This window comes from Equus caballus, chromosome 19, assembly GCF_041296265.1.
Source record: "Equus caballus isolate H_3958 breed thoroughbred chromosome 19, TB-T2T, whole genome shotgun sequence".
NCBI lineage: Eukaryota > Metazoa > Chordata > Mammalia > Perissodactyla > Equidae > Equus > Equus caballus.
In genome coordinates, this window is record NC_091702.1 from 5,809,555 (window position 1) to 5,870,502 (window position 60,948).

A 60,948-nucleotide genomic window follows, 5' to 3' on the forward strand; every position below is an offset into this window, starting at 1 on the left:
TCTGTGGGCACCTGCTACTCTGAGGAGCCGTTCTCCTCTTGTGTAGACATTGGGTAGAGGAGAGAAGACCTTGGTGTCCTCCTGTGTAAAGTGGAGTGCGTCCAGCGGGTGACTCCCTGGGTTCCGTATGATGCTCACGAAGGGTCTATGGCCCTTGGTTCTCCATCGATGACGCCCTGTGCTCTGAGCACCTGAGAAAATGCTTTCCCACCTGCAGGAGATCCTTTAGAACTGAGAGAGGTTTGGGGGTTCGGGTGGATGAGAACTTGGGATAAGGAAGAACATGCCAGAGCACTGTGAACTAAGGCCAGAGTCCAGGGACAAGACCAGTCCTTGTTGGACCCCCGAGGTCCTCAATTGGCTGGAGAGGAGAATCATTGCCTTGGTTGAGGTCAGGATGCCTCCTGAGAAAAAAGGACACCCAAGTCGAGGGACAGAAAGATGAGGGAGAGGGAGGCTCCTGAGGTTCCTCCCACGGCCTGGAAGCCTGCAGGTCCTGCTCCTTTACCCCTGGGACAGTGGGGAGCCTCTGCCTTGAGGACACCCAAAGAGACTTCCTGTGTGGTGGCTTCTGCCAGGGCTGCAGTGCTGGTGCTGGCCACCAGGGGGCAGGCAGCCTCCAGCGTCAGTGGTGCCCAATGAGGTTGGGTTTTCACTGTTGTCACTTCTATTGGGATGTAATTGCCACACAGCACTGCCTAAGTTAACACTGCTGTGTGGTACATTTCAAAATTGCTAAGAACCAAGAAGCTAAACTTCTCATCACAAGCAAACACTTACTTTTCTGTTTTCGGTGACGGATGTTAAGTGAACTGGTGGTGTCATTGCGCAGGCTGTGTGCATCCAGTCCCTGTGCTGACTTCTTAAACTTACACGGCGCCCACTCAGCCTGCCTCAGCTGCTGGAGCAGTGAATAGCTGTGCAGAGGCCTTTCCGGCTGTGCCCCGCCTCAGAGAGAACTCACTCCTCCTGGTACTAGCGCTCCTCTCCACAGTCTGACTTGGTGAAGAGCAGGAGGAGGGGACACGAGTTTCACAATTCTTCACTCAGCGACTGTGCACCGAGCACTCACCCTGTGCCAGGTGCTCAGGTGGGTGTAAGTGCAGGGCTGACAGTGACTGAGTGGTCCCTGCCGGTCAGGAGCTCACACTCTGGAGGGGACAAGGACAAAAGCATGAAAGCAAAGACATGAGAGGGGAAAGAGCCAGCGCTGAGGGGACATTCAGGGGCCTGTGTGGGAGGGCTGGGGGTCACCGGGTAGGGGTCTGAAAGGCCTCACTGGGGTGACATTTCCTGGGACCAGAATGACAAGAGGGAGCCAGCCCTGCACAAGTCTGGGAGCGGCGTGTCAGGGAGAAGGCACCCCTGCTGTAGACGCTCATGGGCAGAAGGGGGTTTGGCCAGAGGATGTGAGAAAGATGGCCAGTATGGCTGGAGGGAGCCTGGGGGGAGAGAGGAGGCGGCGGAGGGCAGGGCCAGATCCTGGGGCCTGAAATCACGGTTCCAGTGCCTTGCATCTGTAAACGGCAAATGCCTCATATCTCACAATTTTTGTGGTGGAGGAATCAGACATAGATTAGCTTGGTTCTTCTGCTCAAGATGCCTCAAGGCCGCGGCAGCGGCCTCAAGTGATGCTCGACTGGCAGAGAATTTCCTCTCAGGTTCACTCAAAGGAGTCGAGGTGCACTTTGGACTCAGAGCATGGGTTCCTTTCTGTCTGTTGGCCTGGGTGCTGCCTCGGTTCTCTCCCATGTGGGCCTCTGTGTATGGCAGCTCAAAACGTGTGTGCTTGATTCCACAGCTCAGGGACAGGAGAGCGAGAGAGACACGGGAAAGAGAGAGAGACGGAACTTAAGAGAGGGAATAAGAAAGAAGTGAGAGACTTTCTGTGTTTAAAATTTAGACATGACACTCGTCCACATTGGCTGTGTTCTGTTGGCGAGAGCCAGTCACTAAGCACTCAGCGGTCACACAGGAATCTGTGAGGGATGTGTGTACCACGGGTGGGGATCTCTGGGAGCCACGGTGAAGGCTGCCCACCTCACAGATCAAGATGAGGCTCTTGGGTCTCTTTCTAAACAGAAGAGGAAACAATGGAGAGGTTTGAATCCAGAGGATGACAGTGTCTGGATTTCATTCATCAACCCTCTCCTTGTGCTGACATTGAAATGAGGCCAAGAGAGGAAGTGCCTGTTGCAATAGCGCATTGCTGAACCCAGGCCTGGTTTGAGTGGTGTTCATGCTACATCCCTTCTCGTAATTCTTCCATCTCTTTGTTTGTGCATTCCTTGCACTTGACACCACCTCACAGGTGGTATGGATATTATTTCATATACACCTGTTGATGTCCCTAGCAAGTAGATTCTAGGCAGATTCCCCTTGGGCAGGTTTGGAGACTGGGGAGGCCCTGAGAGGCACAATGAGTTTTCCAGGACAGAGAACTGGTAAGACAAAGGAGGTCTGAATTCTGCTCTGCCTCCTCAAAGCTGGGACCCTCATCACATTCCCAGGGAGCTGTGGCTGGGGCTGTGGAAGCTCCTCATGTAGAGTTAAGAAGAAGACATGGGGGTGGTTTGGGTAGGTCCGATTACAGGAAGCAGCCCAGGTAATGGAATCTTGAAAAAGTGACCTCACTTCCTTGGCGATAGACCCCAACAGATTTAGAACTCTGGTAACCAGGCAGTTAATTCTAGAGACAGACCCCTAGCCAGTTCATTTGACTGGCGACACTTCAGAGTACAACATGTTTACTTGTTGTGTACCAGTTTTCAGAGGCTCTAGGCTCAGGAAAGCCCAGAGTGTGAGACTGTTGTGTTGTTGTGGACATCGGATCAAGCCTCATGGCCAATTTGGCAGGAGGTACCCAAAGGTAATGTGGGGCAGCCCAGGGCAGCCCACTGTAGGGCAGGACACAACTCGGATCCCACCTGAGCAGCCCCATAGCCCTTGCACCTTGTGTGAGGGTTTGTGTGTGAGTGTCGGTGTGTGTGTGTACGCGTGGGCGCTGTGCGGGAAGGCAGCAGGTGAGGAGTGGGTCCCTCCTGGGCAGGAGGAGAGGGTTATGTGCTGTCAGCCAGGTGAGTCTGTCATATTGATACCCCGGGGCTTGGCTGGCAGCCTGAGCAGCTGGGTGCTGGGATCAAGCTGCTCTGCCCTTGTGTTAATCCTGAGGCGTAGAAGTTTCATCTAGTTCCCTCCCTGGTCAGATGTCTGTGCAGACGTCCCTCTGTGCCTGAATTAGGGAACAGAATTCCTCATGGGGGTGTCCCCCTGTGGCGATGTGCAGGCAGGCCCCTGATGCCTCCTGGCCCATCTGCCGGGCACTGTCTTTCCAGAACTCCACGCAGGAGATCTTTGAAGAGCTACATGATGGGTTCGACTTCTCTCCCTCCCTAGTCAAGGGGCAGGAGCAGCAGGCCGCCAGCAGCATCCTGTGCTGGTCTGAGGTGAGAGCAGGAGCAGAGGGTCTCCCCGCCCACCACCCCAAGATGTCCAGGTTGGGCCTGGAACCCAGGTCCGAATCTGAGCACACCCCTGGTGCCCTCACAGGGCTTTCCCACTGAGTGTCCTACGGCCTTACTCCCAAAGGAGTCTGGGCCTCCTCTCCTCCCCAGCCAGCTGAGGGCTCGGGTGGAAAGACACTCTCCACATGTTTCTTGGAATCGTAGAGGAAAGGTTTACTGTTGTTGTCACTTCTCACGAGGCCATGAGGACCTTAGCATTTTGCTCCTGTTTTGATTGATGTAACTTCCCGGCTGGGAAGCTGTAGCACTCAGCGCCACTGTCCTTGCAGACCTGCTCCAAGCCTCACAAATCATCACACTTGCTAGGCTGATTACACACAAAGAGCATGGGCGTGGATTACAGGATTCTATACATTTCTCTGCACCTTGTCATCTCACAAAACACTTCGAATCAGAGCAGTTTGTTACGTGCTGTAAAACTGGTGAGTCTGTGATATTCATACCCCAGGCTGGCAAGCTGAGCAGGTGGGTGCTGGGGATCAAGCTCCTCTGCCCTTGTGTTAATCCCGAGCCTTAGAAGTTTCATCTAGTTCCCTCCCTGGTCAGATGTCTGTGCAGATGTCCCTGTGTGCCTGAACTAGGGAGCAGAAATCCTCATGGGGGTGTCCCCCTATGGCGATGTCCAGCAGGCTCCTGATGCCTCCTGGCCCGTCTGCCGGGCATTGTCTTTCCAGAACTCCACTCAGGAGATGTTTGAAGAGTTATGTGTTGGGTTCGACTTCTCTCCCTCCCTAGTCAAGGGGCAGGAGCAGCAGGCCACCAGCAGCATCCTGTGCCGGTCTGAGGTGAGAGCAGGAGCAGAAGGTCTTTACCCCCACCCCCCCAAGATGTTCAGCGTGGGCCTGGAACCCAGGTCTGAATCTGAGCACACCCCTGGGGCCCTCACAGGGCTTTCCCAACGGAGTGTCCTACGGCCTTGCTCCTGAAGGAGTCTGGGCCTCCTCTCCTCCCGAGCCAGCTGTGGGGTAGGGTGGAAAGACACTCTTCACGTTTCTTGGAATCATAGAGGAAATGTTTAATGTTGTTATCACTTTTCACGAGGCCATGAGGACCTTAGCATTTTGCTCCTGTTTTGATTGATGTAACTTCCCGGCTGGGAAGCTGTAGCACTCAGGCCACTGTCCTTGCAGACCTGCTCCAAGCCTCAGGAATCATCACACTTGCCAGGCTGATTTACACATAAAGAGGATGGCTGTGGGGTTACAGGATAATATACATTTCTCTGCTACTTGTCATTGCACAGAACACGGCAACTCATTGTAGGCCGCTCAGGTCAGGAGCTGAGGCCTTAAGTGACTTCATCATATTCCACAGAGGTGGACATTTTGCACAGTGATTCAGCCTCTCGATGCTGTTGGACCTTGACATGACCCAATTCTGTTGCCATTTGAGCCAACACTGCAGGGCACACTTTAAGCGTGTCCGAACAGACTCTAAGTTTTCCAGGTCTGCCATGACATAGAACCGCAGATTGGCGGAAGGTCACTAATCATCTCTTTGCTCCTGTCTGTGGTGGGGATGTTCATTGATGACTCCCTGGGATAATGCTCTTACCTCAGGCTCTTAATGCACAGCGGTGCGATTGTTCCTCAGGTCACAGAATGCCTTGAAGGTACTGAGTGTTTGTCATTCCCCTAAAAATCAAATTGTACTTTTAAGTCTAAAACCATTTTCAAGGCGGGCTCTCGTCCCTCTTGCACAACTTCCTGAGGTGCTGGGAGGTTCTGGTCTGAGCTCCAGACCCTGATGCCCCTGGTGGTTCATGGTGACTCCACTGACTCTGTGTCCCTCCTTGTCCACGTGGTATGCCAAGGAACCCACCCTATCCGTGGCTGAGGCCCGCACGATGCTGACCCTCAAGGCAGGCGCAGTGCAGAAGGTGGTAGGCTGCCTGCAACCATCTTTCCACGGCAGATCCATCTCCGTCACCACCTTCCCGTGTGTGTACCAGGCCTTCTACCCGACCCCACAGGTCCTGGACCAGCTGCTCCAGAGGTGAGTGCCCACCCCTCCACAGCACAGCAGGGAGTCTCCCACCTAATAAACGTGTGCCTTGGGAACGTCCCCACACCTCTCTGAGCGTCACCTTGCTCATCCAAATAGTGGGGTGGTAAGAGGGTAAACCTCACAGGGTCACTGAAGGAAATCACGGGAGAAAGCACGGCAGACGCTTGCCTGGTGCCGGACTCCACAGAAGGGGCTGCTGCTCATGCTGCGTGTCCTCACGCTTACAGCTTCCGTCCCCAGTGAGGAGACTCCCTGCCTCTCCCCTCGCTGGCCTGTGGCCTTCCTGAGTGTGGAAAAGTACATGAAAGCAAACTGTTTTCCTATTGGCAAGACAATTTAGCGAGTCCATCTAGCTGATCCTGGTCCTTGACTTCGGTGCGGCCAGAGCAGTGGTCTCTGTGGGCAGCAGAGGAGGTGCAGGCCCACTCAGAATTCTGGGAAGGCTCTGGATGGGGTTCATTCATTCAATACTATATGTTAAGCTCCTACTACATTCATTCCCTTTCCTACACACTAAGGATGTCCAATGAAGGAAGCAGACACTATCCCTGGGGCTCAATTCTAGCCTGAGAGCTAGAAGCTCACTTCTGGGCATCGTGAGTATTCATGCCCAGAGGACGTTAGATGTCACACCCTCTTGGCCTCCTCTAGATATGGACGCATCCTCTCATAGTCAGACCACGATGACAGACTTCAAGGACCAACTAAGACCATGAGTGGTGTTGGGTCCAGCGGGAGGGCCTCCTGTGTCCACAGAAGGGGCTAGGAGACCATGGGGACTGTGGCTATGGATGGACTGGCAGACCCTGGATCTCACACCTCTTGGGGTTTCTGTGGGAGGCCTGAGGTCTGCGGTCTTCCCTACAGGAGGAAATGAATCAAAGAGACCTGTTCACGGGGTCGCAGTCCCGCCATGGGAAGCAGAGGAGAGGCTGGGCTGAGTCGGCCACTGAGAGACTCCTCGCTTCCACACTTCCCTCTCCCTCTCCCTGCCCTCTGCACATGCACCTCTCCTAAGCACCGCCACTGGGGCCCAGAACAGTAGGTGGTGAGCAGCCTGGTCACAAATCTGCCTCCAACCTCAGTCCTGATGCTCGAGCGTGGAGGATGGGGCAGGCTATGTCCAGGCCCTTTGGGAAAAGAGTGTCAGGTGGAAGACCAGACTCACACAGGCTCTCTGTTAGATTGGCTGATGACCAGGCCTTCCAGTGCAAGGACAGCCACCCAGGGATTGGAGTGGCTGGTCCACCCTCTGGGGCTCAGGCACAGAGAAGGTGCTGTGGGAACACCGTGTGGAACAGCAGGCCAGGCCTGTGACTCTCTTCACACATGCCTCTCCCCAGTGCCCTCTCTCCCATCTGGGGCCCCCGGCCTCAGGAGAACTCCCAGGATATGTGGCAGATGCTGCGCCACTCCAGGATCAATCTGACGTTGGCGTATCTCCAGGACCTCTTGGCTGGCTCAGTCCTCAAGCACCAGGCCACCCCTCTTCTCATCCAGGTGGACCTTTTCCAGGCCACTGAGTTGGAGACAGAGGGTAAGGGAGACTGTAGGCTTGGAAGACTACCCCAGTGGGTGGGTCACGACTGGGGATTCATTTAAAGACAGTGGGATCTTTCCTGTTTGGGGAAAGGCACATGGAAAGCAACTTATGTAGCTGACCCTTTCTCTTTCTCCAGCTCCTGCCCCAGCTCTAGCACTTCTGCCAGATGCAGAGGCAGAAAAGGGGTCACATCTGGAGCTGGACGGAACTCCAGTTCTATTTCTGCCATCACTTCTAGCGCTGGAGCCGCCAGCAGCGCCCTCAGCTGCTCCAGACCCCGAGCGAGTGCCATCAGCAGCCCCAGCCCAAGTGCCAGGTCCTGAACTGGACTCAACGGGACCAAGGGGCCTGCTGGGATTTCCACCTCAGGCTCCAGTAACAGCCGCAGAATCAGCTCCGGTTCCAGAGGCTTCCCACCCCTGTCGAGTGACCGGGAAGAAGCAGCCCGATGGGAAGCCTAGCCTCATGGCCTTCTCCCCAAGGGATGTGGCAGAACAGCTGACGGCCATTGACGCGGTGAGCACCCGGGCTCTCAGGGCGGGGTGGGGCAGGCCACCCCTATGCCATCAGCTGGCCCAGACCTGCTTTTCCCTGTGGCGGCTCCTGTGACCTGGGTCCCAATCCCAGCTCCACCACTTCCCAACCATGGGATCTGGGCAACTCCCCAGCCTTCGTGTTCCACCCTCACACTGTAGAGATGGGGACCAAGAGGCCCTGCTGGACAGAGGGGCTGAGCACATGGAGTGAAGCAGAACACAGAGGAAGCCTGGTGGGGCCTGGCCCGAGAGGTCGGGGAGGAGAACTCACTGTGTGCAGCCAGGAACTCAGGCGGCCCAGCCATCTGCTCGGGATGCTCAGCAACCTCAGCATTTGTGATGCACCAGACGTGTACTTCACTAAAAGGGAGACAACCTGACAAAGCCCGTGGGTGTAGCTGGCACACGGGAATGTGCAGCGGAATGGGGCCTGGGACCAAGGATGCTCAGGATGCAGGGAGATGCCCCCTTGGGAGGAGCCAAGCGGAGCAGCCCTCTGGAGCTTGCAGTTTGTGGGGGTGGGCTGTGTGTAAATGCTCCTGTCCTTTCCCCACCAGTCTGGAGTCCCGGGTCCTCCTGTGCTGGGTGCTCTCAGTGGAAGAACAATGAAAGCGAGGGGCTCCCACCACGCTGAGAACACATCCTCAGCTTCCTGAGCCCCTCCTTAGACCGGGGACTCCTGCTTGGACACTCAGCTGGGCTGTGGCAGGGCTGAGTGACACTCCCCCTCCTCCCCAGGAAGTGTTCAAGAACGTCGAGCCCTCTGAGTGTCTGGGCTCCACCTGGGGCAAAAGAAACCGGCCCGGACATGAGAACGTGGCACCCACCGTCTGGGCCACAGTGGTGCAGTTCAACAGAGTAGTAAAGTGTGTCATGACGTCCTGCCTTGGGGACCCAAACGTGACGGCCCGGGGCAGGGCCAAGGTTCTGGAGCGGTGGATCGAGGTGGCCAGGGTATGCGGGGGGAGACCCTCTCCAGAGCCGTGGAACTGCCCCTTCTCCTTGCTCAGCTCTCAGGACTGAAGGCTGCACTCTAAGCCCCTGCACAGTCGCTAGGTCCTTCCTGTCAAGGGCACACTGACCTTGACTCGCATGTCCCAGTGGTGGGATGCTCACTTCCTCCCTGGCTCCTTCCTACTTTGAGCGAAATTCCTCCTCCTGGAAGTGTTACTCTTTGGTCCACCTGTGGCCACCCTGGTGCCCTGGCCCTCTGTCCCACTCAGGAGGGGAGAGTGGAAGGGAGGGGGACTGAAGCCAGAGCAGACAGGGCTCCTGCTCCCCCTCCCAGCTCCTCCTCTCCCTCCTCAGGAATGCCGAGCCTTGAGGAACATCTCCTCCCTGCACGCAGTCCTCTCGGCTCTGCAGAGCGTGCCCATACACAGACTGAAGAAGACCTGGGGGAAGGTGTCCAGGTGGGGAGGCCTCTCCGCAGGAGGACCAGGGGGAGGAGGGCGCTCCCACGTGTCTGCCATTGCCCTCTCGTCGGCTGGAGCTTCCTGGGTGTCAGTAAGCCCTGGGCACAGGGCCTGGCTGGGTGTGCAGTGTCCCTGATCCTCACTGGCAACTTAGGCCCCCAGTTCTGCTTCAGGAATCAGGTTCCCTGGCTGTCACATAGTAGGTTGAACCAAAGTGGAGATTTTCAAGTGTTTGCCATACAGCAACAGAACTCTGTGCCCAGTGGAAAACCAAACTGGTCAAAATACAGCTGCTGCATAGAAAAGGGAGTGACAGCCCCAGGTGACCAACATGAGAGCCCCCTCTGCAGTCCCATGGTGACGTCAGTGCTCAGAGGACCCCCACAAAAATCCTCATTCAGGCAGTTTGGATTTTCCAGATTCTCATCGAGAAGGGACTTGCATTTATGCCCCCTGCCCCATTGTTCCTGAGTTTCTCCTTCCTCCTTTCCCCCCTCAGGAAGAGCTACCGAAAATTTAAAAAGCTCTGTGATGAGGACAACTCCCTTAGCTGGGAGCTGCTCATCAAGGTAGAGTGGAGGCTGGCATGTGGAGGGAGAGGCGGGGTGTGGGGAAGGGGGACGGGGCAGGATGTGGACGGTCATTTCTCACTTGAAGTTTCTGTGTACAATTCCAGTCTTCCCTGGATGAACAGGAAGATGGGGTATGTTTGTTCCAAGGGCAGGTGGGGGAGGTGTTTGTGGGGTGGGAAGCCCCGGTCATGGCAGGAAGTGGGGGTGTCTGGGCTGATCCCGGAGGGGATGCTGAGCTGGCCGGTTGAGCAGGGGCTGCCTTCCATTTTGGTCCACGCTGTCAGCACTTAGATTCTTCCATGCTGTTGCGTGCATGGGGTGGACGGGCGTATGTTCCTTCCGTGAACCAGCTCAGTGTGTCTTTAGGAAGCCAGGCCCCCACTGCTCCTTCTGTCTTCACCACTTCTCCACGAGGAGGGCACCCTGCCTGCCCTCGGGATGGGCACTGCCAGGCATTCCCCCAGGCCAGGTGGACAAATGGGCTGCCCAGCCTTGAGTCTGAATGACTGGAGCATGACAGATGTTTGTGCATGTGTGACTCCCCACTGGCCCTACCACGGTCCCTCCTAGTCTGTCCCTGTCAGGAACACTCACCTGGGTCCTAGTCAGCAGTAACTGGTGCCCAGGTGGCTTATGGGAAGTGTCCAGGAAACTGGTGGTGCTCAGTGGATCTTTCCTGAGTGGACCTCATAGGCTCCACATGAAAGAGAAACCGAAGTGTCCTCTCAGCCCCGCCCCACCCTTTCACGCTGGGTGGGGTGAGAGCCAGAACCATGTAGACTGACGCTGAGTCCTCAGGAGACCCTGCAAGGTAGGGGGAGTTGTCACACTTCCCAGCTGAGAAGGCTGACTCAAGGAGGACAGGCGTTCGGCCCAAGGTCACACAGCGAGAGTGTTGGAGCTAGGATTGTTCTAGAATCAGAGTGTGCTGGAGGATGGAGTAGCATGGGTACCAGCTGACTTGGTTCAGACGTCCAGGGCTGAGGTCAGAGGGGCTGAGGAGAAGTGGGGTGAGGGGAGGATGGCCTCCTTGACCCTGTCCTCAATCCTGGCAGAAGCAGCCCTCCAAGTTTGCCACCCTGCTGAGGACTCTGCAGAGAGGCCGGAAGAGGCAGCAGCAGAAGGTGAGTGCGCCTGTGGGGAGGGGCTCCAAGGTCAGAGGAGGGGACTCTGCCCTCCCAGCTGGGGGCTCCAATCCAGAGAGGGGGCCTTCCTCCTGCAGCCCTCCTCCTGTTGCCGCAGAGCCTGACACCCGCCCTTAGAAGTGACCAGGAGGAGGGCCTGGGGAGCTGCAGCAGGATGGGTCGGGAGAGTGGCGGGGCCAAGGATTAAAGGCCCTGTGACCAGCCAAAAGCATGCCCTGGGAGGTGACCAGGAGGAGTCTGGTGTTCTTGGAGGGTGAGGGGTGGGGATTGAGGGCTGGCTATAAAGGATTTGAGGCTGCTCCGTGTGGGGACCCTGGGCTGGGCCAGGAGGCTGAGCATGAGGAATTTTCAGGGGAGGGTCATGGGGACACCTGAGACCAGGGCCTCATCCCATCTAATCCCAATGGCACAGGGCATCGTCCCCTTCCTGGGCAGCATGCTAACTGACCTGATCATGCTGGACACTGCCATGGAGGATTACGTAAATGTGAGTGAGGCCGGGGGCCAGAAGGGGATGACCAGGTTGGGACTTGGGAAGACACAGTCCCAGTACCAAGACCTGAGTGGTCAGAATGTGGTAACTTCCTGTCGTGATAGCCTCCCAGGCTCCCCTGTGGGCTGGGACAGTGTGCCCCTCTTAGGGATGAGGGAACGAAGGCTCCACGTGGAGCCCGTCCCGGGTCCCCAGGCTGGCGAAGCAGCAGAGCTGCCCTCCTGCAGAGCCGCATGGGCTTTGTTGGAGGCGAGAGAGAAGTCAGCCTCCAAGTCAGGCAGCACACTGCTGGAGCTGTCCCTTCCTGCCTGAGGACTCAGCCTCCCTGTCCGTCATCAGAGGGGCTTGGGCTACAGGGTCTTTGAGTGTCGGCCCCCATGTCCTCCCTTCTCTGGAGCCCAGAGCCTGGCCTGGGTCCAAGTCCTGTTTTCTGTCAGGCCCAGCCCCCTCCTGGACCTGGAGCTGGGCACCATGAGAAGGGCTGTGCACGGGGGCTGGTCATAGCTAGGGGGCTCGTTCTGATGGACTTTTGCTGTCTGCCTTCCAGGGCAATGAGATCAACCACGAGAAAAAGAAAAAGGTGAGCAGCTGTGGCCTTCCATGTCAGGGAGGAGAGGGGCGTGGAAACCAGGGACGCCCCTGGGCGGAACTCTCCTGGGCACCGCCCGCTGCATCTTACATTTACTGAGAGTGTTGGATGACAGAGAATCAGGAGACCCATCCAGTGGGGGGGTGGGGGCAGCGGTGGGCATCAAGCAAAACTTCCTGCGGGAGGGGCTTCTACCCATCTCTGAGAACAGGTAGGTCCTGCGTGGAATTGGAGGGAAGGAGGGTCCCATGTGAGCAAGGACCCAGGACCAGCCCCTTGCCCCACTCCTCACCCCCTGAAGACCCTGCAGCATCCCCAGCAGGCTCTGTCTGCATCCTCTCCTCCCTCTGGTGCCAGGAGCACAAAGTGATGATGGAGATCGTGCAGCTCCAGGAGGCTGCAGAGAATTACAACCTAGAGCCCCAGGAGCGATTCAGGGCCTGGTTCTGGGACATGGAGCAGCTCAGTGAGGACGAGAGGTGAGGCTGGACAGGACATGGGGAGGAACAGGTGCACTCTCCCTGCTGGCCAGTCCGGAGAGCCTGAGTCCATGGCTCCCTTGTCAGCCCTGACCTGTCGCATGGCGATGGCTGGGGAAGCTGGGCTCCAGCTGCTGGGCAGATGCCGGGAGGGACACCAGGGCTGTGGATTGTGGGAGGCTCACAGGTGCCACTCTATCCTGTAGCTACAGCCTGTCCTGCCAGCTGGAGCCCCGGTGCTAGTTGGCCAGCAAATCTCTCCAGGCCCAGAGAGCATGGCCATCATGAAGCTGAGGAGGGAGTGAGTGTCCCGTGGTCGTATGACCTCTTCCTTAGCAGTGGGAACCCAGCTGGGTCACTCGGGGTGCACGGGCCCCACCGCCTGCCACCCTTCTCCGAGGCCAATTTCTATCTCTGTAGAGGTGAGAATCACTGCTTGTAAATAGTTCATGCCAGATTTGCATACCGTTGTATTAAAGTCCTGTTTCTCTTACAGCCTGGGAGTGGTGGTTCTTTCACATTCTGTGCTAATTTAAACGCTGTCCAGACTCTCAGATTCCTCACTGGAGTAAGACATTTTGCAGTCATCTGATTATTGTGTGTGGGAGAGGGGGGAAGGTGCAGCCCCTCCCTGGCTGCTGAAGGAGACCCCCAAGTGCCCCTCCTCAGAGGACAGGTCCATGTCAGCATCATGAAGCTGGGCCAGGAGCAGAGACAGCCCCTCAGACCCCTGAGATGGGAGGTCGAGGTGTTTTCTCAGGCCGAGCATCCACCACGGAAATGTGGGGGGCCCTAAAGCCACCACTTGCCAGGCCCACTCTGTGCCCCAGGAGTGGGGCTGCCCGTCCACACTCTGGAGGGAGAGGGAACATTTCCTGCGTCTCTTGTGGAGGTCTGTCTGGACCCCATGTTTGGAACTTGTAGTTTCTAGTTCAGCCTCTGGAAACGCATCAGCTCTAAGTGGGGAAAACATGTAGCGATCAAACCGTGCGTGTGGAGAGGACAAGGCCAGGGGAAGGTCATTTGTGCAGGGACTTTGGGCAGGCAGGACTTCCCCTCCTCAGTGTCCCCTGGGGCCCGTGCTCACCCTTTCCCTGGACAGGACTACTGCTGGGACCATGTCCCTGGCTCCGAAGTCGTCTCCCTGCTTGCCTCCTCTCCAGGGGAAGATTTGTGGTGCAGCCTGCCAGGCTCCAGCTGGGCCCCGTTCCTGACACTCTCCTGCTCCCTGTGACCCAGGGCCCCAGCCCCTGCGCTTCCTTCTTCACTCTTGTCAAGTCAGAAGTCCCCTCAAGGCCCCACCCTCCCTCAGGTGCCTCAAGGCCACTCCTCCCTGGCTGGGCCCGATGGATCCTGGTGAGCTGTGATTTGCAGGCTAAGGCCATAATCCTGGCTAGCGAGTGCACTTACACTCTCCCTTGCTGTCCAGAGTGACTTCTGGGCCACATGGTTCTGAGGTCCATGGTCTCACACAAGTGCCCGTTAACACACTCAGCTGTGTTGTTGCCAGCTCAACCTAAGGGGCAGCTGGCCCAGCCTCTATGGCGTGCAGCCCCTGGACGGCTGTGCTCTTTTCCACAGTTGAGCTGTGACTGTGTCCCGGGGGTGTGAGCCTTTCCTGTTGGGAGCATTGAAAGCTGAGACATGAGAGGAGCGTGGGTGGGGGTGCAGCGGGGATGCCCCCAAAGTGATGACCTCTGGACATGCGTGGACATGTGAAAATGCCTTAGCAGTTAAAATACTGAAATGCTTCCCATGTGGGCGTAAACAGACAGCGCCCTGAGTTCAGCCCAAGAACCCATCCGCTGACCAGGAGCTAAAGGGTTACCACCTGATGCTTTGAACGTTAGCCCTGAAAAATCTTGTAAGACAAGGGCCAGAGGAAGAGCTTGGCACTGCCTGATGGCCGCAAGTGTCACCCAGCTCCCTGCAGGCTGGACTCTGCCAGGGCACCTTCTCAGGACAGCCAACCGCTGAGGATAAACACTGCTTCCCAGTAGCCCAGGCCCTTCCTGACACGGCACAGCCATCCAGGAAAGAGAGTTGCCAATGGAGGAATGGCTGTCCTTCCGCTCCAAAGGGAAGCAGAAGTGCCAGGTGCCAGGGCTGGGCCAGGGCCGGGATGAAGGCACGGGTGTCCGATGGGTTTCTCCTGCAGGACTGTGGGGCTCCTGCGAGGCCAGCCTGCATGGAGCGACCTTTAACATGTCCCATGCCCATCGTGTGGCAGCGGGGGACAGCGCATTGCATCCTTGGGCATCCATTGGCCAAAAGTGCTGACAGTCCCCCGGAGAGACCCATGTTTGCAGTGAGGGACCCCTAACATGCTGTTGGGTTTTTTTCATTCTCAGCTTCAAAATATCTGTTTGGTTCTTTTTTGTGTTTTTTGGTGTTTCTTGTTTCTGAGCTTTTCATTTTGTCCTGCTCTTGCTTTCCTCATTTCACTAAGCAGTTGGCTGTGTGCTCTTGTAGCTCTCTGTGCTGCTTCAGAATGATTCTTTTGATCCCTTCTTCTACAGTATTCCCAGGACGCTGCTTTTCATTGTGTGCCCTCCACATGGGTCCACTTTGGAGCCGGTCAACTGAGCAGACTGTTAAGCTCTCTGTCCCCCCGTGAGACACACACTGAACAGAGAACCTCTGCCGAGTGGGGCCCTACCACTGCGTTCCACTTAAACCTACTGTACGTTCCTTCCAGCATTCTCCCAACCCTGCCTATTCCGGTTCTTCACAGTGTTGCCAGGTTCCCGTCTGTGGCCCAGGAATTGGACCAGTTCTTCTGGAGTGCAGCGCAGTTCCTCGGGGCCCAGTTTGCGCCTCACCCTTTGGGACCAGCTGGGAGTCAGGTTCACCTGGATGGAGTCTTGGTCTGCAAGCCAAGGAGGCTGCTGGGCGTAGTCCTGAGGAGGAGCGGTGTCTTGCCAGGCAGTGCCCTCAGGGACCCTCAGGAGGAGCAGAGTGATCTCCTCAGACAGGAGGAGGAGGGCGCTGCTTCTATGGACAAAGAGACGCTGCCCATCTGTGGAGCCTGAAGCCCAGCTCACCCAGGAATGGCCTGTTGTCCCCGTTCCACCCTCAAGACCCCACTCCTTCTAAATCGACGCCATCACTTTCACTGCTGTGCGGACGGGAATTCCATTTGGGCTGTGATTCAGCCACTTGCAGGCAGAGACTCTGGGTTAGGTTTTCCGAAATCTCAGCTCTGAAGCTACAGGAAATAAGTGTTTATTTCAGGGAAGAAGGAGATGCTTCAGGTCCATTACATGGTGCTGGAGCTGCGAATTGGACACCTGGACTCATCTCTTTCTTTCCTCACATAATCAGTGCAGTTAGGAGCAGTTAGTTAATTTCATTACATTAGTTAGTCCAGAATGATCTAAAGTATCAAATCCACGGCCACCCAGAACCTTGCCTTTTATAAATATTTGATTAGGATTACACAATGGTGATATTTTGTATATCCCTATTGCCAGAAATTGCCATGGACCATTAGTTTCCTCTGAACACTGGAAGTAGGGCTGCTAGAACGTTTAAATTTAATCAAATTAGAGAGCCAATTACAGAAACAGAACCATTTTAGAAACACATCTTTAATATTCTATTCCTCTAGAACCATCCTTGGCACCACAATCTGTATTAGAGCTCTCCAGAGAACAGGAACATATATATGTATAACATGAACATACACATGTATGAACATACAGCCATGCCTCCCTTAACGACGGGGACATGTTCTGAGAAATGCATCGTTAGGCAATTTCGTCCTTGTGCAAACAGCACAGAGTGCACTTACACAACCCTAGACGGTGTGGCCTACCGCCCCCGAGGCTCTGTGGTACTAGTCTTATGGGACCACCATCGTATTTGCAGCCCGTCACTGACCAAACGGTCATATGCAGCGCATGACTGTACATGCATGTGTATGCATACGTGTACACGGGCACACAGCGAGAGGTTTATCTCACGGAGTTACTCTTGTGATTGTGGGAGCTGGCAAGTTTGAAGCGACCGGAAGGTCAGCAGACTAGAAATTCAGCAAGATTTTAAGCTGCGACCTGAGGCATAATTTCTTCTTCGCCAGGAAACCCTAATTTTTCCTCCTATGGGTTTCAACTGAGTAACTGACACGCCCCCACGGTTTAAAGGGTGATACAGGCCTATTTCATTTGATTGTGCTTCCCAGATGTTGCATCTTTTACAAGTTGAAGGTTTGTGGCAACCTTGCGTTGAACAAGTCTGCTGGTGCCGTTTCTACCACAGCGTGTGTTCACTTTGGGTCTCTGGGTCACATCTTGGTAACTCTCACAGTATTTCAAACTTTTTCGTTACTATTCTGTTTGTTGTGGTGACCTGTGCTCAGTGATCGCTGATGTTACTATTGTAATTGTTCTGGGGCTCCACGAACTGCGTCCATATAAGACAGCAAACAATCAATAAATGTTGTGTGTGTCCCCACTGCTCCACCGACCGGCTGTTCCCCCGTCTCTCCCTCCCCTCAGGCCTCCCTATTCCCGGAGACACACCAATGTTGAAATTAGGCCCATTAGTAACCCTACAGTGGCCGCTAAGGGTTCCAGTGAAAGGAAGAGTCGTACATCTCTCACTTCAAATCAAAAGCTAGAAATGCTCAAGCTCATACAGAAGGCGTTTCAAAAGCCAAGACAGGCCCAAAACCAGGCCTCTTGCACCAAACTATTAGCCAAGTTGTGAGTGCAAAGGAAAACTTCTTTTCCTTTTCCTTTTCCTTTTCCTTTTCCTTTAACGAAAATTAAAAGTGCTGCTCCAGTGAACACACGAATGATAAGAAAGCAGAGCAGCCTCGTTGCTGATATGGAGGAAGTTTCAGTGGCCTGGACAGAAGAGCAAACCAGCCACAACACTCCACCAGGCTGAAGCGGATCCAGAGCCAGGCCCTCACTCTCTTCAGTTCTGGGAAGGCCGAGAGAGGGGAGGAAGCTGCCCGAGAAAGTGTGATCCAGCAGAGGTGGGCTCATGAGGTTTAAGGACAGAAGCCCTTGCCATAACCTGGAAGCGCAGGGGGAAGCAGCAAGCGCTGCTTCCACTAGAAGGGGCAGCACATCATCCAGAAGATGTGGCTCGATCATCAGTGAAGGCAGCTACACTCAACGACGGACTTTCAACATAGACGAAACAGCCTTCTACTGGAAGAGGACGCCATCTGGGACTTTCACAGCCAGAGAGAAGTCAGTGCCTGGCTTCAAAGCTTCAAAGGACAGACCGACTCTCTTGTTAGAGAGTTAATGCAGCTGGTGACTTTAAGTTGGAGCCGATGCTCATTGACCATTCTGAAAATCCAGGACCCTTAAAAATTATGCTATGTTTGCTCTACCTGTGCTCTATAAATGGCGCAACAAAGCCTGGATGGCAGCACATCTGTTTACAACATGGTTTAATGAATATTTTAAGCCCGCTGTTGAGATCAACTTCTCAGAAAAAAAGAGTCCTTTCAAAATATTACTGCTCATTGACAATGCAGCAGGTCAATCAAGAGCTCGGATGGAAAGGCACAATGAGATTAATGTTGTTTTCATGCCCACTAACATGACATCCATTCTGTAGCCCAGGGATCAAGGAGTAATTTTGGCTTCCAAGTCTTATTGTGTAAGAACTGCATTTTGTAAGGCTATAGCTGTCATGCATAGTGACTCCTCTGATGGATCTGGGCAAAGGGCATTGAACACTTTCTGGAGAGGATTCACCATTCTCCATGCCATTAAGAACATTCGTGATTCATGGGAAGAGGTCAAAATATCGACATTAACAGGAGTTTGGAAGAAGTTGACTCCAACCCTCATGGATGACTTCGAGGGGTTCCAGAACCCAGCGGAGGAAGTAAGTGCAGATGCGGTGGAAACAGGAGAAGAGCTAAACTAGAAGTGGACCCTGAAGATGGGACTAAAGTGCAGCAATCTCCTGATAAAATGTTCATGGATGCGCAGTTGCTTCTTATGGACGAGCAAAGAAAGTGGTTTCTTGAGAGAGAAACTACTCCTGGTGAAAATGCATGAGGACTGTTGAGATGACAACAAAGGATTTAGAATGTTACATAAACTTGGTTGATAAAGCAGAGGCAGGGTTTGAGAGAATTGATCCAATTTTGAAAGAAATTCTACTGTGGGTAGAACACTATCAAACAGCGTCACATGCTACGGAGAAAACATTCATGAGAGGAAGAGTCGATCAATGTGCTAAGCTTCATTGTCTTATTCTAAGAAATTGTCACAGCCACCCCAACCTTCAGCAACCACCACCCTGATCAGTGAGCAGCCATCAATGCTGAGGCAACGCCCTCCACCAGCAAAAAGATTACAACTCACTGAAGGCTCAGACGAGGGTTAGTGTTTTTAGCAATAAATTATTTTTTTATCAAGGTATGTGCATGTTTCAAAAATATAGTGCTACTGTAAACTTAATGGACAACAGTGTAGTGTAAACGTAACTTTTATATGCACTGAAAACCAAAAGATTCGTGTGACTCGCTTTATTGCGACAGTGGCTTTATTGGGGTGCTGGGGAACAGAGCCTGTGATGTCTTGAGCTCCGCCTGTGAAACTTTGGCCTGGACACCTGCTGTGCGACAGTCTCAGGTTCCTCACCTGAATGACGGGGATGACGGTGCTTAGAAAAAGAGGCACCTAAAAGAAAAAGAGAGGCTTTATTTGGGATATTCGAATTGAAGTTTGGGGAACACAGGTTCTGGCAGCAGCCAGAAAAGGGTCCCCCAAGTCATAAAAGTCAGGAGTTTTTATCATCACAAAGGAGAGCCCAGAGCAGCCACCTCACTGTTTGTCAGGGAGGGTCCATTCATGTCATAGCTCATGGGCTTGCTCAAGGGCATCTGCTTGTGACTAGAAAGAGTATATTTTGGCACAGTTCTTCAGACAGTCGTCTCTCAGCAAATAACTACCTTTTGGTAAGTCAGCAATGTCAGCACAGTTTCCTATTTTTAGCAAGATGGAGTCCAGGGTACAAAATGGAGTCATGGTTGTCAACTCATTTCAGGTGCCCACCATATTGGGAAGTACATGATGGGTCAGAAACGGTGGGTGCTTGTAACAGCTTCCTGTTGCTGCTGTAAGAGATTATCACGGACCTGGAGGCTTCAAACAACACACATTCACTGCCTCACAGTTCTGGGGATCACGGGCCCAGGCGGGCTTGGCTGCCTCCTCTGCCCCACGGCTCAGAGGGCCAGAGTCAGGAGTGAGCCAGCTGCGATCCTATTTAGAGGTTCGGGGGAGAATCCTTTTCCAAACTCACTCTGAGGCACGGCAGAGTGCGGTTCCTTGCAGTTGTGGAGCTGAGGTCCCCATTCCTCGCTGGCTGACGGCCGCGAGGCTCTCAGCACCTGGCCACCTGGCTTCCTCGTGGCCTGGCTCCCCCATCTTCTAACCAGCAGAAGCCTCGAGTGCTTCTCACGCTTCGTGTCTCTCTGACTTTCCCTTCGGCAGCATCTCTCTGCTCCAGCTGGAGAAAGTTCTCGACTTTTAAGGGTTTATGTGATTAGATTGGGTCACAGAGACAATCGAGGATAATCTCCCCATTTTAAAAGCTTTAACCTGCATTTCTTTTTTGAAAATGTTTTAAACTTTTTAAATTGAGATGACATTAGTTTATAGCATTATATGAATACCATGTGTACATCACCATATTTTAACTTCTGTATTGACTACATCATGTTCACCACCAAAAGTCTAGTTTCCGCACAAATGTCACCTTACAAATGTCACTGTACAAATGTCCCCCTTCACCCCTTTTGCCCTCCCCACCCCTTTGCCCTCTGGTAACCACCGATGCATTCTCTATATCCATGTGTTTGTTATGGCTTTTTTATCCTCCGCATATGAGTGAAATCATACAGTATTTGTCTTTCCCCATCTGACCTATTTTGCTTAGCATATGTACCAGAATTTCACCTGCAAAATCACTTTTCTGACATAATATATTCACAGGTTCTGAGGATGAGGGCATGGGAACCATTCTGCCTGCCACAGCGCCAGTCGACACAGAATGGAGTTAACCAGGACTGATAATGATCCCAGCCGATGGTGTGGCCGGGCTGGCGTGTGTGGGATCAGAGGGGATGAAGGTGGAGAGTAGGGTGTGGCTGTATCCAGATATTTGGCCCACTTATTTATTTATTCATTTATTTATTCTGTGCGAGGAAGATTGGGCCTGAGCTAATAGCTGTGCCAATCTTTCCCTATTTTGTGTGGAATGCTGCCACAGCCTGGCTTGTTGCGCGCTCCTAGGTCCCTGCTTGGGATCTGAACCCAGGAACCCTGGGCTGCCAAAGCAGAGCATGCAAACTTATCCACTACAGCACCTGGCTGACCCCTGGCCTATCTTTTAATTGGGTGTTGATTTTCTTCTTGAGTGTCATGAGTTCTTTATGTTTTTTGGATACAAGTCCTTTTTTGCGTTAATTCACTACATAATATCACAGTCTATTTTACAAGTTAAATGTATGATAATGTATGGAATAGAAATGGCAGGAAAAAACTAAACCTGGGTCAAGAACATGAGTTTTTCCAAAACTAGGGGCCAAAGGAAGATGTTTTGCCTGCAAGCCCAAGGAGGTGATGGGGAGGGTGACAGCTATGGCATTTTTCCTTTTTTTTTGCAAATATTTTCTGCCAGCCTTTCTCTCTGGCTTGTCTTTTTCTTCTCTTTTTATTTTATTCTCTTAAGAGTGTCTTTAGCAGAACAGAAATTTTAAATTTTAATGAAGTCCAATTTACCAATTTTTTCTTACACAGATTATCCTTTGGTGTTATACCTAAAATCTCACTGCCAAATCCAAGGTCATATAGATGTTTTTCCTGTGTTTTTACAAGGTGTTTGTACTTTTGCATTTCTCATTAGGTCTATGACCCATTTTGAGTCAATTTTTGTGAAAGCTGTAAGGTCTGTGTCAAGATTCCTTTTTCTTTCTTTTCCTTTTTTTTGGTACGGTCATCCAGTTGTTCCAGCACCATTTGTTGAAAAGGCTGTTCTTTCCCTACTGTATTGCCTTTGCTCCTTTGTCAAAAATCAGTTGCCTGTATTTGTGTGGGTCTATTTCTGGACTCTCTGTTGTTTTCCATTCCTCTATGTATTTACTCTTCTGTCAGTACCATGCTGTATTGATTATTATAGCTTTCTAGTAAGTCTTGAACTAGGGTACTGCGAGTTCTCCAACTTTATTCTGTTCCATCAATATTGTGTTGGCTGTTCTGGGTCTTTTTCTCTCCACACAAACTTTAGAATCAGTTTGTGGATATCCACGAAATGGCTTACTGTGATTTTGGTTGGGATTGCGTCGAACCTATGGATCAAGTTGGAAAGAACTGACATCTTAACAATGTGAAGTCTTCCAACCCATGAACATGGGACGTGTCCATCCATTTATTTAGACCTTTTATTTCTTTTATCAGTTTCATAGTTTTCATCATCTAAATCTTACACATATTTTGTTAGACTTATACTTAAATATTTCCCTTTTTTAGGTGCAAGTATGAATGTTACTGTGTTTTTAATGTCAAATTCCAATTGTTTATTGCTGGTATATAGGAAAACAATAGATTTTTATAGGTTAACCTTGTATCCTGCAATTTTGTTGTAAATGCTAATTAATTTCATTCCTTTTCTTGTGGATTCTCTGGGATTTTCTGTATAGAAAGTCATGTCATCTGCAAATAAAGACGGTTTTGTTTTTTCTGTCCCCATCTTATATGTTTTTTTTCCTTTTTTTGTCTTATTGCATCAACAAGGACTTCCAGTACTGTGTTGAGTATGAGCGGTGAGAGGGGCATCCTTGCCTGCTCCCTGATCTCAGGGGGAAAGCTGTGAGTTTCTCCCCATTAAGTATGATGTGAGCTGTAGGTTTTTGCAATAGATGCTCTTTATCACCTTGAGAATGCTACCCTTTATTCTTAGTGTTTGAAAGTTTTTATCATGAATGGGTGTTGGATTTTGTCAAATATGTTTTCTGTATCTATCGATATGATCATGTGATTTTTCTTCTTTAGTGTGTTGATTGATGGATTACATGAATTGATTTTGGACCGCTGAACCAGCCCTGCGTTCCTGGAATAAGCCCACTACGTCATGGTATATAACTCCTTTTTTACATTGTTGGATTCAATTTGCTAATGCTTCTTAAGGATTTTTGCATCTGTCTTCATGAGAGATATTTGTTTTTAGTTTTCCTTTCTTGTACCCTGTCTGGCTTTGGTATTATGTCTGGCTGCCCTCATCGAATGAATTAGGAGATATTCCCCGGCATCGACCTTGTAGAAGAGATTGTAGAGAATAGGTATACTTTCTTCCTTAAAGTTTTGGTAGAATTCACTGATAAACACCCCTAGGCCTGGTACTTTCTGTTTTGGAAGGTTATTAATTATTGATGCAATTTGTTTAATAGATGTAAGCCTATTCAGATTATCTGTTTCTCCTTGTGTGAACTTTCATAGTACACTTGACTTTTAATGAATTTGTCCATTTTACCCCCATTATCCAGTTTGTGGGAATAGAGTCATTCATATTATCCCTTTATTAACATTTTACTGTTCATAGGATTAGTAGTTATATCTCTCTTTTGTAGATGATATTGGTATTTTGTGTCTTCTCCTTTTTTATTTCTCACTTAATTGGGCTAGGATAGTCAGTGTTGTTGATCTTTCCCAAAACAAAAGACAAAATACCCTTTGACTTTGTTGATCTTTTTCATTTCCTGTTTTCAATTTCATTGGTTTCTGCCCTAATTTTTACTTTTTCTTTTCTTCTGCTTACCGTCAACATACTCACTCTTCTTTTTCTACTTTCCTAACATGAAAACTTAGATTTTTAATTTTAGGTATTTCTTCTTCCCTGACATATGCATTCAATGCTATAAATTTCCCTCTGAATGTTGGTTTTCCTGCATCCCATAAATTTTGATGAGTTGTATTTTTCATTACCTCTTAGTTTAAATATACTTTTATTCCTCTTGAGGCTTCCTCATTTTCTCACTTGATATTTAGAATGTGTCTTGTTTAGTCTGCAAATACTTGAGAACTTTAAATTATCTTGCTGTTACTGATTTCTAGTTTAATTCTATTGCATTGAGAACATGTGTTGAATAGTCACTGTTTTGTTAAATTTGTAAAGATATGTTTTATGTCTCTGAATGTGGTCTATCTTGGGGAATGTTCCACGTGAGCTTGAGAAGAATACGTGTTCTGCCATTCTTGGATGAAACAGTTGTTAGTCAAGGTTCTTCAGAGAAACAGAACCAATCGGATGTACACATATACATATGTAAAGGACACTATTATAGGTATTGGCCCCCAAATTTATGCATTGCAAGCTGGAAAACCCGGAAAGCTGGTCGAGTACTTCGGTCCCTGTCCAAAGGCCTGAGAATTGGCAGAGGGTATGAGGGTCAGGGAGTGGGGGCGATCGTGTAAGCTTTAGTCTGTATCTGAAGGCCAAAGGACCAGGAGCATTGATTTCCCAGGGCAGAAGACAGAGGTCCCAGCTGAAACAGGGAGAGCACATGTGCCCTCCTTCAGCACTCTGTTCTATTCAGTCCTTCAGTACCCACCCATGTAGGGGAGGTCATCGGCTTTACTCAGTTCAGCAATCAAGTGCTGGTCTCTACTGGAAACCCCGTCACAGACACACCCACAAATAATCTTTTACCAGCTGTCTGCTCATCCTCTTACCCCCGTCAAGTTGACACAGAATACGTGCCATGAGAGTAGTCTATAGATATCACTCCAATCTGGTTGATTGATGGTGCTATTGAGGTCAACTATGTTGCTGATTTTCTGCCTGCCGGATCTGTCCATTGCTAATAGGCTGATGCTGAAGTCTCCAAATATGATGGTGGATTTGTCTATTTACCCTTGCAGTTCTATCAGTTTTTGTCTCACACACTTGGATGCTCTGTTGTTAGGTACACAGATAGTAAGGATTATTACATGTTGAAGTATTGACACCTTTGTTATTACGTAGTTCCTTATCCCTGATCACTTTTTTTGTCCTAATGTCTGGTTTGTCTGAAATAATATAGCTATTCCAGGTTTATTGTAATTTGTGTTAGCAGGACATATCTTTCTCTATCCCTTTACTTTTAATCTGTGTTTATATTTAAAGTGGGTTTCTCATAGGCAACATATAGTGTTTTTTTCTGTTCTCTGACAGTCTCCATCTTGTAATGGTGTACTCAGACCATTCACATTTAGTCTGGTTATTGCTGCATTTGAATTAATATCTGTCACGTTTGTAATGGCTTTCTACTTCCTTCTTTTCTTCTTCTTCTTTTCTCCTTCTCTGCTTTAAACTGAGCACTTAATTTTATTTCCTTTTGTCTTCTTTCTTAGAATATCAATTATAGTTCTTTCTAAAATCCTTTAAGTGTTTGTCTTAGAGTTTGCACTATACATTTACAAGTAATCTAGGTCCACTTTCAAATAACACAATACTACTTCTTGGGTCGTGCAATTCCCATGTAACAGGATATTCCCAATTCCTCTCCCACATTCCTTATAGAATTGTTGCCATTCATTTCACTCATGCCTATGCTGTAAGCACATCATTACTATTAATTTGAACAAACTTTTATCTCTTTGGTCAATTAAGAAAAAGGAGAGATTTATTTACCTTCATTGATTCCTTCGCCAATGCTCTTCTTTACTTTATATAGATTCGAGTTTCTGACCTATATCATTTTCCTTCTTCCTGAAGCACTTCTTTTAATATTTTGCATATGGCATGTCTTCTGGCAAGCAATTCCCTCAGTTTGTGTTTGAGAAACTCTTCATTTCCTCTTTTCCTTTTGAAGGATGGCTTCACTGGATGTAGAATTCTCCTCTTCTCTTGCGTGTCTTCTAATGAGAAGGGCACTGTAATTCTTACCCTTTTTGAACTAAAGTAAGGCTTTAGTTCCTCTCGGTTCTTTCAAGATTCTCTTTGTCTTTGTGTTTGTTCAGTTTAAATATATGTCTGTATGTATATTTTTTGGAATTGGTTGTTTGTGGTGATCTCTGAGCTTCCTGGATCTGTGTTTTGGCATCTGTCATCCATTTGGGAAAGTTCTCAGCTATTAATACTTCACATGTTTGTCTTGTCCTCTCTCTTTCTTTTCCTCCTGTTATTTCCATTGTGGATAGGTATCACTTTTGTAATTGTTCAAAAATTTTCAATATCCTGTTTCCTCCCTCCCCCGTTCTTTTTCTTTTTGGATTTCAGTTTGGGAAGTTTCTGTTGGTGTATGTTCAGATTCCCTGATTTTTTCCTCAGCCTTGTCCATCAAAGGCATTCTTCATTCTCTCACAGTGTTTCTGGTGTACAGCATTTTCTTTCGCTTCTTTCTTACCACTTCCTCTCTCTTCTTGCATTAGTCATCTGTTGTTTCATGTTGTCCATTGCTTCCATTATTATCCTTAGCATATTAATCACAGTAATTTTACAGTTTAAGTCTGATAATTCCAAAATCTCTGCCATATCTGAGCACGGTTCCGATACTTGCTCTGTCTCTTCTGACTGTGATCTCTCTCGCCTTTAGCATGTCTCGTTTTTTGTTTGAAAGGTAGACAGGCTGGATCAGATAATAGAAACTGATGGAACTAGGTCTTTGGCTTGAGGTATCATGTTAACCTGGCTAGCATTCTGGCTGTGTCTAATCTCTACTGTAGCGGCCACTGTACATGACAGGGCATGAGATTCCACTAATGTCCTTATTTTTTGTCTCCTCTCTTGCCTTTGAGCTTCCTTATGAACTTTTTCGTATGGTCTGTACCTTGTGGCTTTTCTGCTTTTATTAGTGGGTCATAACATATTAGAAACTATCAATCTGTAAAAAACCTCACTCTGGGCTCACTGGAATGATGATAAAAACCACCAGGGCATCAGTAAGAACTTTGTTTTATAGCTGCTGTTGAATTTATTCCATCAGGAAAACAGGTAGCACTAAACTGGGGTTTGGTAAGAGTTCAGGGTTTATGCAGCACGTGTTTCTATTTAAGAGCTCTGATTCTTCACATGGGTTGGACTGAACTGTCAGAAGCATAGTCAATGTAAAGAATATTACAGACACGCCAGGTTTTGTCTATAGTCGCCTCCCTCACTTATCCATGGACTTCGTGTCTTCTTTGCCATAGGAAGTGGAGAGGCTGCCGGTTGTTTAGCCTGTGCCTTTGTCCTCACAAGCCCTGGGTGGACTGAGTGGGAGTCAGGTACGCAGCACAAAGATGCTTTATCTGGGACCCCTGTTAGTATTGTCCTAAGTTTTCTTTTATCTTCCTCATTCCTGTTTCTAATGTGGATACTCCCAAATTAGTTCTAGGTGATAGTGTTTTACTTCTGCTGAGGGTGATCTTTTATTTCCCTGACCTCTTTCTTTATTTAGGAGATATTTTACTTTTTAGAGTGTTTGGAAAATACTATATATTTCAATGAATATTTGCCCATATATAATGCCTGCCATCTGACATTGCTTAAATTGGTACCTGTGCAATAAAGAGGAAATACATTTTTCTTTACTTTAATTTACATGTTCTACATGCGCTTTGCTGCTCCTTACTTTATTCCTAGGAGTTACCCAGTAGAATTGAACTAATTAGCCATTTTTATTTCTATGGAAACACTAGAAAAAAGTGTTTGTGGCACATGGAAATTGTAGTTAACTTGGTCCTCCTAAGCATTTTTACAAGAACTGCCTGGCCTAAGTCTAGAGAAGGGGCTCTTGGTTTATTTACCTTTTGTTTGTTCCACCCATTAATCTTCTTAATTTTTAAAAAAAGTTTAATTATTTTAATGAGTCATATTGGCTTATAACATTGTGTAAAGTTCAGGTGTTTATCATCAGGAATTAGCTTCTGTACAGACTGAGTCATGTTCCCCAGCAATAGTCTAGTTTGTATCCATCACTGTGCATTTGTGTCACTTTATCTCTTTGGCCCTTCCCACACCCCCTTCCCCTCTGGTAACCACTAATCTCTTCTCCTTCTCCATGTGTTCTGTTTATCTTCCACATATGAGTGAATCATATGGTGTTCATCTCTCTCTGTCTGGCTTATTTTGCTTAGCATAATACCCTCAATGTCCATCCGTGCTGTTATAAATGGCACAAATTGTCTACTTTTATGGGAGGGTAGTGTTCTATTGTATATACGTACAACATCTTCTTTATTCATTCTTCCGCTGATGGGTATTTGGGTTACTTCCATATCTTGGCTGTTGGGAATAATGCTGTGATGAATACAGGGGTGCATACATTTCTTTCCGTTGTTGGTTTCTTGATCTTTGGATTGCTACCCAGTAGCAGGATAGCTGGATCATATGGTATTTCTATTTCTAATCTTTTGAGAAATCTTCATCCTGTTTTCCATCGTAGCTTCATGAGTTTGCATTCCCACTAGCAGTGTATGAGGGTTCTCTTTTCTCCACATCCTCTCAACAAATAACAAGATGTGTTATTTCTTGTCTTGTTAATTATAGCCATTCTGATGTGTGTGAATTGATATCTCATTGCAGTGTTGATTTGCACTTCCCTAATAATTAGTGATGTTGAGCATGTTTTCATGTGGCTCTCTGGCACCTGTATATCTTCTCTGAACAAATGTCTGTTCACACAATTGTATATATAGAAAACCCTAAAGAATCCCAGAAAAACTATTAGAAATAATCGAAAAGTACAGCAAAGTTGCACAGTCAAAATACAAAAGCAAGATACAGAAATCAGTTGCATTTCTGTGCATTAGTAATGAACTAGCAGAAAGAGAAATGAAGAATAGAATCCCATTTACAGTCTCAACCAAAGGAATAACATACCTAGGAATTAATTTAACCAAGGAGGTGAAAGACCTATACACTGAAAAATGTAAGGAATTATTAAAAGAAATCAAAGAAGACTTAAAGAAACAGAAAGACGTTCTATGCTCCTCAATTGGAAGACTAAAGATAGTTAAAATGTCCATATGACCTAAAAGCAATCTTCACATTGAGTGCAATCCCAACCAGAATCCCGATGACATTCTTCAAGATGTAGAACAAAGAATCCTAGAATTTATATGGAACAACAAAAGACCCCAAATAATCAAAGTAATCCTGAGGTAAAAGAGCAAAGCTGGAGGTATCACGGTCCCTGACTTGGAAATATACTACAAAGCTACAGTAATCAAAACAGCATGGCAGTGGTACAGTGTCAGACACACAGGTCAATGGAGCAGAACTGAAAGCCTGGAAATAAAACCACACATCTTTGGATAGACAGTGTTCAACAGTGGAGCCGAGAACATTCAATGGAGAAAGGAAAGTCTCTTCTGAAAATGGTGTTGGGAAAACTGGACAGCCACGTACCAAAGAGTGAAAGTAGACCATCATCTTACACCAAACACAAAACTCAACCCAAAATGGATTAAAGACTTGAATGTAAGGCATGAAGCCATAAAAACGTTAGAAGAAAACAGAAGCAGTACACTCTTTGACGTCAGTCTTAACAGTATCTTTTTGAATCCCATGTCTACTCAGGGAAGGGAGACAAAAGAAAGAAGAAACAAATGGGACTACGTTAGACTAAAAAGCTTCCACGAGGCAAAGGAAACCACGCACAAAATGAAAAGACATCCCACTAAGTGGGAGAAAATACCTTCCTCCTTTCGGAATGAGGAACTGGTTATGCTGGGAAGGCGGCCGCATCGTGATGTTCTTGACTCTGCAGTGAGGGTGGTCTCTGCCCAACAGGGAGGGCAGAGTCCTCCCTTGTCACTGATGGGGAAGAAATGGAAAGAGTCAGGTGCTGCTGAAGAAGCTGGAAGATAATTTCCAGTTAAAAGTCACCTTTTAATTTTTACTTTCAAATCACATACAAACAAGTTAGACTATGACCAAATATGGCTTATTTCAGCACTGGCGCTAGTGAGATATTCGAAAATCTGTCATCATAGTCCATTATATCATCAAAATGAGGGAGAAAGTCCCACAATCACATAAATAAATAGTGAAAAGTAATTTGCTAAACTTCAGCCAGAATTTTTAATAGAAAGTCTAAGTAACACAGAAATAGAAAAAAATACCTACATATGATAGTCTGTTTACCAAAAACTGACAGCAAAGAGCACGCTAAGTAGCAAAAGACTCAAACTATTTTGATTAAAAGCCGGGGCTATATAGACGTTCCTACTATTTCATTATTATTTGACATTGTTTCAGATATTCTAGATCTGTGCTGTGCATTAGGGTAGCTATTAGTCACATGTGGCTGTTTACATGTAAAGGAATTGAACTTCAATAAAATTCAAAATGTTTCTCAGTCTCACTAGGCACATTTATTTTTTTAATTTTTCTTTTTCTTTTTTGAGGAAGATCAGCCCTGAGCTAACACCTGCTGCCAATCCTCCTCTTCTTGTTGAGGAAGACTGGCCCTGAGCTAACATCCGTGCCCATCTTCCTCTACTTTCTGTGTGGAACGCCTACCACAGCATGGCTTGCCATGCGGTGCCACGTCCGCAGCAGGAATGTGAACCGGCGAACCCCGGGCCGCCGAAGCAAAACATGTCCACTTAACCGCTGCACCACCGGGCGGCCCCTCAGTAGGCACATTGATAGTGCTCTACAGCTACGTGTGCCTAGTGGCTACTGTGTTAGCACAGCTATAGAACGTTTCCATCATCAGAGAAAACTCCATGGGCCATGCTGTTCTAGAGAATGAAGTCAGAGAAGAATATCTGTATATATAGTATGAAAGATGAGATTAAATGATCCATCTCTTTTGCTTAACATATGTTTATATACGTAACAACCCAGGAGATTTTAGTAACAAAAATCTCTAATGAATGAGAAAATTTGGATCCAAGATAAACACACAAAGACTAATTATCTGTGTTATAGCTGTATACACCTAGAAAGGGAAATGAGACAATCATTACATTTACAAGAGCTGAAAAAACAACTCACAAGCCAGACACAGAAATATATCTACTGCCTGATTTCACTTATGTGTGGAATCTAAAATAGTCATACTCATAGAAGCAGAGTGGAGTAGTGGTTCCCTGGGTCTGGGGGGTTGGCGGGAAATGGGGAGACGTGGGTCAAAGGGTACAAAGCTCCAGGACTGTAGGATGAACACGTGCTGGTGATCTAATGCCCAGCATGGTGACTGCAGCTCAGGATACTGAATTGTGTTCTTGAAATTTGCTGAGAGTTAATCTTCAGTGTTCTCAGCACAAAAAAATCATAACTGTGGGAGGTGTGGATGTGTTAATTACCTTGATTGTGGTAATAATTTCACAAAGTATACATATATCAAACATTGCATCTTACACCATATTTATATATATACAATTTGTTTAGTCAAGTGTACCCTAGGAAAGCTGGAAAAAAATGTAAAAATAACATAAAATACTTTGAATAAATTTAACCAGAAAGACACAGGACCTATATGAAGAAAACTATAAACCATCATTATAAAAATTTTATAAATAGAAAACAACTTCGTGAACTCATGAAAAAGATCATGCAGTGTCTTTAATGAGCAGTCTTAATATCATAAAAATACCAATTCTCCCAGAATTAACAAATAAATGTAATGTAATTCTGGTTAGAATCCTTGTGAAATTTTTTGAGTGGGAATTGGGTCAAATGAGTAGTCAAGAAAAGTCTGAAAAATAAGAACTCTGAGGAATACCTTGCCTCGCTGGGTGTCAGGGGATGCTCTGAAGCCAGTGTGATCAAGGTGACAGAATATGAATATAAGGTTAGACAACTCGATCAGTGTAACAGAATAGCATCCAGAGTGAGTTCCTAGGATGTGTGAAAGTTCGCGTGTGAGCAAGGCAATGGATCGGTTCAGCAGGAAAAGCGTAGATGTGTCATCGTTGGTACTGGCACAATGGACTGTCCATTTGGAAGAAAAGAAAAGTGGATTCTTATCTCACACAATTTTGAAAACTCAGTTCAGCCTGCTTAACCTGAACATCAAAGTGAAATGGTCAACATGGCAAGTCTGGTAGAGTGGGTACAGCGCAGGGCTGGAGGAACTCTTTCTAGGGAAGACCGAGTACCCAGAAGCTCCAGAAAAGAGGAGAGACTTATTCAACTATAAACATTAAAAGTGTATTTTTAGAAAGAGAAATATAAATCAGTTTATTCTGATATTTCCAGTTCAACATTAAGATTATAGGGTTTGTACTCAACTTCCTTAATTTTTTTTTTTTTTAAGGATTGGCACCAGGGCTAACAACTGTTGCCAATCTTTTTTTTTCTTTTTTCTGCTTTATCTCCCCAAACTCCCCCTGTACATAGTTGTATATCTTAGTTGCAGGTCCTTCTAGTTGTGGGACGTGGGGCGCCGCCTCAACGTGGCCTGATGAGCAGTGCCATGTCCGTGCCCAGGATCCGAACCCTGGGCCGCCGCGGAGGAGCGCGCGAACTTAACCACTCGGCCACGGAGCCGGCCCCTCAACTTCCTTAATTTTATATTCATATTTCTTTTATGCTGAAATCTCAGTTGCTAATAACATTGATAGAATTATTTCTTTACTTTATTCTATAATATATATCTTACAGCTTAAAAATAACAATTCCAGTATTAACAAATATGATTATTGAATGTCATTTACAATTTCTTTTGGATTCCTTTTGTCTTTGGGGTGTCTCCTACCAGTTTTGTGCAATTACTGTGCCTTAAAGAAACATGGAATAATTCTCTGTGTTGCTCCTGTCAACAGCTGATGTATGTTTAGGAGTCATTTGTTGTTTTTATTGTTTTCATGTCTTAGGAATTTTTGGTGTAATTTTTATAATTGTGAAAAAAATTACATAATTCCAAAGTGAAAATGAAACACATTCGGAGAAGTCTACCTTCCCCTCCTGACCCCCAATGTCCTGTTCCTTCTTCTTAGAGGTAACCATTTTTGTTAGGTCTTAGTTCCTACTGCCATTGTTTATTTTGAAAACATAAACAAGTAGTTATATCTGGTCTTATTTTCCCCTTTTCTTTCGTGAAAAGTACCTCCTGTAACACTGTCCTGAACCTTGCTCGTTCCCATCCTGGTATGTCCTGGAGGTCAGTCTGTAGCAATACATGGAAACCTTCCTCATTTCCCTTGACAGCTGCATGGGGTTCCATTGCTCCAATGCACCATATTTTATCCAGGAAATCTTTTATGATGGACTCATGCTGGCAAAATTTATTGCTGCTGGGTGTGTGGGGAAAAAGTACTCTGAAATAATAGGAAATATCTATTTTGGCCTCTGCTCCCAGTTCCTGGCACAGAGTTCCTCAAACCTTTGTGCTCTCCTAAATGACACAAGCACCAGTAGCATTGTCTGTTCTAGTGTTTGTTCTTTGAGCCTGGTTCCTGACATGGAGATCCTGAATCCTTTGTAATGTCCTGGGTGGTAACAGCATCATTTGTTCTAACGAGGTGACTCTTCGTGGGCTCCTGAATAACTTCAGGATCTGAGCTCATCACCAGAAAGACCAAGGGGTGATTAGAAGTTAGGCACTTTCAGTCCAACCCCATCCTCCAGGAAGGGCAGAGGGGCAGGAAATGGAATTAGTGTCCATCAGGCCTATGTGATGAAGCCTCCATAAAAATCCCAGTAGTACAGGGTTTGGAGAGCTTCTGAGTTGGTGAACACATTCACATGCTAGGAGGGTGGCACATCCCAAACCCACAGGGACAGAAGCTCCTATGCTCAAGGCCCTTCCTGACCTCGCCCTATATATGTCTTCATTTGGCTCTGTATTCACATCCTTTATAATGTCCTTTAATAAACCCGTAAATGTAAGTGTTCCCTGAGTTCTGTGAGCCATTCTAGCAAATTGTCACACCCAGGGAGGGGGTCATGGGTACCCCAGTTGATAGCTGGTCAGTCAGAAGTGCAGGTGACAACCTGGGCCTTTTCAACTAGCATCTGCAGTGAGGATGGTCTCGTGGGACTGAGCCCTTAACTTGTGAGCTGTGGTGCCCACTCTGAGTAGTCGGCGTTAGAACAGAGTTGAATTGTGGGACACCCAGCTGGGGTCGGAGGATGGCTTGGTGTGTGGAGCACCCTCACATCTGGTGTCAGGAGTGCTGTGTGGCAGTGGTGTGAGAGTCAGGAGGCACCCGGGAGGAAGAGTGTTTTTCCCGTACAGGCACCATCACATTGATGGGAGAAATATTTAGCATTACAGCCATGGTAAGCAATCGGGCGAGATGCATTAAAGATTTGAAAGATGCATGTAATATCATCTCATTTTTCCAAACAGTCAATGATCCAAAAAACATACCTACTTTATGTATCTACCTATCTATCCATCTGTCTGTCTAGGCGTATCTACGTATGGGGAAAATAAAAAGATACTCACTAGCTTGTTGAGATGTGGGGAGGGGGTAGAAGTGGAGAAGACTTAGGGTAACCCAGAAAAAGCAAAAGAAAAAAAGGCTGTGGTTGATCAATAAAGCACGCGCATATTCACACTGGTGCATCTAGGAAAAACTGTGTGAATATACATGGAATATTTTAAAAATTATTTAGCAAATATGGGGGAAAAGTTGCCATTTAATATAGCAGTGTAAACTTTTAGGTTGCCCGGGAATGAGGTGGATGTAGAGGCCTGTGTATAGAGAACTTTGCGTCTTACTGAGAAACATAAAGAAGGCTGGACAGAGGCATTGCGTGTTCCCAGGAGGAGACTCGATACTGCAACACTGTCTGCTCTCAAATTATTTTTCCCTGGATTGCAGCTCCCGTAGGATTCTTATGTTGCAATTTGGTGAAATATTCTGTATTTCATGGAAGAGAAACAGCCCACTTTGGGGGACCACAAAAGGCATACAACAGTAAGCAGGACAGCATGGCAGTGGTGCAAGGCTGGGTCGTGGGTGGGTGACCAACTGTCCCAGTTTGCCCGGGACTGAGGGTGCCCAGGACCGGGGCTGCCGGCGCTAAAACTGACACAGTCCTGAGCACACTGGGGTGAGTGGTCGGCGTAGCCGTGGGAAAGAGCGGGCAGCCCAGAAGCAAACGTTCACAGGGAACAGAGGGTCACACATCAAGGGGCAAAGGAAGGACTCTGTAAGAGGTGGTGCTCAGAGGAATGGTAACTATTTTGAAAAGAGCAAATCAGACCCCCCTCATACCGTATTCCAAAATAAATCCCATACGGTTTGGTCAATTAGATATACATAAAAAGTGAAAACTTCTGAAACAGTGAGAATCTCTATAGGTAAACATTTCTGCCATTCTGACGTAGGGAAGAACGTTCTAAGAATAAATACAGCAGAAGATACCACAGAACAAAAGACTGATCCATTTGAATATAGAGTTTATTTTTCATATACATCAGGAAACAGCACACACAAATGAGAAAGGGAAATTATAAATTGGAAGAAAGATTTGCAAAAATGAATGCTAGGCAAAACCCGCCTCAGCCAGAGGATCCCAGAGAGCCCTGGCGGCTAACCGTGCGGCGGCATCCAGGGTGGGACCCTGGGACAGTGAGGGCCATAGGTGGGAACAAGGAAATAGAGTGACGTGTGGACTGTAGCTCGGAATAGTGCGTCAGTACTGGTTCATTAATATCGGCAAATGTGCCATCCCACGGAAGGTGTTCACAGCGGCGAAACTGGGTGTGGGGCATGTGACAGCTCTCTCTACTATCTCCCAACTTTCCTGCAACTCCAGAGCTGTTCTAAAATCAAAGTTTATTAAACATATTCCTGATAAAACTGGCTAATACATATACTATATAACTATATAAAACATAATAGAGAACTTAATATAGTATATATAACATATATGCATACATGCACACATAACATATAATACATATACCATAATGTATAACGTAACATAATATATAACTATACAACATACAAATTAGACAAATGAACATCTAAAGAAACTTGGGCAAAGCATTTAAATAGGTAAATGACAGAATAAATCAGTTTTACGCTCCTAAACTGCCACTGGGTTTGTAAATGGTTTCGTCGCTTCTGGAAAGCAGTTTGCCAACATGGATTAAGAGCCTTAAAATGTTCACACCTTTCAACTCAGTGAGTCCACTTCAGAGTAACCACCCTGCAGGCACGACCTGAGGTGCACACAGAGTTTGATGGGCAAAGACGTTCTTCCTGGGCTGTGTGTGATAGGAAATAATTGGAGACGTGCAGCACTCGGGGCCTCTTGTCGTCAGCTTTACGGTCTGTGCGTACTCTGAGGCTGTTCAAATGTATGGAAGAAGAGTGTGGCATCAAGGGTGCAGGTTTTGCAAACACATCTCAATTCAAGTTGAAGCACCATCAGCGGCCGTGTGATTTGGGGCGAATCACTTCACATTCTTTCTAAGGCGCAGTTCTCTCGTCTGTAAAATAAGGCCAATAACACATGTAATCCATAGGGGTTTTGTGAAAATCAAATGGGATTATTCAAGTCTTTAGCACAGTGCCTGCCAGATAGCTTAGTAAATAGCAAGTGACACTAACTTACAGAAAATGGGAGCAGAGAGAGGACCAGTAACTTACCCAAGGTCACACAGCTGGTGAGTCGTGAGCTGGGACTCAGACACAGAACGCTTGACTTCACATCCCACGTTCGTAACCACAACTCAAGTCTTCGCTCTTATTGATGCAGTTCCGCTGCTGCTGCGTAATGACCTGCGAAAATGCTCATGGGAAAACGCTGAGTAAAAAAAGTACATACAAAATTATATGTACTGTATCAATCTTATTTTCCCCTGAAATTTTTGTATGTGTACTAAACACGCATAGATGAAAGACTGGAAGGAAATAGGCCAACATATTAAAAGGATGATCTTTGAGTAAAGCGTTGAGCACACAGGAGGTGCTGTGTTCTCGCTGTGGTCACTTGTGCTGGTGTTCTGGTGACTCACCTAAGTGCCTTGGGTGTGAAGGCAGCTGTGTTCTTCCTGCTCAGGACTCACTTCCTGAGCTGAGCATTCGCATCGCACTCCATCTGTCTGGGAACACTCTCCCCATTGCTTCTGTGAAGGTGACTTTTTTCCCTTAGCTCTCTGTGTCTCTTTCCCTCTCTTTCCTATTTCTGTTTCTCTCTCTCTGTGCTGTGTTCTGTGTCCGTATTCCATTTCACCACTTTTCTCCTTAGCTGTGCTCAATCTGCGGTTTAACCTGTCCATTGAGTTTTTAATATGAAACTTTTTTATTTCTGGAATTCTCTTTCAAAACTACTTGGTCTTTTTAAAAACAAAAGTCTGTTCTTTCCTCCCGTTTTCACCACGCCTTTAATCGTTTTAACACGGCCGTTTTAGCCTGTGGGTCAGATGATTCCACCGTCTGAAGGGTTGGCGTCGAATGCGGCTGCTGGTTCTCACAGGGGCTTGTGGTGGCGCTCTCGTGTGCTCTGTGAGTTTTTCTTGTGCATCGTGCTCAGGGCGGCTTTGCTTGTGGGGATCCTGCGGGAAAGATGTCTCTCTGGAGCCGTCTTTGTTGCTTCTGCCTGGATTCGAGGGAGACCAACAGCGAGGGGTCCTTCATGCTGACTTTGACCTGGAGGATCACTGGACCTTGCAGGAGAGACACATCCTGAGGCCCAGGCCCGCGTGCAAGCAGGCTTGGAGCTCCCCGTCCTCATGGGGGACCTTTCCCTCCGACTCCCCAGGCCCAGGCTGTCTCCACGCTCCTGAGCCGGTTCTGGTCTCGCTCGCCCTCACTGAAGCTGTGGGCCTGTGCAGGCTCCAACTTTCCACAGGGGTCTCGATTCCAACCCCGGCCGTACTAAGGTCCAAGGCTCTGTCTCCTGCCTCCACGTGGCCACCAGAACCTAAGCACCTCACTAGGGAGATGACCAAGCCACCGCAGCACAGCCTCAGAGCTGCTGAACTCCACGTCCGCTAAATGCTCTGGGCGTGGACCCCTAGGAGTTTCTTCAGTTACTTGCAAACTCAGCTGTATGTTTAACAGGCTGCTGTTTTTTAATCCTTATTTCTAAGTGTGTCGCCCTGTGGGAGGACCTGCAGGTGATTTTGGCCCCCATGTTACTGGCAATGGACCCCAAAGATTATTTTTAAGGGAAAACAGTCTTAGGTGTCAGGCAACATTGACCTAGACATTGTTTTCTTTTAGAAGGTCATCCTGTTTCTTTCATAGGAGCATGTCAGTGGATTTTTTTCTGCCCTATTTCTTCATCTTTAAATAGTTTTTCTTGCCTAAAAACGAAAACAAAACTGTCAGCCTTCCAGTTACCTGTGCTCTGCTGTCTCCTGTGTTTTATTTTTATCCTAATCACGGCACATTTGGCAGGAAACCAAGTTTCTTGCCAGCTTCTTGCAAAGGACTCTAGTGAGGGTGAGGACAGGGATCCATCTCATATATGTGCTTGTAGATACACTATAAATGGGTCTTTTTTTTAATTTCTTTTTTGCCAAGGAAGATTCACCCTAATCTAACATCTGTTGCCAATCTTCCTCTTTTTGCTTGAGGAAGATTAGCCCTGAGCTAACATCTGTGCCAGTCTTCCTCTATTTCGTATGTGGGTCGCCACCACAGCATGGCTGACGAGTGGTGTGGGTCTACACCCAGCATCCAAACCCCTGAGCCTGGGCTGCTGAAGCAGAGCACGTGGAACTTCAACCACTCGGTCATGGGTGTGGCCCCTGTGAGTCATTTATAAAATGAGGAAAATGACCAGAGTAATGATTCCTAACTTTTTTTTATTAAGATTATGATAGTTAACAACCTTGTGAAATTTCAGTTGTGCATTATTGTTAGTCATGTTGTAGGTACACCACTTCACCCTTAGTGCCCTCCCCCCACCCCCCTTTCCCCTGGTAACCACCGATCAGTTCTCTTTGTCTTTATGTTAACTACCACCTATGAGTGGAGTCATACAGAGTTCGTCCTTCTCTGTCTGGCTTATTTCACTCCACATAATACCCTCAAGGTCTATCCATGTTGTTGTGAATGGGACGGCTTTGTTCTTTTTTATGGCTGAGTAGTATTCCATTGTGTGTGTGTGTGTGTGTGTGTGTGTGTGTGTGTGTGTGTATATATCATATCTTCTTTATCCAACCATCAGTTGCTTGGCACTTAGGTTGGTTCCATGACTTGGCTATTGTGAATAATGCTGCGGTGAACATAGGGGTGAATGGGACTTTTGGAATTGCTGATTTCAAGTTCTTTGGATAGATACCCAGTAGTGGCATGGCTGGGTCATAAGGTATTTCTATTCTTAACTTTTTGAGAAATCTCCATAATGTTTTCCATAGTGGCTGCACCAGTTTGCATTCCCACCAAAAGTATATGAGGGTTCCTTTTTCTCCACAGCCTCTCCAACATTTGTCACTCTTGGTTTTGGATATTCTAACAGGTGTAAGGTGATATCTTAGTGTAGTTTTGATTTTCATTTCCCTGATCTTCCTGCCTTTACAACAGAAGTAAATATTTAAATGATGGTTATTTCTTGCTATTAACCCATGACCTATGTTAATTACCCATGCTTTATAAATGCTCCTTGTTTATAGATTGTTTCATTAGGTTAGTTAAAAAGTAACTAGGGAGAAAATAATGAAAGGTGAACTGAAGTCAAATGCAGACTTTCAACTTTAGGATATCACCTCCAGTAAAAAGCCTTGTTCATCCCAACAGGTGTACTTCAGAATCCCATTAACTCTGAATCTTTCTGAAAAGATTGCAGCTTCTATTTAACTGTCTTTTAACATCACAAAGGTTTTAAAAAATTAAAACCAGATTAATCTGGTATTACTGATATTAAATGATTTTTCCAAATTTTTATTCTCCTCTTTTGCTTATACATTACTTGTACTTTCACAAACTACTGGAATAACTTTCAATTTCACTTTATTAATGAGTAGAAACTGTTTAGTGTTGAGAATAAGTAGTAAAAGTTCCCTATCATACACTGAGGGATTATCCAAATTTGGATCTCTGCCTTCAGAGAATATATTTCCTCAATGCAGTACTTCTTAGAATTTTTATTTTTTAAAGAGAAATTTTAAGAAAAGAACTCGAATTTCTTGCTAAAAGTAGGTATATTTAATAATACAAAGAAAATTGGTTAGTATATTACTCTATAAATGTGTATGCATGCACAAAAATTGAAAGTTATTATATGTTCAAACATAACTTTTTATCTTTATCAAAAGTAGAGGTTCATTCTAGAAAATATACAAAACAGAGGGAAGAGTAAAGGGGAAAAATCCTACACATATAGAGCATGTTCATTTCTTAGTTTATTGTTACTTCTATAAAAATAAGATATTGCAAACTATTTTAAATCAAGCTTTTCCCCTTCAAAAATATCTGGTGAAGATCTCTAAATGTTATCTGGTGTAGAGCTAATTTATCATTTTCAAATATTTGAAACACAAAAATTTGTGCTATTCCTTATTGATTAATAGTCACTTTGATTCTAGTCACTTTGACTCCAATATTTCAAAAATATACTTATAATTTATCTTTATATATATTCATTTTATTTCCAGCAGACAGTTCTTAAGAAAAGAATTGACGGAATGAAAGATGCATAAATATTTAATTTTCACAGAAGTTGCTCCTCTATTTTTCTTGGAACACATTGTGCATTTTCAACTTTTTAATTCAGGCTTCTTTGATTTTTATATCTGGTTATATTTTTGGTTTAATTATTACAGTTCTTTCCTTAAAAGGTGCCAATAATGTGCATGCTGACATCCCTTTGCCAGTTTACCATTTTCTTTCTACTCATGTTAATATTTTGTTCATTTCACCTTAATTGTGTCTGCTTTCCTTGGCTCTACTATTCAAGCACTTGCCTTATTTTCATTAGTGATTATTCTGTTACTCATACTTCTGATTTGACCTTCCTTTCTGTGATGGCCTTATTTTACTCTTCAACATTTGTTCTTGAATTATTCTATTTCATTTTGTTATTCCTTTCCTAGATTTTTTCTGTGAACCACTCATTCACTTCTATAAAGATAATTGCTTCATTGTTATCTTTTTTTAATTCACAATAATATGCAGCCATACTTCCTTTGTGGCAAGATCGTTAAGACAGTGTTCTCTCTTTGACATATATTAATGGTTTATTCATCCTTTTCTTACCTACTTTATATGTACATATATATATAATATATATTAAGACACATATATATATATTAATTTGTTTTATTTTTAGTTGTCATTCTTCTTTCTAAAAGTTTCTGTCTTCCTGGAATATTCAGAAAGTTCATATGGGGAGCAGCAAGATAAATATTCCTAATTCCCATGACACAGTTTTGTCTTTATGAATTAGAGTCTATTTAACATTTTTCCTCTGAAAAAAAGCAGATATCTCTGAAGAATATCTCACCAAACAATATGCCCTTTCTGATATATATATATATTTTCAAACAAGCCTAAACTAAGGCTGTTCTTTTAAATGAATCTTAAAGGTCATCATTTTCATCATTGCAGTGGCTATTCTTCCTGAAGTTTTCATAATTTTTCAACTAGTTTCCAATAAAATGTTGCTTTCAACACCTTTCTCATGATAAAATTGATGCTAGGTTAATAATCTTCAACATAATACTATGCATCAAATTTAGATATATAGGACAGACCTGATGGCACAGCGGTGAAGTTCACACGTTCCGCTTTGGCAGCCTGGGGTTCACCGGTTGGGATCCTGGGTGTGGACGTGGCACTGCTTGGCAAGCCACGCTGTGGTAGGCGTCCCACATATAAAGTAGAAGAAGATGGGCATGGATGTTAGCTCAGGGCCAGTCTTCATCAGCAAAAAGAGGAGGATTAGTAGCAGATGTTAGCACATCTGCCTCAAAAATAATAATAATAAATTTATATGTATATATTTTCATTCATGTGTGCATATATATATTTGTCTGTTAGGTATATATATAAAGTGTGTATGTACGCATATATATGTGTAGGTGTGTGGTGCATAGTGTGTATGTGGATACCTACATACATATGCACACAGTACTCTGGGGTACATATTTAATGTTAGTAAGTTTCCTTTGTAGGAAAAGTTTAAAAAATGAATATATGGGTACATCTCATTATTTATTTACCCTTGTAAAATGCTCATTTGTATTGCTTCTAAGAACTGAATTGGATTTTACTATGTTCTTTTTGTTGGCAATAGCTCTGTGCTTGTCTAGCTCAAGTATATTTACTAACAATTTAATCTCAGGTTTTGGATTATTTGATGTACCTTAATACTGATGACATATACTCTTATGAGAGGAAAAAAGAATAATAAAATCTACCACAAATGTACAAGAATTCTTTTCAGATTCTGTGTAAAGAAAGTCCATGGCAATATGTTATTTTTCACAATTGAAAGAGTAACCAGATATATAAGCATTTGGTGAATATACGTTCACTAACGTAAAGGAGAAGCTGAAGAGGAAAATACAAATACTACGAAAATGACCTAGGAATAAGTCAGTATTGAGTGATAACAAGTTCAAAATAAAATTTGATTTTTAGGTCAAGAAAAGCGAGCAACTAGAAAACATTTTTCGATATAGAGTAGAGGAGATTGTCAGGGTTTAAATCTAGTTTTAGAGAAGTGTTCCTGAAAACAGCCAACTAATATGAATTCCTATAGGGGAAAGACAATAAGATATGAATTCCTATAGGGGAAAGATAATAAATGGGCTGATAGTGGGACAATATACATATCTATATACATATATATATATTAGTAAATACAAGAGAAAAATAGGATTGCATTTGAAGAAAAGATATGTGATTGGTTACACTTTTTTGCTAGTCTTTTTTTATGCTGTCTACTTTGAAAATATATAAAGACAAAGCTGGCTATTTGAATAAAATAAATATTCACCTGAGTTTCCTTACTCAAGCTACTTATTACTAAGTATTCATCTCTATTATCTCTAACATTCCTCCACTGAAACACATCTCACACGTATAAAAGAGTGGTTATCACTGTTTCTGGGGGATACTGGTGTCAAGTTTTTCTAATTCTAACCAAAACCCAAGTGTGTGAACATCTTTATGCAGGCCCATTCCAGCGTCACCAGGGACACATCACGCCATCAGTGAGATAATGAGCTGATAATAAAGATAGCAGTTGAATAATAGATCTAACACAACATAGAGATACAGAGCCAAGAGGTGATTTGAGGGAAAGAGCAATGACAACAACCAAAACACAACATCAGTCATGTGCAGTGATGGAACAAATTGTACACTATTCTAACATCAAGATATGATGTTTGAATATTGCTGGCCTTGGTACTGATTCGTGATGTTCCCTGCATGATATAAAATAGAGTTCTTATTACCCCTTTGGCCTTCTGTCTTGAACTTTCAAGTTTTAAGAGCCAAATAAAGCAAAGGAATTATATTATATGATGTAACCTGTCTGTAGATCCCAAGTCACTTCTCTTTGCATGTGTGGAGAGTGTAAACTTTGAATAGCTGAAGCATGTTCAGGAGAACAGAACAACTTTATTAGATCAATCACAATCCATGATAATTCTTTTGTGTGTATCACAGTAGGTATATTTTATTATAGTAACATAGTGCTCAAGTTAGCCTAGCTAAAACACTAATGGAATATATTGGCCGTGTTAGTGAAAAATATGAAGTAAGGTTGGCTTCGGGCCTGTTTTGTTTCAACAGTTAAAGTATGTCATCGTTATCTTGTTTGTTTCCATCTCTCTCTTTTACTAGCTGACATTTCGTCTGAAGACTGACTTACCGTTATGATTACAAGATGTCTGCCAAGAATTCCCAGATCTTCATTATTCTGTAATGAGCTAAAGAGTAAGATTGCCAGATGAAATTCAGAGCACCCAGTTAAATTTGAATTTCTGATAAACAGCATTTTTTTTTTGGTATAAGTATGTCTTATGAAAAATTATTCATTGTTTATCTAAAATTCAAACTTAACTGGTCATCCTGTATTTTGCTTGCTAAATCTGGCAATCTTACTAAGGGAAGAAATACAGCTTTGCTTTGGGAAACTCTTAAAAACTGAGGAAACTTCTTTTCAGAAGTTCTCTCAAAATATCTTCTCATGTTTCATTTTCTCAATTTTGTCATGCATCGTGCCTGAATAAGTAATCATTCTCAGGAGATGAGATTTTGAATGTTTTGTTTAGACTGAGCTGCATGTTGCACTACATTTCCAGAGAAGTATAACCATAATACCCTAAAATTTTGGGTGGTTATGAAGAGTAGGATACTAGCTAACTGTTGAGGAAGTGACAGCAAGAGTTATATTTCAAAATATAATGGCAGAGGCAATGTAACATAATTTTAAATAATACAGAATTTGAAGCCACACTAGGTGGATCTTCTGTGTGTTAGCAATGTAACCTCGGGCAAGCTGCTTAACTAACCCTCCGTGCATCAGTTACTTCACTTTTGAAACTGGCCTTATAATAGTATCTACTTCATGATAGTTTTTATTTAATGTATATAAAGTACTTAAACAGTAGTTTGCCTATAGAAAATCTTTATCTTATGATAATCAGCATAAGGAAAACACACCTCAAAATGACATTTTGGAAAATCTACAAATGAATTATCATTAATTCATGAATGTCCTAATTTAGACCGAGTGGAAGAGTACCCTTAAAACTTATTTTTACTGATGTTTCTTGAGCATTTTGTTGGAAGAAAATTTATTGGAGCTGTGGACATCAATTTAGATACTTATTGAAGTTTAGCTAGTACCCAATTGTGTAATTTTCTTATTGTAGCAACAACAGTTAATATGAGATCTATCTACTTAATAAATTGTCGTGTGTACAATACAGTATTGTTAACCATGATCGCCATGTTGTAGAGCAAATCTCTAGAACGTCTTCATCTTGCGTAACGAAAACTTTACACCTATTGAATAACAGCTCCAATTTCCCCCTCCCCCAACCTCTGGCAACTACCATTCTTCTCTCTGCTTCTATGAGTTTGACTATTTTAGATAACTCATGTAAGTGGAATAATGTACTTACTTGTTCTTCTGTGGCTGGTTTATTTCACTTAGCATAATGTCCTCCAGGATCATCCCTTTTGTCCCATATGGCAGCATTTCCTTCTTTTTTAAGGCTGAAAAATATTCCATTGTGTGTATATGCCACGTTTTCTTAATCCATTCATCCATTGATGGGCATTCATGTTGCTTCCATATCTTGGGTGTTATGAATAATGCTGCAATCACACAATCACACAAGAGTCCAGGCATCCCTCTGAGATCCTGATTTCAATTCTTTTGGACATATACCCAGAAATGGGATTTCCGGATCACACGGTAGTTCTATTTTTAATCTTTTGAGGACCCACCACACTGGTTTCCATGGTGGCTGTCCCATTTCTATTCTCACCAAGAGTGTACAAGGGTTACAATTTCTCCACATCCTTGCCAACACACTAAAACAGTATGGTATTGGCATGAAGATAGACATATAGACCAATAGAACAGAAAAGAGAGCCCACATGAGTAATAAGAATACACAATGGGGAAAGGATAGTTTTTTCAACAAATGCTGGCAGGAACACTGGACAGCTATATGAAAAAGAAGGAAATTGGAACCTTAACTTTCACAATACACAAAAATCAACTCAAAATGGATCGAAGACTTAAACAAAAATCTTGGAGCTGTAAAACTAGAAGAAAACACGGGGGGAAAGCTTCTTGACATTTGGCTTAGCAATTACTTTTTGGATATGAAATCAAAAAGCAAAAACAGAAGTGGGGCTATATCAAACTAAAAAGCTTCTGCACAGCAAAGTTAATAGCCAACAAAATGAAAGGCAAGCTATAGAATGTGAGAAAAATTTTGCAAACTATATATCTGATAAAGGATTAATATCCAAAATATATAAGGAGCTCCTATAACTCAATAGCAATAATAATAAAAACAATATTCTCACTAAAAGTGGGCAAAGGACTTGAATAGACATTTATCCAAAAAAGACACACAAATGGGCAACAGGTATCTGAAAATGTGCTCAATGTCACTAAGCATCAGAGAAAGGCAAATTAAAACCACAATGAGGGGCCGGCCCGGTGGTGCAGCAGTTAAGTGCACACATTCCACTTCGGCGGCCTGGGGTTCGCTGGCTCGGATCCCGGGTGCGGACATGGCACTGCTTGTCAAAGCCATGCTGTGTAGGTGTCCCACATATAAAGTAGGGGAAGATGGGCACGGATGTTAGCTCAGGGCCAGTCTTCCTCAGCAAAAAAGAGGAGGGTTGGCAGTGGATGTTAGCTCAGGGCTAATCTTCCTGAAAAAAAAAAACCACAATGAAATATCACCAGACACCTGTAAAAATGTGACTATTAAAAAAAGTCATTGTTTCATAATTTCTGTAAATAATAAGACTAAATTATTCGTAGCTTTATGTCATAACTTCATCTTCACAAGTTCCTTACCATAATTGTTCAGTAGCCACATATATTTGCATATTCTCACAGACTAAGGTCCAGTTGAAAATTAGAGACTATCAAAGGAACAAAATGGAAGTATACTAATCAAACCTTATATTGATGCAATCTCTATCATCTTATCATATGTATTGGTAGCAGAGAAAGAGAGTTCCATGCATATTCTTATTCCACTTTTCCTTGTAAGAACCGCATAATATAGTAATTAGGTATCTAGTGAAATCTGAAAATTTATTCGGCATTCTGACATTGTCTTAGTCCATTCAGGCCACTATAACAAAATGCCATAAACTGAGCAGCTTATAACCAACAGAAATTTATTTCTCACAGTTCTGGGTGCCAGGAAGTCCAAGATGAAGGAGTTGGCAATTCGGGGTTTTGTGAGGGCCCAGCGCCTTCGATGGCTGTTTTCTTGCTGTGACCTCACATGGTGGAGCACGCTGGTGCCTCTTTGATGAGGGCACTAAGTGCATTGCTAACTACTTCTGAAAGCCGGCACCTCCAAATACCCTCACAGTGAGGATTAAGTTTCAACATATGAATTTTGGGGCAACATAAACAGAAAGTCCACAGCAGATATTAAGAAAAGTTTAGTGTCTTCATTTCTTTCTAACTAATCTGTTATTTGCTGTGAATTCTCTACCCGTAAGTAGTTTTCTGTAGCAGGCATAGGATGGGAGTTTTGGGGGACTTTGAAAGAGTCAACAGAATCCACTGGATTTATTTTAATGTTTTATACACAATCTCTGCTTGGAAAATGCAAGGAAATTTCGGTGTTTTTACTATGTGTTCCCTTTACCTGGTCCTGTGTTCATGGAGTGGAAGAGTTGAAAAGGGCTGTTAAGATAGAAAGAGAATGTGGCAATGAAGAAAATAGAGAATCTTCAGATGCATAAGGTGGCCTCTAGGTTCTCCTGGGCTGGTGTACTCCAAAGAGGGTTTGGCTCAACCCCATCCCTGGGTGTGCAGCTAGTAGATGTGTCTCATGTTTATGGCTTCCTTATGTTGGATCTCATCTCTTTTTACATTAATTTAGGCTGGTAGTCCTTATTAGTAATCTTTGCTGCTGCCTCATCATCCCTTGGCCCTTATCTCTCAATGTCTGCCAGGTTCTGCATTTGGATTCTTGCCTGGGTTGCCTTCGGCCTCCATTTCAACAGTGACTTTTGCCTTTTGAGCCATAGCACATTTATTGAGGTCTTCTTGGCTCTCAGTTTGGTTATGTCTATTGACTCTAAAAAGCCCGTGGAGGTTTCTGGGTCTCACTATGCTGAAAGGAGATGAAAGATATTCAAGAGTGTCAGCTAATCCCTCTTCCCAGATAACAAAGCTGATCCTCTCTCTTTTCTTTACTGGAACCCACCGGTGTGGGAGAAGAGCATTGTGTGGAGTATCTCCTTCATAAATCTCAGATATCCAGTGTCTAAAGACATATAAAATAGCTTTATTACAGGTTTGAAATTTGCTCAAGTCAGATTAAGACATCTGCCTAGATTCTTGCTTTTATATATGTGGCTTACTTCCATAAAATCCTGGGACCAGAACAGGTGGTGTTTCCTTCTTTTCTTTCACTGTCTGGTTGGGAATTCCCTTATGCTAAACTCTGTCTATGATCAGGTCCTCAAAGCTTAGCTCTTGATACGATAAATGCAAAGAATAGGAATATAGGAAATAATTTTTTTCTAAGCTTTATATTCAAAAGCTAAGTAATTTTCTATTCTTCACTATGTTGCAAAAAAATCCATTCATGCATATAATTAATGAATTCTTTAAGATATTTAAGAACACAAAGGATGAGTTCAATGTTAATTTGTATATACATATATACCTATATACATATATATGTGTATTTCAAGATATTTCCTTTGGTACATTAATATGTAGAGAGAGCAGAATTCTCAGCTGCTACACATTTTTGGGGGGAACATGATCACGTTTAACGAAAACTTGTCAAAAATGTTAAAAAAGGGAAAAAATGTTGTAGAAGGTTGCTAGTGGCAAATAAACGGAGGCAATCCATAAGGGAAAGGCTCCCTCATGCAATATCCCTAATGATCACTTTTCTGGGCTTTACAAGAGTGATTCTTTTTAGGAGAAAATTCCCACAAATTTTGTTAGAATCTTAAAGTAACTGAAAAAACAGTTTTACAAATTCTGCTCTAAATTGCTTAATCTTCTAGCTTCTTGCCAAGGGGTAATTTGGGGGGAATAGCTATGGGATATCCGTATTGGAATATCCATATTTTGTACCCCTTATCTGAAAGATAGTAAAGCATTTGCCTATAAAAATAAAGGAGGAACTTAGAATTATAAGGAAAAAAAACCTTAGCCACCATCTCTGTCAAATATGCTATGTTTTATATTTGAGATTTTCTTAGCCAAGTAGAATTTTAATTTTGATTTTTGCATGAGAATGCTTCTTTTCAAGTACTAGTTATACCACTTATTATTAGAGACAAGTCACTTACTCTTTCTAAGTCTCAATACCTGTATCTCTGAAATGGCTCAGGTGGACAATATATGAGACGGAAAAAATGTTTTATTTTTGGAACACAAATACCCATTGTATGTATTAACATTAAGGATATACTCATCTGAAAAAAATCTGTTTTGTGAGTGTTTGTAGAGACTTCTATAGAGAGAAGAGGTGTTAGATATTTTTAATTGGTAAATAAACAAGCTAATGAGCTCTATTTTATAAAAGAAACAGAATAGTAAATATAAATGACAAGACTTTTATCCAGATTAGAATACAAAAATATTATTATTTGACAGAGTAAATTTAACATCACTTTATTTTCCTTACAGTGGAATTGGATTTTAACAGACGTGGGTATATTGGATATATATGACATCGAGTATCTTAAAGGTGATGACATTTTAAATGGTTTTCCAAAGTGGAAAATAATTTTAAAAAGAAAAAGCAAAGACATAATTTATTTTCTGTACCAGATGAAGCAAGTGCATAGTGTACAGTTTTTTTTTCAAGATGACTTAAAAGAGTATGTTTGCTATATTTAATTTTTTGTCACTAGATGGCAAAATACTATATGTAAAAATAAAGAACTTATGACAGTAATGAGATTAAATTAATGGCAAGTAAACGCAATTGTGTAAATTGTCAGAGAATACCGTTTAGTTCAAGTAACAATAACCCCTTTAAAATTAAAATTCATTATGTAAGGCTTTATCTCAAGGTTATTTTTGTCACAATAATTTAATGATAATCATGTGTAAATCTAAATTTTCATTTTTAAGCACCAATATGGATATAGTATACAAAAATCATTATATTCCAGTGTAGAGTAAACTTGGAAGACTGTTACATTGAAATAAATATCAAATGAATGAAAATAATTTTGTTTTAAAAAAACCTCAATTTAATAAAGGGGGAAACATTTATGTGCAACATATAGTGAATGCTGAAATTATTTCAGTCATTCACGTGTTATGCATTTTAATAATGCTACTAGAAAAATAATGTTTTCAATCTAATTTACTCTAACCTACATTGTTTGCTGGCATTGTCATGAAAGAGAAAGACGTGAGACCTAGTATTTTCATTATTACTGCTGCATACAAACTACCCTAAATGCGAAGTTTTTTAAAACAACAAATTCTTTGCTCTTGAGTTTTTAGTTTTTTTATTTGAGCAGTGTTCAGCCAGAACAGCATATCTCTAATCTATGTGAAACAACTTAATTGGGGCTAGAAGATATCCAGTAATTCATCGTGGCTGATTGTTGGCTGGAAACTCAGCCGGGACTATCAACTAAGGCTTAAATTTTCTTCCACATGGTTATCTGGGCTTTTTTCCACTTCATAGCAGGATAGATATCAAGAGAGAGGACACAGAACTTGACAGTCTTCTAAGAAATTAGGGCTGAAACCAGCACAGAGTCACTTCCGCTATGTTCTATGAAACACTCTCAGTTCTGGTTACACAGTTCAGATTCAAGGGGGTAGAGAAACAGACTACAGGTTTCTGAGGGGAGTGACAAAGAATTTATAGTTCTCTTTAATCTGCAATAGTCTACCCTCTATCCATAATTATTTCCATAACACTCACCTTTAAAATACCCTATAAGACATAAAGATTTATCTCATTAGTCATCATACTCAAATCTGGAGTATTTTCATTTGTTTCAGGAGATGCAGATGTGGGGGTTGTTTTTAGATGTGGTTTCTATTGGTCTAAAAAAACATGAAGTAACGTGAAAAGTTTTGTGCCCTCCATATACCCAAATAAAATGACAGATATAGGAAAAAGGTAATGGACACTTTTATTCAAAAAGGAGGAGAATGGGAGGCAGAGAGAAATCATTAGTTCGTAGCGATTCTGAAATCTCTGGGTGTGTATTGCCAGTTGCTTGATTAGCGCTCAGTGCCGCACTCTGGGAATGGTTTTCTATGGCTCTTCGTTTCCCTCTCTAAGTTCTTGGCTCTGCCCTTTGCCATTAGAAATATTCCAAAGTTGCAGCTGCATAGCTTTCTCAGTCTGGGTCACGGTTCTGGGAAGTTAAGGGCGTAGAGACCACTCTTTGTTTTAAACTCTGTCCCTTTCAGTTCAAGTGGATTAATCTTTTGAAAATTTGTGAGTTTCTTTTCTGCAATTTATATTCAATTCAATGAGACGAAGTGGGAGACAAGCCCAGATTTCTTTCTAAGGAAGGCCCTTCTCTACCCTACATCATGTTTTAGGCTGCCATTGGACAACACTCTTCTGCTGCTCAGAAGCTCTTCATCTAGCTGCACGGGTCAGTGAGACAGGTCCATAAATCTTTCTGAGGTCTTAGCAAAGGGTCTTACAAGATCCACCATTGACATTTTTGACTCAGAGACCACTTTACTGGATTTAAAGTCCCACTGAATTGAATCTTTTACCTGAAGCCTTTTATTACTTTGGTAACTTATTGTTGTTTAAAGACTTGGAATGAGAAAGTTTTATTTTCAAACACAGTCCTGCTCTTTTATTTTTCCTTTAAATTCCACCTGAAGACTGAGAGTTCATCTTGGCTCTTCTCAAAGCTTTGTACTTTTTCATAAGAAGCTCAGAGAAGTCAGCTAGTAGCTGCAGCATTCTTCCTGGAAACCTTGTAGGCCATATCTGTGAGTTAATTAGATACCATTTCTATTTTCCAGAACATCTCAAGCAACAGTACTGGCAAATGTTATTTCACTTTCCTCTTATATTCAATAGCAAGATCACTGGCCTTCCAGCTTTCACCAATAGTGTCCTTGGGAGCTTCCCCACCACTCCATTTCAAAGCTAATTCCACAAGTTTTAGATTTTTGTTCCAGTAGAACACCATCTCAAGAACTAGTGATACTAGTAGCACCACGTATACTATTTATAAACTAATGTCACATATTTTTCCTTATAAATAAGCTTTTTTTATTTTGGAATACTTCAAGCATTACAGAAAAGTTGCAAGATTGTTCAGGGAGTTCCCAAATACTCCATACTCAATTTCTTCCACTGTTAACGTCTTACAGTGCCATGGAACAATTGCAAAAACAAAGAAATTAACTAACTCTAGACTTTATTTGGATGTCACTAGTTTTCCCATGAATTTTCTCTTTTTGTTCCAGATTCAAATGTAGGGTACCACATTATAGTTAGTTCTCAATATCTTCCCAGTCTGTGAAAGTTTCTTAGTCTTTCCTAATCTTCTGTGACTTTGACAGTGTTTAGAAACATTGACCAATTATGGAGAATGTACCCAACTGGGGATTGTCTGATTTTTTCTTTTTTTTTTTTTATGGTTAGACTAGTATATGGTTTTTGGAAAAAATAACACACAGTACTCTTCTCGTTACACCATATTGGGTGCTACATGATATCAACAAGATTTCATTGGGGATTTTAACCTTCATCACTTAGTTAAGGTAGTGTTTGCCAAATTCATCCACACAAAACTTACTAATCGACCTTTCTATGGTATATTCTTTGGAAGCAAGTCACTACGTGTAGCCCTCCCTCAAGCAGGGCCTAGAAGGTGATTAACTTGTACCTCCTGAAAGAGGAGATGTATCCATATATTAATGTGGTTCTTCTGTCAGGAAGATTTACTGCTTCTCCTCGTGTATTTATTTATTTAATCATTTATTTATGTTAGTATGGACTCATGAATATGTATTTTCTATTTTTGGTTATAATCCAATACTGCATTATTTATTCATTCCTCAAATTGACCCAGCTTTGTTTACCGGGTGCTCTTTCAGGTTGGCTAATGTGTTCTTTTAACATACCCTATTCTTCTGAATTTTTTAATAAACTTATTAAAATTTTAGGATAGATGTAGGTTTACAGAAAATTTGTCAACATAGTGTAGAGAACTCACATACACCCCACATCTAGTTTTCCTATTATTTATACCTTACATTAGCATGGTATATATGTCACAATTAATAAACCAATAGTGGTATATAATTAACCAAAGTCCACACTTTATTCATATTCCCTTAGTTTTTCTCTAATGTCCTTTTTCTGTTACAAGATTCCATCCATTTAGTTGTCATATCGCTGTAGTCACATCACATTTAGTTGCAGACTGTGACAGTTTACAGAATATCCTTGAGAGTTTTGAGTAATACTGGTCAGATATTTTGAAAAATATCTCCTAGAATTTTTCTGATATAATTCTCATTTTTTGACTAGGGTAATAGGGTAATGGGTTTTGGGGAGGCCAACCACAGAGGTAAATTGCCATTCTCTTCATATCATATCAAAAGTATGTCTTACGACTATTGATCTTAACCTTGAACACTTGACTAAGAGAGTGTTGGTTAGGTTTCTATACTGTAAAGTTACTGTTTTCCCCCTTTTCTATACTGTACTCTTTGAAGTAAGTCACTGTAATCAGCCCACACTGAAGGAGCGGAGAGTTATGCCCTCCTTCCTGGAGGAGGAAGTATTTATAGAAATTATTTGGATTCCTCTCCAATGGGGATCTATCTATTCTCTCCCACTAATTTATTTATTCAATCATTTATTTGTATCACTATGCACCAATGGATATTTATTTTGTACTTTAGATTATAATCCAATAATGCATTATTTATGTGGTTGTTCAAATTGTGCCAATTTGTTATTTCAGTTAGCTCCTGTGTCCCTTTGACATATTCCTTCATTTTGTTGTTTTGTGAGTTCTTCCATACTTTCTGGCACTATAAGATGTTCCAGACTCTCGTCACTTTTGTTTATGAAAAGTCAAGTCTGATTTAAGACTTTGATCTCAAATTCAATTTACATTTCATATCTTTCCCAGTCTCAAATGCAGACTTAAAACATACCTCTAGTTTAATGGCGATAGTGATTTGGGAGATAAAAGGCAAAACCTGATTTTGTGACACTTTTTAGTCCCATCCTCCTTAAGGTCAATCTCCTTTGGTGCTGGAGGTAAAGAGCGGGAGGAAACATGAACATCTCATGGAAACTGCCATTGAACATGGCAGAGTAATATCCCTGTTCCAATTTAGGCCAGATGGCCATCTTATATTTGCTGCTGGTGTTCTATACTGTTTGGGGAATGTAAACACTTCACAGTAGCCACAGACACAGATACTAGTGAAATCCACTTTTACAATCTCCAATTAAATTACAATGGAGTGGGCCCTTTGGTTTTATTCTTGTTTGTATGACAATAGTTACATCTCTCACCTTTAGCAATCTTCTAGTACATTGAGACTTTTAAACATCTTATATTTCATATATTGGAACTCAACATCACATTACCATGTAAAATACTCTCTTATACATATTTGCATGTAGCTCCATAACAATATGCAACAATCGAAACAACTATCAGAACTTGTAACCAAAGAAGTGTATATAGTGAAAATTAAGCAACATTATCATCCTTTCTTCATTAAGTTTCACTAATATAGAGAATCTGAGGCTTCTTTCACGGCTATAAGTTAAGGACAAATTCCTCATCCTACATATTGATAAAACAATTGATGAGAAATATTTTACGCTGTCATAGAGTAAGAATAGAAGTCACAGTAACAGGCATAACAACTATGTATAAATAATTATGTCATTATGTCAAAATATAGGAAATATTTATATCAAAGTTGTGATGAAACAGAATTTGGTTCAACTTAGTTAAAAATGTAAATATTAACTATATTCCAAATAGAATGTTATTACTTGGAATCTCATCATAAAGAAAATATATCTTACAGTCTAGGAATTCCATCCAGTAGAAGCACCAAAGATGATGATAAGTATATACAATTCTGATTAAAATTTATGTAAGTGAGATGAAATAGTAAGATTTGTAATTTGTGGAAATGAACCATATTTCTAAGCATTCTCACCCATTCCAATGACAGGAATGTCAGAATGCCTTGTGAAGGGCCTGGAAAAGAGGAGAGGAGGGGAGGGAGATTGGCCACAAAGGATTTGACTGTTTCTCTTTCCCACACTCACTGTAGCACCTTTTTAAAAAACACAGATTGTTTAGATGTTCAGTACACTTGAAATATTTATGTGGGCTAGGGACAATTTGAATTCTAGTTTGGAAGGCATTTGAGTGTGGAACCTTGGAGTAAAGCAAGTGATAATTAGTGAAGAGAAGAAAGAGGTGGACATTTTCAGCAGAGCATGCGGCATATGAACAGATCTTGAGTCAGGGAATGTGGAACGTCAGAGACATAGCTAACACATACACCTCCTTCATGTCTGTCTTTCTGCTTCAGCCTCACCCTGGCAGGCACTTGTAATATAAAATAGGAGAAATATTATTAATAAAGAGAATTCTTTACCATATGGATGTACTTTGAAGAAGAATATAAAAACACCTAGTGCCTTCCTAAAATTAAGCAAGAAAATTTTGTTTTCTTTGTATGCTTTTTATAGTTCTCAGAGAAGGAGATGTTGGCAGGGTGGTGACAGGAGGAAGAATGAGAGAAGTACAAAAATGTAAGGAGCAAGCAGGGTCAGGGCACTACTTACCACTCCTTGTTAAGTAAAAACTGAACAGTAATTGAAGAAAATAGTAATAGCAGGGGCAGTAGTAGCAGTATAAGTAATGATAAGAAAAACAGAAATAACAATGACTTCTTTTCATTATTTATATGTTTTAGATGTTTTCAATAGACGACCTCACTCTAATAAACTCTGTTGAACACCACTCTATTGAACACCACCAACCCTATCAACATGCTGAGGTGGGTGATAATAGTGTCTACGTTTTACTGTAAATTTAGGTTTAGAGAAGTTATTGTCTTACTTAATGTTAAACACCTAACAAACGGTGGAAATGAAAAAAGAACCAAGGGACTGAGTAAATGGTTGGAACCGTCCTCACTGCGACCTGCATTACTATTACTATCAAGATTTTCTTTCTTTAATTGGTCTGCTCTATTTTTCTGGTAATGGACTCCAGGTCTCCAACTTCTCTCCCCTCCTTCTCTCTTAATTCCATCCAATCAGGCTCTTGACCTCTCATCACTCCAACGAATCTGATTTCATCAATGTCACTCATGATATACAGCTTCTTAAATTTAGTGATCTATTTGCATCCTGGTTTTATTTGATTTATTAGAAGCATCTGACACAACTCCTTTCTCCTTCTTCTACTTTTTTCACTTGACTTTCAGGACTGAATACTCTGTGGGATTTTCTCCCCTATTGTTAGAGTTGCTTCTCGGTTTCTGTGGCTGCATCCTCTTCTCTTGGGCTTTTAAACTTGCAGAGGCCTTAAGCCTAGTCCTTGCTGATCTCATTCATCCTCATGGCTTAAATACTACCTGTGTACTCACAGCTGTCAAATGTGTATCTCTAATCCACAATTCTTTTGTGAATTCCCATACTTAGGTTCTCGTACTTAAAACGTATATTCATCACCACCTGGTTGTCTCTTAGAGATCTTAAATTTAATATGTCCAAGTATAAACTCAGGATGATCTCACAAAAATCTTATCTATCTGCAGCCTTAACTATTTCAGTTGATGGAAAATTCTTCCTTCTAGTTTCTCTGGCCAAAAAAAATCTTTGTTTTACCCTAGAATCCTTTATTTATTTTTAAAACACTACATCTAAACCATCATAAAATCACGCCAGCTCTACCTTAAAATATATTGAACTCCAACCACTTCTTCCCATTTCTACTTCTCCCGCTCTAGCCTGAGCCACCATCACCTCTCGCCTGGATTTCCATAAGAGCCTTCTACGAGTTCTTCCTAATGCCCAAGAGCTTAGACCCTGAAAACACAGCTGTCAAAGTGAATCTTTTAGAACATAAATCAGATTACACCACTCTTTTGCTTAAAACTCTGTATGGCTACTCTATATTCAGCATAAAAGCCAAGATATCTGCAATGCTTATCAGTAGAGTGATCATATAATTTATGATCCAACCTAGATTAGAGAGTGAAAGAAGGACTTATAGCAATTATGACAGAAGAGTAGACATAAAAATAAGTTGGCCAGGACAAGTGGGATGTTTCCTCGCCCTACTACTGAAGTGCATGATGATTTGCCCCCATTGCCTATCTGATCTCTTCTGCCATCACTCTTCTTTGTGTTGATTCTGTTTTCATTACTCGCACTTCCTTTCTGTTCCTCAAACACACCACGCAGCCAGGCACACATCTACTTCAGGACTGGTGCTCCCACCCTGTTCTCTCCGCCTAGAATATTATCTTGAGAATTCACTAGGATTACTGGGTCCTACCCTGACCCTCTATTTAATACTGAAATCTAAACCCTCATCAACATTTCTGTAATGCTGTGAATCTTATACTGGAAAACTATGCACATAACAAAGTGCTGAGTATATTGTAAAAAATAAATGCTAGCTATTATCATCAGTAGCATCATTATAACTAGATATTCCTTTGGTAAATCAATAAATTTTGAAAAGCTTTAAAGAATGGCAGATACAAAGTATGGCAGCTACATTGGTATGTTTACCTAATTATTAATATGCTATTAATGCTCAGAATACCTAGAAATGGGTTTAGAGATGGATACAAGCCATTTGACTTTGAACAGTAAGATCTAGGTATACCACGTTAGAATCAGGATAGTGCTAACTGATATATATCCATATATGTGATTTGTAAAATATATATATTTTTAAAAAGTAAATACAGAGTTTTACAAGATATTTTCTTAAACAATCAAATATTCTGCACTACAGCCTTTAAAAATTTGCATAGCCTTTTCATGTCCTGAAAGAAAGAGTCATACAGTGTGGGTTTTATCAATCTGTATTCTTCAGAAGTATTCTAAACATACTCATCAATCCACCACAGACAACCTACTACCTAAACACCTTTCCCTTTTTTTTGTAATTTCAGATAAACTCAAGAACACTAAAATGATAACAATAACATACCAATGAAAATACTAATAGTATCTTCCTCCAGGCAAATATTTTAAAAATAGGAATAAGCATTTTATAAAGTCTGTTCTTTTTAGAATTACAAATAAAATTTGTTTGAAAATAGATATTTAGATAGATAGTTGTATATGTAATGTGCACAATGTATATTAATATTGAATGACTAATCTCCTGTCTGAGATTTCCATAAGTAAAAGGGAATGCTGGCTGTGTTAGGCAGGGTTCTCCAGGGAAACAGAACCAGCAGGATATAGAGATAGAGACAGAGGCAGAGACAGAGATAGAGGTGTACAGAAAGAGATTTATTATGAGGGATTGGCTCATGTGATTATGGAGGCTGAGAAGTTCCATGATGTGTAGCCTGCAAATGGGAAGCCCGGGAAAACTGGTGGTGTAGTTCTAGTCCAAATTTGAAGAGCTGAGGAACTGGAGAGGCAATGATGTAAGTCCCAATCTTAGTCCAAAGGCTCAAAAACCAGGGGTGCTGAAATTCAAGAGCAGGAGAAGACAGATGTCCCACCTCAACAGAGAACAAATTTGCCCTCCGCTACCTTTTTGTTCTATTCAGGCCCCCAAGGTATACAATGATGCCTACCCACATTGGTGAGGATGATCTTTTTCACTCAGCCTACTGATTCAAATGCTAATATCTTCCAGAGACACCTTCATAGACACACCCACAAATAACGTTTTACCAGCTCCCTGGGCATCCCTTCGTCCAGTTGAGTTGTCACAAAAAATTAACCATCATTGCTGAGCAGTGATCTCTTTCTAAATTAGTGATTAGTTTATTCAGCAAACATCTGCACAAAACCTATAACATGAAAGCAATGTACTAATATATTTATTCCTTTAGTTTACTAGATTTACAACATAATTTAAACCAGCTGGTTACCTTCTATCTTCTATTCATCAAAATCTAATCGTACCATGTAATATTTTTCCTCCATAAGGGGAATTACATTCTCGGATGCTTCACTAGATGATTTTTAAGGCACTTGAATCTACTTGTTGCCTAACATTCTACAGGGTTCAATCTGGACCATTCCTGGGAACTGCTCTACAAAGTCTTATAACTTTTCTGGGAAATTAAGCTATAGTGTCCTAACTAATAAGATTATTTTGAGGACAAGCATAACATGGGCTTCTCCTTTTGCTTGTCTGAATACTACACATTATCACAAGGTTATGGAAATTGTTCAGTAAATAAATATCCACAATGTGAAAGTGATAAAGAAATGCAGATTTCAATTTCCATTATTCCTTTGAATATTAACTATCATCTCTGTCCGACTTCTTTCGAAAGAGGTCCTCAGAGTTATCAGAGGACATAGGTAAGTGTTTTTTCTCCTTTGAAGCGAGGTACCACGGTATAAGTGCAGCAATGTGTAATTCAAGATTAGGAAATTTGCGCTTAAATTTTGCCTTTAATGTTGTCTTATGCTGTAGGCTTAGACGAGTTAACTCAAAGTGGAGGTGAAAGGATAATGATTCCTTGAGAATTTTTGTGAAAATGAATTGAGATGGGATATCTAACCCTCAGATTACAGGGCAAATAGTTATTGCTGTTTACCCTCTGGGCACATTTTAACTTCATATAATTTTATGTCATTTTACAAGGAATTTACAAATATAATCATAAAGACTTACTGAAATCAACTTTATTAAATATTAATACATTTTAAATATAGTAAAACTATTTTAATCAGTAAATTTTTGTCCATAGACATCACTGGAGATGAAAGAATACTTTCATCTTTTAACAATGTGGGACTGTCCAGATTTTTATTTCAAACTGTTGCGTGAAGTACTTTCCTTTGAAGGACTAACTGGAGGAGAATACTGTATTTCCATTTTTTTTCTTGGAAATACATTGTTTAGGGATCAATTCTTAAGTTTGAGAAAATTTATTTAAAATATCGTCATCTGAAGACACATAGTCTGATTTCATTAATATGAAAATTTCATCGTACCGTTAGAGCCTAAGTGCTGCAATCTTTTCCTTTACATTCATTCATTCTTCTGATCGTATTCACCTTATGGCTATGGAATGTGAAATTTCTTCTCTTTGTCATCATGGTTGGAAAATAAAAACTTCTAATTCTCATATTGAGTGGATCTGAAAGCAAACTACAGAGATGCTGCCCCTAGTATTTTCTAACACTTTCTTAAAAGATGATGCAATAGTTGGATAACACAATAAAAACACAGAAAAATAACAATTTATTCCACTCTTGTGTCCTCCTGCTAAGTGATTTCACCACTCTTTTGTTTTCTTATTACTTATCTTTTTTCAGCTTAGTTGGAATAACTGATGAGTAATCATGAGTAATGATGGAAGAATTCTTAAGATGATGAATTAGAAAAATGTTTCAAATACAGAGAAAATAAAATCATGATCTCATAATTCATTTTAGATCCTTTACAGAATCCAATGGACCAAAATGATAATCGCAAGGGAGTATGAATTGTATTCTACGAAAAAAGGTAAAGGCTATTTTTGTTCTTTGGAAGGACTCAAAGAATAAAAGTCATGAAATATGGATCCTTGAAAACAGAGTTGTTCAAAAGAGAAACTGAAAAGCTAAAATCGATCCAGTGATCCTAATGTTTACCAAGGGTTAATCAACTTGGCACACCATATATGTTCAATAAAAATCAGCCTTATTTTCTTTTTCTAAACGACGTCTTGATTTCTTGAACCCTGAAGAAAGAAGGGTTTGGGTTTTGGAAGATAGTAGAAAGAAGAAAGCAATAGAGGCAATATGTGCATCTATATATTTAAACAGTGTAAACTGTAAAATAGTAAATAGTATTTAATATGCGCACATACATACATATATGCATGCATACAGTATATATGAATTTACATATACACACATACAAACACACACCATCTCCACTCTTTAAACTGATGCCACAAAATGCGCATTTTCATAAATACCGTTTTAAGATATTAGAGTGGTTTGGCTATAATATCGGCTACTTCACTAGAATTTATTTAAGATTGTCATAAATTAAACCAAAAAAAAATATCAAGAGTAGGATCTCTTATTTGGGGGGAACGTAATGCATTAGGGTGAGGCATACTAGTTTTGAAATATATTAGTCTTGGAGAATTGAAGCAACTCACTAAGGTGAATTCACTGAAATAAACTGGATTATTGGAAGAGGAAATCAACATGTGAACACTAGCTGAAATCTGAAAATTGGGTAAAAGTGGCAGCCCGCCGGGCTGCTCAGCCCTGGGGCCAACCCCCCCAGTCAGGCGGCCGACCGCCAAAGTGCATAAAAGTGGCAGCCCGCCGTGCTGCTCAGCCCTGGGGGCCCTCCCCACCCACTCAGGCGGCCGACCGCCAGAGTGGGTCAAAGTGGCAAACCGCGGATATGCTCAGCCCTGGGGGCCCTCTCCCCACTCAGGCGGCCGACTGCCAGAGTGGGTCAAAGTGGCAGCGCGCCGCGCGCTGCTCACCCCTGGGGGCTCCCCAGCCACTCAGGCGGCCGACCGACAGAGTGGGTCAGAGTGGCAGCCCGCCGCGCATGTCACCCCGGGCCGCCCTAACCCCCAACACAGGAACCGATCGCCAGAGTGGGTCAAAGAGGTAGCCCGCCGCGCGGCTCAGCCCTGGGGGCCCTCCCCACCTGCTCATGCGGCCGACCGCCAGAGTGGGTCAAAGTGGCAGCCCGCCGCGCTGCTCAGCCCTGGCGGCACCCCCCAACTCATGCGGCCGACCGCAAGAGTGGGTCAAAGTGGCAGTCCGCTGCGCTGCTCAGCCCTGGGGCCCCACCCCCACTCAGGTGGCAGACTGCCAGAGTAGGTCAAAGTGGCAGCACACCGCGCTGCTAAGCCCTGGGGGCCCCAAGCCCACTCAGGCAGCCGACCTCCAGAGTGGGTCCAAGTGGCACCCCGCCT

At 43.3% G+C, this 60,948-nt stretch overlaps 1 protein-coding gene, 1 long non-coding RNA gene and 1 other non-coding gene across 6 annotated transcripts; 1 reads left to right on the forward strand and 2 right to left on the reverse strand.

Moving 5' to 3' along the window:
* Positions 1 to 1,516: 1,516 nt before the first annotated feature.
* On the forward strand, positions 1,517 to 59,717 carry LOC138919056 (ral guanine nucleotide dissociation stimulator-like). Of its 3 annotated transcripts, XM_070243065.1 has the most exons (15): positions 1,517 to 2,869; positions 3,336 to 3,446; positions 4,199 to 4,309; positions 5,338 to 5,519; positions 6,875 to 7,068; positions 7,211 to 7,590; positions 8,349 to 8,564; positions 8,919 to 9,022; positions 9,525 to 9,594; positions 9,702 to 9,728; positions 10,653 to 10,721; positions 11,155 to 11,229; positions 11,783 to 11,815; positions 54,772 to 54,855; positions 59,453 to 59,717. In XM_070243065.1, exons 1-15 carry the CDS (start codon positions 2,744 to 2,746, stop codon positions 59,561 to 59,563), a joined length of 1,893 nt encoding a protein of 630 aa, XP_070099166.1. In that variant the 5' UTR covers positions 1,517 to 2,743; the 3' UTR covers positions 59,564 to 59,717. The 3 variants fall into 3 exon arrangements, 1 of the variants encoding a protein (XP_070099166.1); XR_011428950.1 differs by lacking the exons at positions 54,772 to 54,855; positions 59,453 to 59,717 and adding an exon at positions 12,510 to 12,798 and having other exon boundaries at positions 1,525 to 2,869; positions 11,783 to 12,303; XR_011428951.1 differs by lacking the exons at positions 11,155 to 11,229; positions 54,772 to 54,855; positions 59,453 to 59,717 and adding an exon at positions 12,510 to 12,798 and having other exon boundaries at positions 1,527 to 2,869; positions 11,783 to 12,303.
* On the reverse strand, positions 7,271 to 7,393 carry MIR8923-1 (microRNA mir-8923-1). Its single transcript, NR_127909.2, has one exon. It is a non-coding gene; the product is annotated as a microRNA mir-8923-1 (primary transcript).
* LOC138919060 (uncharacterized) lies at positions 34,590 to 42,981 on the reverse strand. 2 transcript variants are annotated; one of them, XR_011428955.1, is made up of 3 exons: positions 40,859 to 42,981; positions 35,805 to 37,465; positions 34,590 to 35,644 (listed from the first exon to the last, which is right to left on the reverse strand). It is a non-coding gene; the product is annotated as an uncharacterized lncRNA (long non-coding RNA). The 2 variants fall into 2 exon arrangements; XR_011428954.1 differs by lacking the exon at positions 40,859 to 42,981 and having other exon boundaries at positions 35,805 to 40,844.
* Positions 59,718 to 60,948: the final 1,231 nt, after the last annotated feature.

Coding starts and splice junctions, on each gene's coding strand:
- LOC138919056 (XM_070243065.1), top strand. CDS start 2,744: ATGTTTACTTGTTGTGTACCAGTTTTCAGAGGCTCTAGGCTCAGGAAA. Junction 5,520..6,874: donor CTGGACCAGCTGCTCCAGAG/GTGAGTGCCCAC, acceptor GCCTCTCCCCAG/TGCCCTCTCTCCCATCTGGG. Junction 54,856..59,452: donor AACCCTATCAACATGCTGAG/GTGGGTGATAAT, acceptor AATTCATTTTAG/ATCCTTTACAGAATCCAATG.